Source organism: Pithys albifrons, chromosome Z (assembly GCF_047495875.1).
Source record: "Pithys albifrons albifrons isolate INPA30051 chromosome Z, PitAlb_v1, whole genome shotgun sequence".
In the NCBI taxonomy this organism is placed as follows: domain Eukaryota; kingdom Metazoa; phylum Chordata; class Aves; order Passeriformes; family Thamnophilidae; genus Pithys; species Pithys albifrons.
Genome location: NC_092497.1, coordinates 46,362,687 through 46,432,565, shown reverse-complemented (window position 1 = coordinate 46,432,565; position 69,879 = coordinate 46,362,687). Strand labels below are relative to the sequence as shown.

The window sequence follows — 69,879 nt, the reverse complement described above, 5'->3', positions numbered from 1 at the left end:
AGGGCTCTGCAGAGGCACCTGGATAGGCTGGAGGGATGGACTGATTCTAATGGGATGAGTTTTAACATGGCCAAGCACCGGGTCCTGCACTTTGCCCACAACAACCCCATGGAGCACAGCAGGCTGGGGACAGAGTGACTGGAGAGCAGAGAGGCACCTGGGAGTTCTGATTGATAGGAAGCTGAACCTGAGCCAGCAGTGTGCCCAGGTGGCCAGGAAGGTCGATGGCATCCTGGCCTGTATCAGGAATAGTGTAGCCAGCAGGAAGGGAAGTGATTCTTCCCCTGTACTCTGCACTGGTGAAGCTGCACCTCAAGTCCTGTGTCCAGTTCTGGGCCCCTCAATTCAGGAAGGACATTGAGGTGCTGGAGCAGGTCCAGAGAAGGGCAACAAGGCTGGTGAAGGGACTGGAGAACAAGTCCTGTGAGGAGAGGCTGAGAGAACTGGGTTTGTTCAGCTTGGAGAGGAGGAGGCTCAGGGGAGACCTTATCACTCTCTACAACTACCTGATAGGAAGTTGTAGCCAGGCGGGAGTTATCTCTTCATCAAGGAGACCAGCAGTAGGACAAGAGGGCACAGTCTTAAGCTGTGCCAGGGGAGGTTTAGATTAGATATTAGGAAGAAACTTTTCACAGAGAGAGTAATCAGGAATTGAAGTAGGAATTGCCCAGGGAGTTGGTTGATCATCATCGCTGGAGATTTTTAAGGTGACACTAGATGAGGCAGTTAGTGTCATGGTCTAGTAAGCACAATGATTGGATCAAAGGTTGGACCTGATGATCTTGGAGATCTTTTCCAACCTGGTTAATTCTATGATTCTAAGGAGAAACCTGCTTTCCTTGATAGAGAGGAGTGATTGTACATCTTGGAGATGACCAACACTTGTTTGGAGAAAGCCCAAAGCAGTCTGGTCAGAGCTAGCCATATTTTCAGCAGGAATTGAATTCAAGGTCTCTCGAGATTTCTCCTCACTAAACTTTTTCTAGTTACATGATTTCATGGTGAAACAGCAGAGTCCTGCCAGATGGTGGAGTACTGATGAGCCCAGCTGGATACACAGCTCCAGTCTGTCACAACCCCCATAGTATTAGAGGGATATTTATTAAAATGATGAAGACAGAATGGGAAGGATCACGGCTAACAAGCTCTGAACAGGAAATGATGGCTGAAGAGGGAGTGGGTATTTGCAGTCTCCAGGATTTACTGCTTAGAGTCAATATTAGTAAATCAATCAGCCAGGTTTTCTTATCTCTGCAAGACCAGGCTCTTATGGGATAGAATGGCTTTTCACTGAGCTCTGGTGGCCTCTAGCCCTCAGTTTCTTGCCTACTTCTTTCTGCTGAGACTTAGCTATGACTTCACTTCTGCTAAGGACAGGAAGACCTTTGTGGCTCAAAACATCATCCATAAGCAACAACCTGCTACAAATCACCCCTGACTTTCTGCAGATGTGGGGGACCCTGTGTCACAAGAGCAATTTGAGAAGTGGGAAGCCAGGGTGCACAAAACAGACAACCTCCCTTCTCCCATAGAGCTGCAAGAATGTTTACTGAAAGGATATTGAAAGGTAATTGGCAGTGCACAGAAAAGAGTCTGGTTCTCCTGGACATGGTATCAAGTTCCCTCTCTTTAGCTGTCCTGTCATAGCTATGATTGTCAGCACTCAAGATGTCACACTCTTCAGGATGTGGGGACAGGACCTGTGGCTGTGAGATGAGGTCACAGCAGGATGTTCAGTCCAGCATAGTTGACATTAACCAACATCAGGATGATTCTCACAAGTGAGGAGACAACTAAAACGGTCATGTCCACTACATATCACAACATGTCTTGGTCTGTGTGCCTCAGGAAGCAGGGCAGAGCATCCTGGAAGAGCCTCAGGCAGCCCTGTCACTATATAGCACAGTAAAGATCACTATGTCAGCCACTTACCTGTGCTGACCCCATGACTCAGAAGCCATTTCCCTGCACCCATCACCTACTCTTCATCATCAAGAAGGTTATAGTCAGTTAAAGGTTTCCCTTTCTGAGTCTTCCCTTTCATGTCAAACACAGATCATATTTGTCATCCCAGAGGGCGAAAACTTCCCTTATTGGACAATATTAATGGTTCTGGGTAAAGATACCTCTCTTGTACTCAGGAAGGGGGGGAGGGAGGAGGTGATTTCTTACATCTGCAAAACAGCAGATGCAAGACACATCTAGATACATCTGCCCCTGCCCCTGCCCCTGCCAGGCCACTCATGCAACAGAACCTACCTCATGGATACACGTGTCCAGCTTCATATGTGAACTCCATCCGTATAAGCAAGAGCTCTGTTATCTGTCCTTTCATCACAGAAGGAAGCAGGGCACGGTGAGTGAAAGTGCTGATAAGGATGGCCTTATCTTTCCCTTGTTTAGTTTGCGATAAGATTTGCAGGCACACCTTTCTTACAGTCTGCCAAAGAAGCCAGTTAAATAGAGTAAGAGAGCGGATGTAAGATTGTGCAGTACCTGGGATTACTCCAGGACTTCTGGGCAGCAAAGGCATCTCCACAGAGATAGCAGAGGTGTTTTCTCTGGTTCCTGCACACCTCTGGCCACAGGGAGCTCTGCAGTCCTTGAAGTGCAAGAATTGGCACTGCTGCCCCTATGTGTTTTCCGTAGTGTGTTGCTCTGTGTTCACAGAGACCTCACTCTGACAGGCCTTCACCATATCCTGCAGCTCTACTTCATGTTGGAGAGGGTGGAATGTAGTTGTTTTGTCCCCTCCTTCACTGATGGGAGCTGTAAAATGAGTCCAAAGCCTCCCAAAAGTTTCTTCTCCCCAAAATCTAATGAGCTCTGGAAACCAGGAGAGTTTCCAGATGTGGAGTAGAGAGCATGGCTAATTCTCCCTCCCTGTGAGCACTACAGAGGATTGGAGAGCTGGGATGAGCCACTGCCTCTTGCTGATCTCCACCAGCTGGGGCTCCAGCAGGTGGAAGGGTCTCCTGGTGTGCCTGGCAAAAGCCACAACCCAGCCTCTTTGCAACATGGTGTGGGCATCACTTGCAGGAGGACCCCAGCACAACTTTTGTGATGGTGCTCAACCATAACGTGACCTGCCTCTGGCTCCATTTCAGGCCGGTGCAGCCTCAGCTGCCTTGATGCAGTGCCTTGGTCTAGGATCAGCAGACCTCCCAGCCAGAAGCTCCCTTCATGCTGCAGGGCTTCCGCAAGGCCCTGTGGTTGTACATGAGCTATTTGGTGTTACAGCTGAGGTTTGGATGGCTCATGGCAGATGGTGAGAGATCTTGCTCTGCTCCCACCAGTATCAGTTACTCAAAGGGACAGTGAAACCTTGTGTTAGCTGGTATGTCTATGGAGACCAACAGTGCCAGGATACCTGTGTAGGGAGACTTATTCGTCCACAGAAGCTGCTCACGGGGAATGGGCTGCATTTGCATAGTTATAGCACTGCTGGATGCTTACTGCTTTGACACCCCCCCAGGGGCTTTAGAGCTTCTGGCAGTGTGTCATCCCCGGATTTCAGTGTGGAGAGGCTATGCTAATCCCTGGTAAACACTTGCCCCTCATGTGATGTCCCTGGGACCAGGGCAGGGGTGGGAGTCAAGGGTGTCCCTCTTGCCCCCGGAGAGACTTTTACTGGTGTCTCCAGTGAGTTATCACACATGTTGTGATGCAGAGCCTGGAGGGCTCTGCGTCAGCAACAGCATCTCCAGAGACATAAAAAAATCCCTCAAATCAAGGGTGACCTCAGGGCCTGGTCTGCGCTGTGCTCTGGGAGACAGGCCGTTGGTAAATTAGATAATGGCAATACAACATCCACTCCACCTCAAGAGGAGAAGGACGCTCTGTGTCAGGATATTACAGGAATGTGAGCGGGCCGCTTCCCTTGCCATGCACATGAGTGAAGACCACAAGACCCAAAACATGGGGAGAGAGAGAGAGAGGGCGTCCCATTCCTTCCTGGCTTCAGGAAACATCCTGTGTGCATGACTGGGGAGCCAGGAACACAGTGGCTGTGCGGAGTGGCTCATCTCTTTGCCCCAAATGGCATTTCCCTGACAAAAGTTTATGATTCAGCCAAGTTTCAGCCTGTTGCACTCAGCCGTTCTTAACCATCTTTTCTTTGCCTAACATGGTGGCTCAGCAAGGTCAGAATGAAGCTGCATAGAAACTGAAAACAAAAAAACATTCCAGACTCTAGGAAAACAAGCTGTTTATTATGATGGAAAACTGACTGAGAAAGACCTTCAAACTGAAAATAAAAACACATATGGCTGTAGGGTTTCAGGGGTGCAGGAAAAATTCCAAACTGGGCAGCTCCTGCCAGAAAATCATGGTGAGTTTCAGGTTTGCAATGCCACTCACAATTCTGCAAATCAGAAATGCCCAAGTGAAACAGCCTGTCTGCAGAGAGAGCAGGGGTCTCATAAGCCACAGGCAGCAGGCAACTCTCAAAGGACTGCCTCTGCACAGTCAACCACGTTGTAACCTGAAAGAAGCATAGGAAGCAAGAAGAGCGTGGTTTTATGACCAATCAGAAAGAAGCTGCTGCAATACTTATCAGAGTTTGCAAGGCAGGAGGCAAAATAAGAAAAAAACTCCAAACCATCAGAAAATTAATATAAAACATGTGAGTTGGATTCGTTATCCTGGTGGTCATTTTCCAGAGAAGTATTCAAGTCTTGCAATATTTCTGCTTCTGCAGGTTTCACCACCTCCTCTTCACCTATAAGGCATGTAAGATCATTTTGTATTTAGGGGCTCTCATGCATTATCCTTCTGTCCCATGCTGAAGCCCCCATGGCCAGTCTCCTGTAGTTGCCTGTGATAATTGGTAGCTTTAGATGGACTGGTTGCTTTTCAAGGGCAGTTCCAGTTGTAGACTGTAGACAGGAGTTGGAGAAGGTAAAGCGCCAATGGGTTTAAAGGCAGGAGGCAAATAAATGCAACCCTGATGGTTGCCCATTTCAGGACCTCAGGACTGGAATCTGGACTGGTGTGATATGCCACAGTCAGCCACAGGCCCTAGGATGGAGAGTGGCTGCTTTTTGTGGCACTGAGGGCACTAAATGCCTTGCAGCAAGAGGCTTTTCTTCCCTGCTGGCACAGACATTGCAAGAAATGCAGTAATTGGGAGTCAGAGGATAATCATGTCCTCTGAAGCATATCCTAGGTTTTTCTGGTTTTGAAGCAACCTGCATGCTGGGCCCACTGACTACTGTAAGTAAATACGCTCTACACTTTCCAAGGCAGATCTGGGAGAAACTCCTGCTGTGTTAGCTGTAAATGGATTTCCCAAGTCCAGACACCAGTCTGCCAGTCAGACCAGCTTAGTGCCCTCCAAGCCTCAGTCCTGCCAAGTTTTGAAGGTGTAGTTGCCTGCGGACACCTTGCTCCTTTTTCTAGTGCCCACCATTCCCTTCCCAGCACTCCAGTGCCAGTCCTGAAACCAAGTGGACTGTGGACAGAGCATGCCCAGACTTTGTCTCTTCCTGACCAGCTCTGACCTCAAAAAACAGCTTCTTCTCTCCACAGCATCTCTGCCCTAATGTGATTATTGGCAGAGCCACAGAAGTGTTTTTAGGACAAGTAACTATTTTGGACCAGGGACCACAGACAACATCACAGTGATGTCACTGACAGTAGTGGACTTTTGGAGAAGCACTGTCTGTCCCCACAGCCCCAGCAACTCCCCCACCCTTTCACAGCTCCACAGATAATTGTTTGGCAGGATAGGGACCCATGCTCTAGAGATGCTGTGGGATGATTGTTGATAAGGTGAGCAACCTTGGCTGACAGTCCTCTGGAGGCAGGACTGCAATGCCCTTGAGCCACCATGGGGCCAGCAGCTCTGTGGCTACTCACCTGCAGGATCCAAGCTCCTGACTGCTGGCTCCCCTTCCACTGCTACCTGTTGCATCCCACTGACTGGGTTCTGGATGGTCAGCCTGGGCAGGTGTTCTTGGTATGCTGGTTCAGGCTGTGTAGGCTCAGAGTGCACTGGCTCAGCCTCCTCTTGCAGGTCAGGCTGAGGGTCTATAGTTGGTTCTGGGTCCAGGATGGCCTTCACCTCCAGCTGATGACCCCGTCCTCTTTTGGCTCTTCTGCCTCTCCTTTGCTGTTGGTTCTTGTGCACCCTGCCAGGGCGTTTCACAGGGATGAAGGCTTGGGAGTAGGGCAGAGGACTTGCCCTCCTGCCCCAAGGCTGCTTTACTGGGTCACCTGTTGTAATTGTGACCCAGTTCATCCCAGCAAAAGCTGCACTTCTGCAGCCCTCCTCCTGAGCCCTGCACGACAGCCTCCTGTAGCTGCACTGGTGAGCAGGAGCTTGGGCACCAAATTTTTTCTCAACCCCACACTATCATTGAGTTTTGTTTGTCAGCCAACCATCCACCTACATTACCCACACCCTCATTCACCTCTGCCCCCCAACTACTGGCTACAGGTCACCTTTCCCCATTGAAGACTTATGGCTCTGTCCTTGGGTGAAGATGAAAAGGTTGGGCTTCCATACCTGGGCTCACCTTAAGTGCACCATGAAAACGATTCCACAGCAAAAGCAAGATTTACCTCAGAACCCACTGAGCTGAGTCTTTCTCCAGGGCTTCTGCTTTTCTTTTTCTGAGCAGCTCCCGGTCTCTCAACCGGCGGGTTATGATGACATCTACAAGGATAAATTGAGTGCTAATTTGGCATTCTGGCCAAGAGCAGAATTTGATCCCTCCCTCCCTAGTGCTAGAGCACTGATGCAAGAGGCTGTGCTTTTTTTGGGTCTTGATACAAAAGTGCTTGGGTGCTGTACTTTCAGCTCAGCCTCAGTGGGTAGGATCTGATGACACAGCACCCAAATCTCACAGGCTCCAAGCCTGAAAACTGCTCTACATTTCTTATTGCAATTTTCTTCCTGCTGCTGCAGTCTTGAGGTGACCCTTGTCCAACCTACTCCCCTACTGTAGTAGAGACCTGGGGCCTGTTGGAAGCATGAGGGGGGCTTTCTGTGCAACAAGGGAAGTATGATATCCTGTGGTCAGATATCACTACAAATTGCAGGATAATTCTTCTTGTTTGTTCCATTGTTACCCTTTTTCCCAGCCAGCTGTAACTGGCCAGTGCTGAAAATAAGACACTTATCTAACTAACTGAGGAGACAGCCTTGGACGGCAGAACAACCAGTCCTAGAACACAGGAGCAGCTCTATGAGGGTGAGCACATGAGCCAGAGAGCACAGCCTTTCCTCACCAGAGATGCTCATATGTATTAGGCTGAGACCCTGTAGGGGATGGAGACCCAATCAGAAACAAAGACAGGGCTAGTACATGCTGCTGGGGTTGAGAAAACTGGTCCCAAAGACCATATAAGCAGCCCCAGGCAGGTCTAAAGCTATGAGGAAGACCATGGCAAGGCTAAAGAAAGACTAACTGGTGTAAGAAAGCTCCAGTGCTGTCTTTAGCATTTGGGCAAAATGTGCAGGTTAGCTACAGCTACACATAGAGAGATGCACCCCCCAGATCCCAGACACCCTGTGACATGCTTTCGTAGGCCAAGCTGAGCTGTGCCCATTTCACTGACTACGAAGAGGTCCAAATGGCTTCCTGAGTCAAAGACCAGCCTGGTGAATGGTCTGAACTTCACTCTCCATGTCTTTGTACTAAAAGACAGCATCCCTGATGATGTGGCGATAGGTCCTATTGTTTCTGCTTCAGTCAGCTTGAGTTTTCTAGCTTGGACTCCAAACTGTGATAATAAAAACCTGGCTCAAATCAAGCATCATGAGACAATCCCATGAGACAAAGGAAAACACCACTTCCCTGACACTTGGAGGGAGAGGAAATACTTCTCACCTGTATACTGAAGAGATCACAAAAGAACTGATTTTCATAGTTTCGACAAAACCCACATAACGAAAAAGCAGAACTATGACCTGCTCCTTTTAGAGGTAATCAGATCCATCTCCTTTCACAAAAACCCTCATCTCACACTAAAGTATTAGATGAAAACAGTGAAAATGGTCATTTTGTCATTCCCTTGATCAGCTGAGAGAATTGATAAGGTAAGAATGACTTAGGAGCCTGAGCTGGAAATACAGCTCTTCTATCCAAGGTGTCTGTTAAATGCAAGAAAAAACATAGTCCAGGACAGAATAAATCAAAACTGACCATGGGATCCAGCCTCTACCCAAAGTAGATCTTTACACAAGAACTTCTGATAATTAATTATAATCTTGCAGAAATTTAACTTGGAAAAGATTTATGTTCATCTCTGTTCCAATGTTCTCATCAAAGCAGAGTCAACTTTAAAATTACATCAGACTGTCCAGGACCCTGTCCAGGGAAGTTGAGAATAACTCGAAGAAAAATGGGAGATCATTCCCCAATATAAAGCAGTATCAGAGGCCGTAGTACTCAGCCAGCAGTAGATGGCTCTGCCATCCACATAGCTAAGGGCAGAAAGCTACCTGGGAAGATGAGGTTACAAGTTGCAGTAGCAGGATCTGCACAGGGCTTCAGTTCAGCTACTGAAGTTAGGTAATCCCTTGGACATCCCATTTGCAGCCAAGGTAACTTTCTCTTCCCTTCAAAATGTCTTGTGAGCTATAAAAACCTTTTTATCTGTTTGCAATCAGTCTCCTTACCAGTCCATTCTAAGCTATCACCCCTCCTTAATTTCTAACTGGTCCAAGAAAGCACTCCCACAAGAGCTTCAAAGCTGTCTTTCATCTGCCAGCACTAGGCAGGAAAATCACAGCAAAACATATGCATCCTGATGAAAAAATATGTACAAGACACAAAGACATGGAGATTAAATGAAAAGGAAAAAAGAAATCAAGTTATAAGAACAATGAGACAGTATTGCCAGTCTGCAAACAATCTATTGATGCTACCTGAGGGACTTAAAGTTGAAAAGCCTTTACACGTGTTTCTGCCTTTATGACCTGGAACACAACACATAAAAAATCATATACACTTGCAGTTAAATTGCATCCTCCACCCCCAAGCATAAAATAATAATTACTAGCTGCTATTTTAGAAACCACTACTGACAAAGATCATTCTCTCCTCTCTCCAAAAACTCGAGTTTAGGAATGGTCTTATCGTTACCTGGCACAGTATACTCCTCACAGGCTGCAGAGGGTGGTAGGGAAGAATCTGGAGAAGCATGGTCTTTGCCTAAACTCTCCATTGCTCTTTAAACAGGGAGCAGCTTAGTTTCCTAGAGAAGGCATCTAGAGATACTGGTACAGCATAATGAGAGCTTGAAAAAAATGCAGACTGCCCGCCCCAAACCTCTTATCTGGCCAGGCCACTGGGAGTGTAATAATATTCTCCTTATCACAGTGCAAAGGTGTGCGAGTCTCTGTCCAGGATCTACTGTGTGGATTGCAAAACATGCTACTGTTTTCATACTGCAAATAATTCCACTTCAGAGAGGAAATTTACACTCTCTGCTGCTAAATTGTGACTCAAATGCTCAAATGCCCTCCTTTATAGTGGACAGATGTTGCATGGCAGGGCAGGATACATCATTGCCTAGCTGCTTGTTTCCAAACTGGGATGCAGGGAGGTGTTTTTGGTCCTTGAGGTCTGAAATGGGATGTATGCTGTCTGAAATGTGTTTGTGTAGTGCTGGTGGAAAGGGACATCCTCCAGCTCCTCTCACAGCAGGACTGTCTGCTGCATGAGGTCAGGATGGCTGTGTTGTCATATTCTTTGGAAACTCGTAAGGATGGACAGTGCCAAAGTCATGTTACCTGTCCAAGGGCTGCACCACCTTCTTGGGAAATCCAGACAGAATAATAAATCCATACCAGCTTGTCTGTGCATGTTGAGGACTTCCAATGATTCATTGATCCAGACCCCAACAAATTGAGGCCGTGAGCAAAGCACTTCACTCATGAAGCAGGATGCAATGGACAGCCCCAGTAAAAACAGTGGAAGACCCAGCTAGTCCCTTGCTCCCACAGGATAATTTTCTTCAGTGGTTGTTCCTAGCTCCCTGCTGTCCTTCGTAGCCCCAAATCTGCACAGCATGTGGCCTCATGCAGCCTCTGTAGGACCATTTTCAGGGCCAATATAGCTGCCAAGAGGAAGCTTCTGCTTGGTACAATAGCTTTGATGACAAGAGCCTGTTCCCTAGCTCAGTGCATGTGAGATGATGTGGCAGTCCTGGCCTCCCTTGAAATCTGCCTTCATAGTTTCTTACACCAGAATAGCACAGAAAAGCTCAAGATTATACTGTGTAACAACTCTGATGGACGAAACACACCTCTTCAGGCAGCTTCTAATGCAGTCAAGTGCCAGGTTATTTGGGATTCAGCTTCTACCAACATTTTTCTCCTGAGACACTCAACTATTTATGCACCGGTGAACTCCTTGTGCTTCTAATCCCTTCCCTCCCTGCCCACCATGAATTCAAAGTGGCTCAAAGGCTGATAGAAGAACCTGACAATGTTCTTCTACCTCCAGGTCCTCACAGCAGGGTTGAGCCCACTTCCTTGAGCCAAGACTTGTCCTGAAGCAGAGCAATTCCTCAGGGATGAGCAGACCTGACCTGCCTCCAGTCTTTGCCTGTCTGTTTTGTTTTTATTGTACATCCTTTGCTCAGCAGGATCTCTCTCTAAGTCCTTGGAAGCTCCTGAGCTTGAAAATTCATGCATATGGATTTCTTAAGGTGTAACCTTGGGGGTCCATGTCACCTCTGCTGCCTTTTTGCTTATCCCAAGTTACCACTTTGCTCTAGGGCTTCTGCCCTGTGTCCACTGCAGATTACTTGGTACCTCCAGAGAGGTGGAGTAGGTCTAACAGGCCCAAAAGCAGCAGCAGGGTGGTGGCAGCAGAGCAGATATGGGAACGCTCTGATATGGGAGGGTGGCCCAGGAGCATGGATGGCATAAAGAGATGTGAGGCTTCCAAGTCATTCACAGAGTAGTTTCTTGTAACTCAGTCACAAGTGAAGGCAGAATGTCCCAAACTGGTGAGGGTGTCCATGTTCCAGCACTGTGTGAGTCTGCATGGTCCTGGGGACACCCTTGTCATGCAGACATATGAAAACTCTGTCCTTCAGAATGCTTTACTGTGCAATGGCATTGTTTGTGCAGGAGAGAAACATATCAGACCTCAAACATTGTGTTCATTTTTGGGTCCCTCATTACAACAAAGACTATCATAGAAGTTGTATAGAATTCAAATATATATATATTCAAAAACATTATATAGAATGTGCTTTGTCGGAAGGGATCCATCAGGCTCATCAAGTCCAACTCCTGGCACTGCACAGAACACCCCAAGAATCACACCATGTGCCTGAGAGTGTTGTCCAAAAGGCTTGTCAGTATTGGTACTGTGACCCTTCCCTGGGGAGCCTGTTGCACTGCTCAGCCACCCTCTGGGTGAAAAACCTTTTCCTGATATCCAACCTAAACCTCCGCTGACTCAGCTTCAGACCATTCCCTTGGGTGCTGTCACTGGTCATGAGAGTGAAGAGATTGGTACCTGTCCCTCCACTACCCCTGTGAGGAAGTTGTAACTGCCATGAGGTCTCCCCTCAGTCACCTCTTCAGGCTGAGCAGATCAAGTGCCCTCAGCCACTTCTCAAAGGGCTTCCACTCAAGAACTTTCACCATCTTCATTGTCCTCCTTTGGATGCTCTCTAGTAACTTAATGTTTTTCTTTTATTGTTGTACCCAAAACTGCTCACAATACTCAAGGTGAGACTACTCCAGTGCAGAGCAGAGCGAGACAATCTCCTCCCTCAACCGGCCGGCGATGCTTCGCCTGATGCCCCCAGGACACAGTTGGCCCTCCTGGTTGCCAGGACACTGCTGATTCATATTCAACTTGCCATTAACCAGGACCCCCATGTACCTTTCCATGGCACTGCTCTCCAGCATCTCGTTCCACAGTCTGTATGAACTTCCAGGATTGCCCCATCCCAGGTGCAAAAACTGCTGGAGCATGTCCAAAGAATAGCAATGAAACTGGTGAAGGGTCTAGAAAGCAAGTCCTGTGAGGCTGAGGGAGGTGTACATGTTTAGCTTGAAGAAAAGGAACCTGAGGGGAGATCTTATTGCTCTGTATAGCTACCTGAAAGTAGATAGTAACAAGTCATAGGACAAGAGGAAATGACCCCAATTGCTCGAGGAGAGGTTTAGGCTGGATATCAGGAAGGAGTTCTTCTCTGAAAGGGTTATTAAACACTGGAACAGAGTGCCCAGGGCAGTGGTGGAGTCACCATCCCTGGAAGTATTTAAAAGACGTGTAGACATGGTGCTCAAGGACATGGTTTAGTGCTGGACATGGCAGAACTGGGTTAATGCTTGGATTTCATGATCTTAAGGGTCTTTTCCAACCTAAATGATCTGTTATTCTATATCCTGGGCTACTTGTAGGTGATACGAATCGTGGAAGAAAGGGTGGAAATCCCTGTGTGTTTCAGTGCCCCATGGGAAATTGGCGCGTGCTCACGCTGTCGCTAACTCAGCTTCTCACACCCACCATCTACTCAGTCACTCCAAAGCCTGGTGAGGTCTGATAACTGACTCTTGACTCAGCAAAACATTGCATGTGATACTGCAGAGCTGATAGTGTGGATGTTTCTCTATTCTCCATCTTCTACCTCGAAGGGAGTATTTGTAAAAGACAAACACGTTGTGCCCTCAGAGTTTTTAGAAGTGCTTAACAGAATAGATGGACTTTAAAATCTTACAGAGATTGTTTGCGTCTCTAAGGAATGAAATCCCTGTAGGAGATTTGTCTCTTCTGTGTGACTTACTTTAATCCCAAGGAAGTGATTTTACTATCCCATGGGAAGGCTTTGGTAATGGTTAAAAATGTGGAAATTACAGACCCCACCATCTAGTTTTGAGTTATCTATGCTCTGAAGTAGAGGGAATGAGCGGCAGAGTCTTGCCCACAATGCCACTGGACTCATTTATAGTGCTGCCTTCCTGTGCCTCACTGTGCCCCACCAGCACCAGCAATTCAGTGAAATCTTCTCCAGCAGAGCTCCCTAGCAGATGTGGCCAAAGCTGCTTCCCCTTTGCTATGGATGAATTTGTGCAGCTGGGTTAAATTTTCTGACCAGTCTCAGTTGCATAAACTGTTGCAGCTGGACAACTTACAGTATGCCACGTGCTGCTTGCCTCCCCTTTCTCTTCATATTTCAGTTCATCTAGCCATGGGCCACCTTCACAGATGCACCCAGTTTCCTAGGTGAGGACCTGGAAGAGCTCAACTGGGATGCTCAGCAATCTGAGCATCTCCAATGTCACAGACTCCTGAAGTGTCATTGGAGCTACTTGGTAGGGGAACACTCTCAACCTTGGTTACATCTCACTATTTCCATTCCCTGACATAGCTTTCAAAAGTCCTGGAAAAGTTTTGTGCAAGGGTCAGCTGGAGCTAGGACTGCATCCTGCCACTTGGCCTGTCTCCTGACACTAGTGGGATGGCTGTTACTGTAGACACAACAGCACCAGGCTTTGGATCTCTGTATAAGTCAAAGGACTTTGTGAGTCTCCATTGTACCTCTCTTTCCTCTATCTGGCAATGCTACTGCAAGGCAATACCCAGAGACCCAAATATCACTTCTTGCAGTCATGGATGCAGCCCTGAGTCCAAGATTATCTGGGGGATAATGTGCAGATGGGGGAGCTACACCAGTGCCATACACTGTAGCAGGGTATGAGGGCACTTCTTCCAGTTTTGTCTGACAAAGAAGTAACTTGCAGGCTTATTCTTCACTCGCTGACTTGAGGCATATTTGGAGACAACTTGTCTGGATGCAACACATTTCTCTGGGAGCAGGACTACCACTCGCTTTGTGTCACAAACTATGGTGCCTGTGAAAACAGATACCTTCCGCCCCTGCCTTGACTGAAGCAACAAAAGATGAAAAACAGATGGACAAACCGAATGGCAAAATTGTATCAAAAGTGCAAATCCATGTTCATACCCTCTGACAGAGATCAGGGCATTGCAGGCATCCTGCTGTCCACCAGCTCTCTCCTGAGTCTCACCTGACCTTGCCAGACACAGATCTGCCAAGCTTCAGCGTCAGGCTCCCTGCAACCAGGCTGGTCTTGCACAGGCCTTGAGGTCTGTGGTGGTGTTAAATCACTCCCATCACACCTCCCTCAGCCTGCGACTTGCTTTTGAGTGATGTGAAACAACCAGACAACTTCACCAGTCTCTGGGGAGGACTGGTACTTCTGAATTCACTGCTTGTGGAGTCAATACCAACACTGTCCTGTGTCTGGCCATGCCCTGACCTTGCAGGTCTGGCCTATAAGTATGTGCTTTAGTTCTGCAATTTCTGAATAAACACTCCAGGTTGTGCTGGAAGCATGTGGTTTCCCTCTTCAGAAGAGCCTCTGGATTGTCTCTGTTGTTTTTTCCTCGCCTCTGCACATAAATAGGCATGCCTTTCAGGGCATGAAAAGCGATGGTCTGTAGCCACTCTGCCACTCTGTACGGCTCAAGCCATGGTGTGGGGCTGAGACACTGGTAACCCTTAAACACCCCAGGAGGAGAACGGGTCCCAGTTATGCATCATGCTAAGAAGGGCATAACCCTCCCCTCAGCCCTGGCAGAAGGCTGGGATACAGCTGCCAAAATACATCCTGCCTGTGCTGGGTTGGCAGCAGAAGGAGCAGAAAGCCCCAGGACAGAAGTGAGAAATACATTTTTGTTGTTCACCATGGAAGTGTTTTGGGGGCCACAACCCCACCACAGCCCTTCCCTGTGGTGCACAGGAGACACCAAGATCTGCAGAGGACTGGCAATACAGAAAAGTAGCTTGCAGTCAGCGCACCTCTCCCTTGCTACCTGAGGGCTGGAAGGGGACAGACAGGCTTGCAGAGTTCCAGGGCAAATGAGTGGGTGGTGTAATAGCAGCAGCTGTGGGTGGGTGGCAAGCCGTGTCTCCTCATCGGCAGAAATGGAAAGGGTCCAGGAAAGCAAAACAGGGATGATCAAAGCTTTTGACAACCCTGAGCAACTAGCCAGGGTACAACTTTTCAGCCCGATAAAGAACTTTTTAAGGAGAGAAAAGCTTTTGATGGCAGCAGCTGCCTCTGGGACAGAAAATGGTGGATGTAATCCATCTGACTAAGCATGGCTGGTTTATGCTTCTCAATACTATTTCCTGCTCCAGCATTAAATCTGTCAGCAATAGCTTTGTTGTGTGTTATGGTGCTACGTGTCCCATCTAGGGGCTCCGGCAAGGTGCAGAACTGGGTGAGAGGATGAATTCTAGCTGATCAAGCACAGTAGCCATGACACTGGCACAGCTCCCAGATTTGCAGAATGGTCACTGACTTCAGAGAGCTCACTTGACAATATGATGCACCCTGGACTCTTACTCATATGCCTGCAAATAAGACGTGTATACTACAGAGCAGAGGGAGCCCCAAGCCTTGCTGATGCACATTGACACTGTTACCTTGGTGGGACTGAGCCCTGCCACAGTCTCAAAGATGTCCCTGACACCAGCAGCAACCTAGATCTGAAATTTGTTAGATTTGAAGGTTGCTTTCAAGTGCTGGGGCAGAGATCTGGCATCCCTTGTGTTCAGCTTCTCCACTTCCATGCTTCTCTTTCCATGCTCCCATGTATTATCTGAGCTGACTGCTATGTGAAAGGCCTTTGGATAAAAAGCTGAATCACATCTAATATGAAATGTGCAGATGTTACTATTTTCAATTTAATTTATATCAGCTCTGGAAGCAGTTTACCAGGGAGCCAGGGAGTCATATTCTCCCATCCTGAGGAAACTTTGCTAAATTGCCTCCATCAGAAAAAAACCCTTGCACTTGTTCAGCACCTTCTTCACCAGGATTTGTGTGTTTCTTGCTACTCCCCCCATGGCCTTTATCACAGTGCAGAACATCCTGTTTTGTGGTGTGGATTTGAAATTAATGTTTTGACTACACTTTTAGTAGCCCTTTATGGGAATTGGCTTGTGATGTTTTCCCTCAGCCTTGCATTACAAAAGTGCTGTTTCAATAAGATGGTGCATGTCATTTTTTATTATTTACCATAGCTAACTTAAGTGTGCAATCAGCACAGAGCACACAGGATCAATTAATCATCTGTTTCTAGACTCAGGAATGCCATCAGAAAGTTCAGGTATCTTGACACTCCCCATCTTTCAAAATCCGGATGTCTTGCCTAGTTTTCCTAGAATAATATAGGAAAAAAGAGTGAGAGATCAAAAAAATACTCTGCATCATACTGTGGCTGCATTCCATCAAATGGAATGGAACTGACTATTACAAAATTGGCTTACTCATTTTCCTTCCTAAAAAGCTGAGGTGACTGCAAGTCATCCTGGCTCACAGATGTCCCCTCCCAGGGCCTGTGACACTAGTGGTGGGTCTCCAGCCCATCCTGTTCACAGCAGGGCTGTCCATAGTATAAGATTATGGTGGCTATGGCTCTGTCTGAGCCCTAATCACTGCCTCCCCAAGATTGGAGACCCCTCTCACACCTCCATGGTTTCCCCTGCATCAAATTTTCATCCTCTTGGACCTGCTGCTAGTGGCTCTCGCACCACATTTTATCACTTATTACCATCCCATTTACAATTGTAGGCTGCTGTGAAGTATGCCCAGGCCTCCCTCTCCCCAGACAAGCTGGGTGCAGCTCTTCTGCCCTTCCTGGCAGCTTTGCATGACAAGCTGGTTATCCCTCTCCTCCTGTGGCCCAGCACACGGTTTTTGTTACTTGCCATGCAAGTGCAGTCTGACATGGCTTTTCCCAGGCACAAATGACCACCCAGTTTCAGACTAAATTAGCCCCAGGAGGTCTCTGCAAAGGGCATGAGCTTACATTTGCTCCACACAGAGTTGGCATTCATTGGCATAGGTATTCCCGTCGGTCCCACAGATAGGCATGTACAGGAGGGGACAGGCCTGCAGGTCAATCATGTCTTCACACACTGGCTTGAAAGGAGAAACCATGGCATGCGTTTCAGTGACAGCAGGACTCATCTCTTCCTCCCACAATGCCCAGGCAGGAGCAAGTGCCACTGGCAACCTGGTTCCCTTTGCCCCAGATGGGGCAGGGCACACCCACAGAGGGAGTAGAGGCCACTGCACCACAGCACTCAGTGCAACTCGCAGCCCAGGCTTTAATGTGGGTTTGGTGCTGGAACACCAGTACCCATGAGGCTGTGAATCACTGCTGGCAACAATCTTTCTCCCAGGCACACCAGGCATACCCATCTCAAGCCATGAACAAGATAAAATGGAAACTTCTTACCCTTCTCAGGCCATTTCCTTCCTTCAGCTTTGCCCCTGAAACAGAGCAAAGATCCATGAGCATGGCACACCTGTGACTGATGGCAGAAGCACAAGTCATCAATAGAGAGGATCACATCCAAACCAAAGAGAAAGCAGTGTTGTGTAGAGCTCACTCAGGACCTGAATCGGCTGTGTGGGTTTATGAAGGGGGATCAGTTTGCTGCATGCCTCCCCTACTCTCCCTGCCAGCAGCACAGTACACAGCTCCCATCCACAGCTGAGCTGGCGGGGCCAAAGCTGTGAATGGCTGTTCCTACCCTGTAGACCTTCTTCCAGTGGCCCTCTCTCACAGTCCCTGGACCAAAAGTTCCACAGAGCATCCCACACATCTCAGGAAATGTGAAGCCATGCAGTGCTGCATGGGACATGGGGTATCCTCAGAAGGCTGGTGATGCCACGCAGCTGGACAACTGCAATCCCCAGGGAAAGCAGCATTTGGTGGGTCAGTTTTTTCAGTTAGGCAGAGTAGTACCAACAGTTCACAGCTCATCTATGCAATGCACAAATTAAGGGCATGAAGGCTCTCACACAGATTGCTTCAGGACCACCACTACATGCATCTAGGTAATAATGGCCTTCCAGTGCCTACAAACAGGTGCTTCTCACATGAATATGCTGAACACACAGTGTTCTTGCAAAGACTCACCAGTCTTCATGGAAGCAGGAACTACAGTAGCTGCCCACCCCAGTGTATGTTCTGTCCTCCCAGGATTTGGTTCTGGTTCACATTGTGGACTCTCCCTATCCCATCCCTCTTCCAAATGCAATAGTTGATGAACCACCCTGTAATCCTTGCCCCAGATTGCTAATAAGGAAAGCACTGTGTGTTGGCTCCAGGTCTTCTTCCTTATCATGCTGCCACTGTTTGTCCTCCTCAACTTTTCTCCAAACCCAAATTTCTGGATCTTTTTGCCCTGCAACCCATTTTTGGTCCTGCTGTCATTCCCAACCCACCACCAATGATCCATCCTCAAGCAGCAGAGCAGACTTACCATCAGCAGCAACAAGAGTCACCATTGCTGCCAACACCACCACCAGGTCCCTCACAACCATTGTTGGTTCAGGCAGACACACTCGTGCACCTCACTCTGCTCATGGCTGCCTTTATAGGGGAGGGCACCAGCTTATCTCAGGAGTGCTGGGAAAAGCAGCATTTTGATCTGTGCTGGGAACAGCTGCACTGTACACCCAGAGGGATCACTTGGGCACTCTCATGCAAGTGATAATTTTCCCTTGTGCCACTTGCCAGCTTCAAGTGACAGCACTGGAGGCTGCTTTACAATCCCTTTGCACAGTAGTCAGGGTTGGACAATGCTGCTCTTCCCTGGTTACCCCAGGCAACTTACTTCTGAGTGTATCTCGCCCAGCCCAGCCTTTCAGCTTTGCAGCTGCTATTCTTCTGTTGTGACAGCTATCTCCATTTGAGTTGTGAGACTACACAGAGAAAAGGCAGGAAATTCAGGTTTTGGGTGGTGATGCGGTGGCCTGAGCATTATCCCATGAGACCTAGCCAGGTAGAATCTCAGTGGCCTGACGCACTGGGCAGGACCCCAAGCACAACAGGAGGCCTGCCATCATTCTGTAGCAAGCCCTCAGTCACTGGGTGGGATGGAACAGACTGGGTCTACAGACGGACTGGAGGAAAAAAATTCAGTGGACTGGGAGCAGGGAGCTGCAGGTGCAGTTACTACCTGTGCGTAGAGAAGCCACATAGTTAAAAGTGGTATAATACCTTCCTCTACTCACCACCTTGGTTTCAGCTGAGATTAACAGCACAAAATTATCCTAAGATTCAGTGTGTTGGAAGAGGGCTGTGTACATGAATACCCAGACTAAACACACAGAGGTGGCAAACAGAGCAGGGAGGGAACAGAGAAGTGAGAGGGAATCCTCAGTAGTAAAAGACAGGGTCTTTTCAACAAGCATCAGCACCCCAGAAGATCTCAACTGCTTTGTCAACAGGACTGGATGCTTCACGTCAGTCTTTTTGTGTGAGCATCCTTATCAGCTCTTTCTCAGAAGCTGAATTTTCCACTTTTGTCCTCACCTTCTTCTCATGAAACAAAATCAACTGGTGAAGGGTGAAGGGAAAGAGGATCACTGGACATAAAGTTGGTGTAAGACCAGTGTTGACTAAAAACACCTTTTGGAAAGACTTGCTGATATGAGGTATTGGCCAGTACGGACGAAGAGCCTCCTTCCCCATGGGAGCAGGTAGGATGTGCCGTGTGTACAAAGGGTGAGAATAGGGTAGGTGTCCTACAGAAACCACCAGCAAGCTGGGAGAGCTCCAGGTATGCAGAGCCCCAATATTTGCACTTCATGAGGATCTGATCATGACTGTTCTTAAGATCTTTCTTCCCCACAGGAGGCTACAGGCTCGCCCTATCTAAAACAAACAGGTCTGCTTGGTGAGCATCCCCCATGGCCAGAGAGGTATGGGCTCTGCATGAGACTGCTTACATCCCTGCCACTGGGAGGTCCTTCCATGCAACTCAATAGGGCTATGACCAGGTTTTGGAAAGGGAGAGGGTGACCAGTTCAGGGCTCGTCTTGCAGAACCATTCCTCTGCTCTGCAGAGGCAGCTGTGCACATGTTTCATATTCCCTCTTCAGAGAGTTTACACAGTTCAATAACCTTTGCCTTTCATTATTATTCCACTTTGGAAATCCTTCAACTAAAGTAAATATTTAACTGCATTAGCAGTTGTTCCTGAGGCACATGGGGTCCTGTTGGGCTTGTTTGGTCTAGGACAAGGGAGGCCAAGAGGGACCTGATAGCAGCCTACAACTGCTAGAAGAGAATCCGATGGAGCCAATCTCTTCTTGATGATGCCAGATGCCAGAACAAAAAGCAACTTCAGTCCTGAGATATTCAGGTCAGGAGTCAGGAAAGAAACCTTACCCCAGAAGGTGAACAACCCAAACCAGCAGGGAGGTGGGAGATCTCCATCCTTGGTGAGCCACATACAAAGCCACAACTGCTCTGACCAAACCCTGTTGTGCACAAGGCTTGGTGGGTTAGCCCTAAAGGGCCCTGCCACCAGGACACTGGGCCCATGGCACAAGCTGTCACTCCCCAGCACACCTGAATGTATTTTCTTCAATTTCCATCTTGTAAATCTGATCCTAGACAACACTCAGCCACATGGACAACATGGAGCCACTTTCTGCAATCTGCTCCTACATCAACACACAGCATAGCCCTGGATGTGGGCTATCATGGGCCTTTACAGTCTTCTTCAAAATTTTTACTACCAAAAACCCCACCCAGTTGCTGATCGTAAGGTGTCTTGTGCCGCTGCTTCAGAGCACTATGCTGTGCCTTCAGTCCCAAGCATGGCCTGGTTCATTCGATCATGCCATCAGCACAGGAGCAACAGGTTGGGCATGTGCTGCTGGAACATATTGTATGCTCCAGATCACTCTACTTCGATGGAGGGCAGTGGGAAATGTCTGCATGCTCTCTGTGCTGGAGATCAGCATTGCTCTGGAAAAGCTGTTGCTGGATACAAGACTTGATCTTCTTTCACCTGGTGCCTCAGTGATATTCAAATGCCACTCCTTCACAGAGCAAATTAAAATGACATGCTAAGAGATGACAAAGGGAAAATCACCTCTTGCAAACTGGTGTCTTTTCTGGCTTTTCTCTCTGTTGCAAGCACAAGATTGCAACCCCTAACAAAAGTCCTGTCTACTGTCCCTCTCAAAGAAAAGGTGGGGAAATTCTTCCTTGGGTGAGACTGGAGGTTTTCTGGTTGCTGCTTGCCCTTACATTAGCTGTGCAGCTCCAGCTGGCTCTGCCACTTTCTCCCTGCACTTTCACCAGCAAGATGCATATGAGGGCCAGGTATGAAGGTCCCAGTCTTGCCATCAATAAGGCAGATGAACCCTTCTGGAGACAGTGGCAACAAGGAAGGAGACTTCTACTTCCAAAACTGATCTCATCTTTGATCCCTTGTGGCACTGCCCCTGCCTTTGTGCTTGTTCCCATACACTCACTGGCATCCCCTGGTCCATGTTCATGCACTGACCTGGGATTGCTCGTCCCATCATGAACCCTTATCACACCTTTCCCCTCCCAGGAGACTGCAGCTCTGTTTACAGTCTTTCCATCTGAGTGGGCACAGATGGCAGGAGTCCAGATCAGATTGCATCATGTCACCCATGTCTGCCTGGTGGCCTTATCGGTGGTGTGGCCTTGGTGTCGTCACTCCTCCACCCAGCACCTGCCATTTCCTTGCTGTTATCTGTTGCCTTTCCCGGATTTCATGGCTGTTTTTGGCCTTCCCGCTTGCTGCACCCACACTGATATTTTAACTCAAGTTCTGCTGCTCCTCCCAGGCCTTTGGCATACCAGCAGATTCTGGAATCATACAAATACTGCAGTACCCTGAGTGCTGCCTTGCTAGTGCAGCACCAGCCCAGAGCCCACTCTCTACCCTCCCATTGCACCAAGAGACAAGGCAAAAAGAGGACAAGTACCATGCTCGTTTTCATCCTTAGCTCACTCCCTGCTTCCAGAAATATGTTTTATAGAGAGGATAATAGTTGCTGTTCTGTCCCTCTGATCACTTTGAGGTGTCCCCACAAGTAAGAAGGAGCAATTTGGTCTCCTTTGCATCCAAAACAATCCCAACAATCAAACCAAAACAAACCAGCACCAGAGAGAGAAGTGACCAGATGTTTTCCTTTGGCTGTACAGTGAAGCCAAACCCTCACATCTGAGATCTCCCTCTATAACTGGGGCAGGGACCAGCCATCACTACTGCCCAGCAGTTTTGTCAGACTTTCTAGATTCAGACTACACCTTCGGCCACCTCACTGTTACTGTGAGTAAATACTCTCATGTGTCAGATAGTGAGTAAGGGTCTTTATTTCTCTGATGATAGAAAAATTTCCCTGCGATACTGTCATCTGCAAGAACACAGGACAGGGTGACTACATGGACTCATCCTGCCTGCTGACACTCTCACCGGATAAGGTCAGGGCCAAGGAGGCATCAATCTGGAGAAGATTAGAACTTCCATCCAAGCCAGGCTGTACACTGAACCTTGGAAATGCAACAGTCTAAGGGGAGCATCCCTTGCATACCTTCTTCTTCTGCTTTAACTGACAGATGAAGTTTCTGTAGCTGGGCAGAAATTGATGCAGCTTGCCCTAAAACAAGGGCACCTGCCTCTCTTCTCCCTTATGTTTACCTCTGCGTGTTTGGACCTCTTTATTGCAAGACATGCTCTAAATGCATCTGCAGTCTGTAAACGCCTTGCAGCTCCTTGACAGCTTAAGGATGGTGTTGACCTGCCTTCTCCCACATGCTCACACATGAGGGTTGACTGACCAAATCCTCAGCAGAGTAGATAAAAAAGCAGAAAACCACAGATTTACTTTTTGCAGGAGCTAGGCACATTGTACACCAAGCCACAGTACTGGTGCAAGGGAGGGGATGAGTCTATGTGCCTGGATTTTGTGGGCAGAGCTCCCTTGCTTCTGTGGGACTGTGCCCTCCTGCTCTGAGCTGACACAGATAACATGGATGCTGGCAGCAGACGTAGGTATATTGGCTGTCCCCAGCATACTGATGTTCAGTTTTGTTTATCTGGCAACTCACACCCACTGTAATTTACAGCAAAAATCAGGTTTCCGAATCTCCTTTTCCCTGGAGCTGGTTTCTGAATGAATAAACCTGTACTAGGCCTCAGTCTTTTATGCCTTCTAAGAATAGTATTGCTAATGCCATTTTGTGTGGGACTGAATGCTGTCATCACTCTGCATTTAGCACCATGCTGGAAAAAAACAGGTAGCACATATACCAGTTCTCCCCTTCAAAGTGACAGCTACTCTTGGTGAGTTTTTGTGGAAGAGGTCCCTTGACTTTTGCATGAAAGGCCTGGTCTTCCCAGTCTGCCAGTTACTGAAGGACCTAAAGGTACCCCACAGTGAATTGATGTGGAAGGGGACACAATGTAAGAGAATCAAGGAAGTCTTTCTGTTTTCCCTTGCATTTTGAGGGGGATGTTGTTTGGTGATGCTGCATTTGCAAAGATCTTTGGCAGCCGTCATGCCCAGCCGACTTTCCACATTGCCACTGGCAGACAGTCACACATTTCCAGTTTCTCCTGTATGTCCAGTGGTGCAACATCTGTCTGAAGAAGAATCAGAATAAATAGCTCTCTAGTGTGCTCTTTATGTGATGAATGTGCAGGCACACACCCTGCTCAGCACTTTCCCATAAGCTAAATTGTCAGAGAAGGAGGATGCAGGTCTTACCTGTAGACACTAAGAGCAGACATATATGTCCTTGAGGTTGCCTGCTACTTGTGACTTCAATGCCTGCCTAATATGCAGATATAATTTTTTCGAAATGACCTATTATCTACTTGGGTATGTATGAATTAGTATCAGGAAGGAGCCATAGGAAATACCATTGAAGGGCACTGTCATCCTCAGTGAAATCCATCCTGTTTCTTGAAACATGTTCCCGCAGCTCTTGGTTTCATTTCCCATAAAAGTTGCAGAGTGAATTTTGTAATATCTAGGACACCTCATATATATTGAGAGCAATATCTTCTGTTAACTCACATCTTTCTTTATTTTTTACTCCAACACTATGGTCATCTAGATGTGTACTGGTGGATCAAAGCAGAACTAGAAGTATTGGAAACAGATCTAGAAGAACTAGATGCAGCTTACTTTTGAGTGGCCAGATGCTAATGCAAAGTTTCTCCTTTGGGACTGTCATGTAAAATGAGCTCAACAGTGGCACCAAACTATACCTTTGTGTATAACCTTCATCCTAGATGCTGCTCTGGAAAATACATGTCCAAGGGTTCAGCCAGGTCCTGGCACCTCTGGGCAGGCACTGTTCTTTCTGTTGTCTGTCCCAGGAGGCAAAGCAGTGCATAAAGAAGAAGTGCAATTTGAGCACAAAGCCTGAGCACCCTTTTAATGGATTTATGTGATTTATACACTAAACTTCTGTGACAAATAATTCGGGCTGTATGTTATGCACTATAGCAGGAGTTACCCAAACCAAGAAGACAAGCCGAGCATGGAACTGAGAAAGTGCAGTACTAACCCAGCCTAAGCTGGCTTTGGAGTCAGATTTTGGCAAAGTTCATTTAACCTTATTCTGGTGATTAGAAAAGGATGTGTACGGCAACATAACTTAGTCTGAGCCACAATGCCTAGCTGTTAACAAAACCCCAAACTCATAAAGGAAACATTCCATTTAAAAATAATCAAGGACTGTAACTATGAAATGGTGGAAGTTTCTCTCACTTAGATTAATGTACCTGCATGCTTAGAGCATGTCTTCTTCCCTGACAATGAACTTCTCTGCAGGTGAAGTTATTTTTTCTCTTGTTTTCCTCAATCTACGCACAAGCAAAGCTTTGCAGACACCTCCCTTTTCTCTGACAGGCCTGACTCTATGCCTTTTTCAGAGGATTATCGTCAGTCGCCTGCTGAGGCAAGCACAGAAAAAGGACCTAAGACACAGGACATATCTTAGCACCATTCAGTTAAAAAGATATATGTTACAGGATTAGATACAATTGAAGGGAAAGAAGAAATAAGTCCCCTAGGGCTAGGTAAGGAGGTACAGGCTCATGCTTCTTTCCTGTCACAAGAATGGGATACCCTCAGTCCACAACAGGACCTGCTGGCACCATTCAGGAGGCAAGGAGATTAGCAGGAGCTGGTCTATGTCAGCACTCACAATATCAAGGCTGCTTGGGGACCCTTCCCAAATTGCTGCACTGTGCAAAACCACCCCACAAAACCGCTCACTGCTGGCAGCAGAAATTAAAGAGGAACTGTGAAAAAAGACTTCCAGGTGTGTAAGATGATTCAAGTTTCTTTTATCAAGTCTTCAAGTCTTTATTTCAATTAATGAGCAAAGCTTGTGTCTTGGACTTCATGACACTTCTTTCCACCGAAGACAGTCTTTGACTCTTACAGGCTCTCAGCAGGGGGCAGCTGGTTGTTGCTATTGGATCTCCAGAGCTTTTGGCCTCTCTTCACTTGTTCCTCTGCTGTCTGCCTTGCCTGCTACCTGTCCCTCCAGATGAAGTCAGCCCTTTTCCAATCCTTCTCCTCAACCAGCACTGTGGTAGAAGAGCACCACATGATAGCTGACCTTGCAGAGCCAGGGGGCTGTGCTGGGACACTCAGCGTTGTGGCCCTGCAGCAGGGTGACCTGCAGGCAGCACAGAGCCATGCCCTTGCCTATGAGCCCTGCCCTGCAGACTGCTGCCACGACAGCACTGGAAGGAAACAGGAATGTGCCTGAATGCTGGCACACTATGCAGTCATGATGCGTGCTCACCTATCCATGCAGCATGCCCCATCATGGGGGAGAGAGACAGACACTGGGGATGTCCCTGGGATTCTGCAGGCCTTGAAGTGAGCAGTGGGCTCAAAGATGGTCCCCCACGCCGCTAGAGAGGGAGCATATGTCTGTCCGGCTGACATCCATGGAAGTAGCATTTCTATTGAGGCTGCTACAAAGCACAGCACACGGAGGGAGCCCGGAGAGCAGGAGCATATGCCGGGCTCCCTGCCAGTTCCCAGGAGCACGATGCCAGCAGAGGGCACTTTTCAACTTGTGAACCCCCAGCATGGACCCACTGCCATCCATCGCTCTCTACCAGCCCTCTCCATCTGGCCGGGCCCCCAAGCCAGACCTTATCTTCTGACTTCTCTCACCTGTTTCATGCCCTAGCCATGCTCATCCCAGACACCATTTTGTGCCCTGGGATGTGTGCTGTGTATCTTTTGTTCTAATGAGTGATCCGAGGCCGTGGACTTCACTCCAGCGTAGTCAAAGGCTGTTCATATGTGCAGGGCCTGCTGTTGACCCATGGACGTCCAGGGCTGCCATGACTACATGGAAAAGCAGGGTCACAATCCAAATTCCCAGTCTTCCTGGAGAAGCTGACATGATGCATGCTGAGGCTGGCTGAAGATGATAGGAATACTGCTGGGAGGCTGTGCTTCTCAGTGCCCTCCCTGGCCAGAAAGGGGCTTGTGAATTTTGACACAGAGATACTTAAAAGGGCTAGAACAGTTACTGTACCCTTGCTGTCCCAGCCACTTTCAACTCCACAAGACCATATAAGCAGATGAACCATATTTTGTGCAGGCTGGGGGCAGCACATTTTCATGTAGATACATCCCTGAAGAACTGGTGATGATGACACTGCACTTCAGGTAAGGAGAAGCTGCCCCATGGCAACAGATGATTTAGCAACCCCTCTAGCTAAAACACTGACCTCAGAACAGACCTGGGAAGATAGATCATGCTGAAATAAATCCTTCCATAAGGTGCATGACTGACAAACCCCATCTGGCATATATATATTCACATCTTCTGCTGGATTCTGCCATGCTTCTTGAGAACTTTGCTTTTCTTCTGAGAGTATGGGGTTTATAGCTTCCCCTTTCCTCCTCATATTTTGTTGCCTAGCTACAAATGTCTTAGTACATTACCAGTGAACTTTCTTGCATCTTGATGGCTTGTTTCAGCAGGTATGATTTCATGTTTATGACCTCTTCTAACTGCCAGGTTTGATTAAAATCACACTTACAAGTCATTAGGTATTGTGGATGAACAGATGTATTAATGTGCAGCAAAGCACTACAGTCACCCAGTAGTTTTTTTGTAGGGAGAAAAAGGCTGAAAATTAGCTTTGCCAAAAAAAGAGTATCACCAACACAATGAGGCCAGGGAGCTAGAAGTGGAGTTGAGTATGACTGGAAAAGTGAGATCTCCAAGGACTCCTGAGAGATTGGGCTGGAGTGGAGATTGCAATAGTGAAAAGCTGGAGAGGGTTGACATGTAGTGTGCACTGCCAGACCTTGCACATGCACATTTGCATTTTTCTTGTAAGGCCTTGTACTTCTACTTCGTCATTCATGAGTTCAGTGGGTCATCTCGCCTCTTTACCAGAAGTAGGTGTGCTGCTACATGCTTGGATTGATAAGCCTGTATTTACCTTTACACATATTATATGCACGCTTGAGTGGTGCATAGTGTGAACCACCCTGGCCTGCAACAGAGGCTTCTTTCATCACAAAGCCTTGCTCCACTTCCAGAGTCATGTTAAGTGCAAGCAAGACAGTGGCCATATGGAAAAAATGGCAGTATTTTTATATGACTTACATAGAACATAGCAGGCATTCATGGTAGGGAGCTACAGTGGACTTGCGGGAAAATGTGTTAGACATTTTCTAACCCTCTGAAGTTTGTCATGAGCACTGTACTGTAACTTCTTTTGCTATCGCTAGCCAAACTTGTAAAAAGACACGTAACAGTCATGGGAAATCAGACTGGTTCTGCCTTGAGTCACAGTCAAGGCCTGACTCACAATGCATCACAACTTTCCCTTCAAGTGCCCAGTTCAAAGCTGAAAGAAAGAAAAGACAAATTTTACTAACACAAGTCCAGGTATTTGCCAACAGCTGTGAATGTGGAAACTCTGGACTGATCTACTAGTTCTGAAAAATGGATTTTCTGCTGGCTCACATTGTGGGTTGCCTTTTGCTAATTGATATATAAAAGACGTCTGTAGAGCCTGGAGGCCTTGAAAACTAGGTTTGCTCATTGAAGAAGGTGATTTATAAGCTGCTCCTTGTTTGAATGTTGACTGAGAATATCAGTGCCATCAGTGTTGTCATTAGTATCATGCTCACAACATCAGGTTTAGGCAAAACACAAGGTGATTATTCGACTGACTTGCAGATGGTGTCAGAAGGAACTGAGAAACATGTAAGTGAACAAGAACAAGGAAGTAGATGTCTCTGGTCATGCACTTTGGCTGCAGTATAGCTCTTTCTCCTCAAGCTTTCTCATGGTGAAAGTGATGCCCAACTTCCAAAGGAAGTTTCAGATGATTAGTGGAAGCCACTTGGGAAATGTGCAAAGAAGCACTGAGACCTGAAGTCAACTTCTTGTTGACTTTCTGCCGGAAGAAGGAAACTTCTTTGTCTCAGAGCAAGGTAGATTTGTCCACATTCAAGACTGCTTCTGGAGATCACTGACCATTTCAGTTTTTGAGAACAAGAACATTCTGTTCCTGTTGCTGCTCTCTCAGCACAGCATCACAAACTGAGACCATGCCCCATTGGCTTTCACCACCATGGCTAGTAATAAAAAAGGATGCGCACTTGCGAATGCCTAGCACTGAAGAGCTGTAGTCCATGGGTTCAGATCAACCTGATGAGGTCCAGCTGACCCAAGAGGGTCAGTCTTTAGACTAAGAAATAGTGCTGTTGTTGGAGGTCAAAGTGTGGGACATGGTATACTTCTTCAAAGACCATCAGCAACACATTAATCTGGAGTAACTGTGAGCAGTTGCGGAATGACTGAAGGAGCATCCAGCCTTGTTGGATGAGAGCCCAGCTCCACAAACCAGCACTTTGGCAGCCCACCAGGCAGCAACAGAGGCCACTAAAATCAGCAGACCAACAATGGCTGAGGGCAATAGGAGTGGCGCCTGTGTGTGTTGAGAAGTAGTTTTAACCAATGAGAAGAATGTAGATTCACTTTCTCTTTACTGTGCTTCCATGAGGCCAAATAAATAGCAGCATTAAGGGCTACTGGCAGGAGTTATTTATTGCACTTGAAAACCACTTGAGTGTCACATAGTATCCCTGAAGCAGTCTGAAGCCCACAGGGCTAAACCGGATACATGCAAGTCTGCCAGACCACAAGCAGGATTTTGCCTGGTCAGCTGTCAGTCTCATTTATCCCATGAGTCACAAATATACCACTGATTACTCTCCAGTCAGCCATGAACAACGTGCCTGTAGCGCCCAGGGAACCAGGAAGGTTAGTAGTGTCTTCCTGACTGTCTCTGCTATTACAGAAGAGCAACACTATAAACCCTCCCACATCATGGCTGCTGGCGGAGACAGAGCCACAGGACAGGTTTCTTCCTGTAGAACCAAGAGAGTTTCCTACCAGGCTCATGGACTCCCTAGTTTTACGAAACACATGTAATTTTGAGGGATGTTGGATGGTGGTGTCAAGGCCGGCTTGCATAGGCACTTCTACTGGCTTCCTGATGGACATGAGGAAATTCCTTCCTCAGAAATGTGGGACAGCTCTGGGACAGGGCACTAGAGAGGTGTAAACCCCATGATGGGCAGTTTTCAAAAGTCAGCAGAACCAAACCTCAGCTGATTTCACTTGCTCCTGGGAAGTCCCACTCCAAGCAGGATGTTTGGCTGGAGACCAAGAGGCCCTGACACTGGCACTGCTGGAGTGCTGTGATACATTCAACAAAAAGGCGGTTCTGGTCTTTTTTGCTTTGCAAATAGCAAGTTGAAACAAGCTCCACCGACCTGACAGAAAACTACAGTTTACACCTAGTAGTGCCAAGCAAAGACTACCTGCAGCCTTTCAAGGGACATGAACCCCAACACAGCCGTGTCCACCCTGCAGCAGCTCACGCCCTCTGCTGCAGCCCAGCGCTTACGCGGGCCGCTCCAGTGCCCTGCAGCCGCCGCTACAACACGGTGCCGCCGGTCGCCGTGCTGGACAGCCAGCCAAAGCGGCGAGACTGTCCGTTCAGGGCTCGGGGCACACGGGCGGGAGGCCAGGGCAGGGTTCCGGGAAAGGCATGGCGATGCCGGGGCCGTGTGACGCTCGGTGTCCCGCCGGTGGTGCTAGTGGTGACGGCGGGCGGGCCGCGGGGCCGCCCCCGGCGGGCGGGGCCGCCGCCGCCCCCGCCCCGTTCCCGATCCCTGTCGGCGGCACGGCGTGGGGCGGGTGGCGCTCCCCGCCAGCGCAGCGGTATGAAGGAGCCGTCGCTGCCCGGCACCTCGCTGCAGCGGGCCTGCCGCCTTCTCGTCGCGTTCTGCGCCCTGCACCTCTCGGTCACGCTGCTCTACTACCTGGCGGGCAGCGCTCTGCGGCCGCCGGGCAGCCCCGAGCCGCCGCCGCGCCGCCCGCCGCCCGCCAACCTCTCCCTGCCGCTCTCCCGCCCGCCGCCGCCCTCCCCCCGGGCTCGGCCCCCGCCGGCCCAGCCGCCGCCGGGCCCCTGCCCCGAGCCCTCCCCGCTGCTCGGTGAGTGCCGTCCCGTCGGGGTGTCGGGGCCGGGCACGGCGGTTCCGCCGCCGCCTCCCCTCTCGCCGTCCGGGAGGCTACGGGAGAGGGAGGCGCGGGCGGCCGCCGCGGGGTCGCGGTGTCCCCGCCTGTCCCCACGGGGCCGGTGCGGTGTGACAGCGGTGCGGCCGTCCACGCGTACCGCCGGCGGAGGGGAATTGTGGGAGAATCCCCGGGGAGCCGGTGCGCGGGGCCGCCCGGTGCGGATGCTCCCGCAAGGGCGGCAGCGGCGAGCGGAGCCCCGGCGCTCTCGGGCATCGCTCCCTCCCAGCCCGGCGAGGTTTCTTTCTGGTTGTCGGCAAGGTTGGGTAATTTCCTCTGGGAACTCTACTCAAAATACTGTTCTTGCGCAATCCCACAGAAAGGCTTAGAGGGACTGTTTGCGCTGTGTGGGCTTTTCTCAGCCTTTTGTGTGAGCGGACCTGCTGGATGAGCAGCACGGGTTTAAAATGGGCTCTGAGGAACGGTCATGAATACAATTGTTATGCGTCCCAGTGGCGCTTTTCATGTATTTGGTCCTGTGATGCAGTATCCTCATACGTGGCAGCCTGGCGTATGTTTTATCTGCGCTGGGGCTGTGCTCCCCACAGGCCTTTCCCAGGACCGCTTGGGTGCTGGCATGCCGGCAGCATGTTGGGGGGGTTTGCAGCTTACTAGTTTCTCGTTTTTACTGTGTGATGCCCTGGAGTTGTTTTGATCCGCTGTCTTTGTCACAAGGCAGAGGTGAGGGCGAGGTGAATTTAGATATTTTTCGTCCCTTTAGAAGGCTCTCTTACCCAACCTTGATGCTTGTAGCTGCTACTCGTTGAACAGACACTACTATGGGTATAGCTAGAGTTGGTTACCGTGACTTGCTGGCATCCCACTTGACCTGGCCATAAGCTGTTTGGACCCTGGGGATCATCTCCCTCATCCATCAAGTGTGCCATGTTAGTATCGACGCCCTTATTGCCAGAGATCATAACGGGGGAAGAGGCTTACAAGCAGCTACCTATCGTTTTCAATTCATAAAATGGACACAAAAATCATCATTTCTTTCAGTTCTTGCTGGTCAGCTGTTCATGGATAAATGCATGTGAATTACAAATTACAGTTTTGTTATTTTAGGAGGATGGTTTTGAGGTCACTAAAAGGAACTGTGCTGTGTTTTTTTTATTGTTGATTTTGATTCATATCTTTCACTTTTCCCCCCCAGGATCATTTTAAGCTGAAAGTGGCTATGCAAGCCTGTCCTCACGGAGTGGATGTGGAAACCCTTTATGAATATGGCTTTCGTTTAAATGGTCTCCACTTAGTCTGATCCTGTCAGGAGTGAGTCATGTGCTTTGGAAATGCCTGGAGTTTCCAGAAACACTCTTAGTGATTCTAAGCGTTTTTGGAGTTAGTTGCTGAAGTATCAATTAGAATATTTTATATCGTCTTTGTAACATCTTCAGTGCAATTTGGTGAATCTGCCAAAGGCCAGGTGAGGCTACTGGAAATGGTTAGTCAGCTACAGGGCTGTGTAAAAAGTAGCTCTTTACAAGGCAGTAGGCAAGGGTTTTCTAGCTGTGGTACCTTCAGTACTTGTGGGGTGGCACAGTCATATGCGGCCTGGCACTATCACGAAGTTTGTAGCCAACATGTGGATGAGAAACTGTTCTTTTTTTTCCTGCTCTTTTCAGGTTTTGGTAGCAAAAAGCATTTGTAAAACTATTCTGTCATGCCTCACATTTTCATAGGTGAGTCTGCCCTGATCAACATCTCGTGTATCTCTTAAGGTCACTGTGAGGAATAGAGAGGTGTACACTTTGCGGATATTTCCGACACTTAATTCACCCACCCAGAATTCAAAAAAACAGTTATTTTAGTGCAAAACCTCCTTACCAATATGAATGTAAAAGGCAGTAACCATCAAGAACCTTCCTGTAATCTCTGTCTTCCCAAAGCCATGGAGTAGTGCTTTAATGAGAGCAGGTAGCTCCAACTGCCACATTTCTTCAGCGTAAACCTATATTTAATGAAACATACATCATGCTTTTTTTTTTATTTATTTCCTGGCTGCCCCTCCCCACCCCTTCGTCGTTGTTGCGAAGCTTGTGATGACGCATACAGGATATGTGTGATTGAACTGTTAGTCCTTTTGAATGGTAAAATAGCCAGCTACTTGTTTCAGAGGCCCGTAGCTTTCTTCCTAGCAGTCTTTAGAGAGAGTACTTTACAACCCCTGCTGCCTGGCTCTGCAGCAAATGCATTAGCTGAATGAGGTTTAATTTCTTAAAAGAAGCTGCCAAATTTAAAGTGTGATTTTACAGTTCACTTGCCTTTATTTATAATTTAAAAGAATAAATCAAGGCTCATGCAGTATTATAATTCAACTTTGAATTAAAAGGCCTTAACAGCTATGAAATTCTCTTAATACAAGGTAATATAAGCATTTTGGATTTGTGCTCCAGTTAAGTGCTGCATGCCAAGGAGTATATTAAAAGGGTATCAAGAAGCACAGCCTGCTTGTTGACAGTAAAATTTCAAGAATACCAAGAAATTCTGGCTTAGAAGCCCAAAACCAAGTAAATCCAGGTAATTTCCTGCAGGTGTCCATTCCCCAAATTGTTACATTCTTTAGGAACAGTATTGTGATGGTGGGGGTTTTTTTCAGTAGAAATTTCCTCTATGGAAATAGTATGTGTGTTGGCTGAAGTGCTTTCAAAACAGTCAGATGCTTTTCTTCTGTCACTTCTATGCAGTTTTTGTGTTTGGATGATGGGGTAGTTTAAGGAGGGGGTGCACAAGGGGTCAGAGTCTTTGGTTATTTTCCAAAAGAGTTGACCTTAAGGCAGCCAGAAGTCTGCAAAGCTTAATTGCATGGACAGGCTTATCTGTATTTTAGGGATGTCATTTTCAAGTCATGCCCGGTTGAGTGCATGTGTTTATGGAGGTTATTTTAGCGTACAGCTATTTCCTTAGCCATTTTTGACCCCCATTTAGATACCAGGCATGGTATGGGATGGCAAACCTAAGGGATGTGCTCTTACCCTCTTTGCTATGGGAAAAGATGACCCGAGTGTGCTAAAGATTGTGGTGAGGTATCTGTCTTAATAGCTTTTCATCGCCAGATTTAAGCTTAGAACACTGATAACCCTGAACACTAACAATTAAAGGATATTGCCAAACCAAAAATATAGGTTAATGTATGAACCAGTGAGTTTTTCAAAGCACAAACCACTGGAGATGTACTCATTTTCACTAATGTTGAAAAATGTCTGTTTGCTGAGGTAGCATAGAAACACAGAACGGTTTTGGTTGGAAGGGACCCTGAGATCAGCTCAGTTGGTTAAACCTTGGCTGTAATAATGCCAAGGTCATGGGTTCAATCCCCTGTGTGGGCCTTTGACTTAAGAGTTGGACTCAATGATCCTTGGGGGTCCCTTCCAACTCAGAATAGTCTGGGATTCTGTGACAAAGACATTTAGTTCTAACCCCCGGCCTGGGCAGGCACACCTTCATCTAGACTGGGTTGCTCAGAGACCCATCAAACCAGGCCTTGAGCAAACACTTCCAAGGATGGGGCATCCACAACTTCCCAGGTAACCAGTGCCTCACCACCCTCACAGTTAAGGATTTTTTCATAATATCTACTCTAAATGTGCCCTCCTTCACTTAAAAGCCATTGGCCCTTGTCCTATCACTATATACCCTTGTCAAAAGTCCCTCCATCTTTCTTTAGGCTCCCTTTAGGTACTGGAAGTCTTTCCTGATCTGCCTGGAGCCTTCTCCAGGCTGAGCAACCCCAGCTCTCTCAGTCTGCCCTCACAGGAGAGGTTCTCCAGCCCCCTGATCATCTTGGTGGCCCTTCTCTGGAGTCGCTTCAGCAGGTCCATGTCCTTTGTATGTTGAGGGTCCCAGAGCTGGTTGCTCTGGGGTCTCACCAGAGCAAAGCAGAGGGGCAGAATTACCTCCCTCACCCTGCTGGTCACGATGCTTTTGATGCAGCCTAGGATACAATTAGCTTTTTGGGCTGTGAGTGCACATTGCTGGCTCATGTCCAGCATTCTGGCTAACCAGCATCCCTGAATCTTTCTTGAGGATCTTCAGCATGAAAGTAAAACAGCTGTTTCTTTGAGATGCCAGAGTTCTGAATAGAAACTGATGCTTCCCATTGTTAGCAAGGGATGTTTGAAAAAACATGAATCTAGAGCAAAAAGTTCCTTTGGCCAGCTTGTGAGTGAGCAGCCATCAGTCAGTTATGGAGGGGAGGGCCTATGCCACGGACTTTTTCTTTAATGCAGTGCTTCTGATGCCTGTACAGTCAGTACACGCAGTCATTCAAAACTGTAGATGCTGAAGATAAATGATGAGGGTCTTATGATGCTTTGAGGTTTGTTCTGAGGAGATGTAAGTAGCCTGTCAAATCAGTGGTGCTACAGTGGTGCCTGTGTTACAGAAGTTTTTAGAGATTATGTGCTGCCTTGGGTGTCATTGAATTCACAGATAATCTAGTTTGAGGCCCTTGTATATATGGACATTGTGTGGGCAGAGGTAGAGGGTTTTAGCACTGGCAGAATCCTAGCAGGGCAAAATTTGGGCAAGAAGGTGAAAACCTAGGAGTTGCTTAAACTATGAGTTTTTAAGAAGTGACAGTGCTGGTGGGATTTGGTTGGTTTGGCTTGCCTGGGTTCTGGTCATCCTGTCACACTGCAGTCATGGCCTCTTGTCTCCCTGTTGGGTGTTTCTACCCCAGCCCCTCGGGGCCTCTGAATGTATGGAGTCACTTGCAATACCACGCAGTGAGGAAAACATTTGCTTTACATGCAGCATCTCCCTGTCCTCTAGTCTGAACTTGCTATTATCTGCTTTGCAGTTGTTTTTTTTCTTTTTTTTTAACCTGTTCAATATGGCCAGTCTCTCTGCTCCTTCTTGCCTCCCCCCCAGGCTGGGTGCTACCGGCATTACAACCACAAGCTGGGATTGTGCTGTGTCCCTCCACTGCCTTCTTTTGAAAAAGTAAAACAGAAACTCAGAGAAGAGCATGGAGAAGGCTGGGGGAGGGGGAGCTAACGTGTTTGTTCAAAGTTAGGCTTTCTTGGCTTCAAAAGAGGAGTTGAAAAACCGTGTTAAACTTCTCCAAAGAATATGTTTAAGATGTTTGGCAGGGAGCAGATGCGCGATCCTGGCAACACCATCTCTGAGCCGTGTGGCTGGGAGCACATCGTACCTCTGAAGCACAGTCTTGCTTGGCGGACAGGGAGCCTGTGGTGCAAATATCCCTAGCATCCTCCTGTCTGATCAAAGTGGAGGTCAAGGACTGTTAGTTAGGCTTGCAAAGTAGCTTGGAAAGGTACCATGCCACACTGGAGAGCAGTTGTTCCAGGGACACAGCATAACAGAAGGAGAAAAGGAAGGTTTTCTGTCTCCTGCATCTAGTGTTTTATAACACTCTTGTTTCTCTGCCAGTGTTCATCTGAAGCAATAGCTAGTTTCTTTGGAAATTGGGCCAAGTTTGTGTTTGGAAAGAGACAGGAACTTGCAGCTTCCAAAACTGCACTGGGATGCAGAATTCAGTTAAACTCTCAACTTTCCTTCTCTGGTGTGTAGCTCCTTAGTCTGACTTCACTCAGCAGAAACGGGATGTTGTCACTCTCCTGAAGGCCACCCCCACCCCAAAGGGCAGGGGATTGAGTTGCAAGTCCTCAGCCAGCGGGTACTCTAGGTCTGGTTGCCTTGCAAGCAAGCTGGAGGCACAAGGCTGGTGGACTTCACTGCTCCTCTCCTTTCCTCACCAGTGGACCATACTCTCCAGCCAGAATCCTGCAACCAATGCTCCCCTCCCTCTTGCACATCCTTCTCTGCAGAGCAGAAGGGGGTTTAGTTTCAGGGGTTTTGGGGACAAAGCCAGCCAGTTCACAGCAGTGCTGCAGTGGTGGAGCCAAAAATCTGGGGTTTTCCAGGATGTGGATGAAGCAGTGTCAGTGTCCAACTCTCGCCTGTTTCTCTGGGCTGGAGAAGATCTTGCTGCACAGCCTGTCCCCACTGGTACAGTGTTTTCTTTTGTGCTAACCAGTGCATAGAGTCCCTGCCTGCAAGGGGAGGTGCTTGGTGAGCCAGGTGTGGATTTGCACTGCAGGTGACAATCCACTGAGCCGTGGCCATGGCTGCTCTCTGGGGCATGGCAAACAGCCTTTCCAACTGCCTCCCAGCTGCAGCTGAGCTGAAAGAACTTGGGGTAGTCCCCAAGGCCCTGCAGATGCTTGTCTGAAAGTGGGCTGCTTTTGTCACCTTCCCAGACTCAGGTGTCTCTGGACTTGCTTGGAGGGCATGTCTCTGCAAGCCTGTCTTGCTGAATCTGGAAATGGCTCTGTAAAGGGTATATGGGATGGGAGTCCACATACCTGTGTGCTTAGGGCAGCACAAGGGGCACCAGCCATTTCCCAAGGTATGCAATGCACTGCTCCTGTCCTTGCCTCCTGTGCCTCTCAACGCCACCAGCACCCCATGCCTTTGGGGTGTGCAAGCCGTGGCAGAATTTCAGCCAGACAAACGTGCCTCTGCACCACCTGGCACTCGGTGCTCCCCCACACTATCTGGGGAGTGGGCCCCAGCCTCGGGCAGCGCTGTAATCCAGGTGCAGGTGCCACCGGTAGGATGGGATGGGGCAGAGGAGGAGGGTTTCAGAGGTTGCCTTGTGATTTGGGGCTGTCCCTGGCAAAGCCACGTACCTGGAATGCCACTCGGCCCAAGAGAGCTCCTGTCCACACATCCCGAGTCCCGCGGCACGGCGGAGGGTTTCTGGCGAGTGGCAGCTCAGCCTTTTTCTCATCCATGCCTCTGTGTTTGTAGTTTGCTGTTTGAGAGCCTGGAATTGAATTCTGCGGCGGCAGCGGGAAGGGCTAATCGCATGCAGATTGCTCGGCTCAAAGCAGACGGTTCAAAGCCGCCTCATTGACTGTGCCCTGGATTTGAGCCACTGAGGAACACTTTGCCTCTCTCCCAAAAGTACCTTTCATCGACAATACTTTTTGTTTTGTTTTGAAGACACCATGTGCTACTGTCAGACCTTACGTTAGAATAGGAGTGTTGGGAATTGGATTAAGAAATCTTTTTCACTGGCTGTAGTCTCTGAGTTCATCGCACACACCTGCTCTCGTGCAGACACAGTGTTGCTCGCACGTCATGTATCCTCATTTTTTTCAGCCTGGTTCCCTTTGGGTCCACAGTTGCAGGTGCCAGAGGCTGTGTGAGCCTTCCTGGGACAGGACGTGTGTCCATGTAGCAGGTTCAAGCCATACACTGACATAGTTGACATCTGTGGGGAGATGCAATTTTACATGTGTACATCAGCCAAATAACAAGTATCCCAGGCCGTCGAAGGGCATTTTTCTCCTCTTTCTAGAAAGACCCAAGGAGTTTTTTCCTTGAATGCTCATAGGGGAGTGCAGGCTGCAGTCAGCAAGGGACAGCAGCTGCCAGCTAGTTTGCAACCTGTTGGCCAGTGTCCTCATGCCCATTTGTATGCCAGGACAAGGGGCTGGGAGACCCAGATGGGTGAGGGACTTGGGGCCTGTCCTTTTCACTGGTCTCACCCACCATAGGGCTGAGCTGTAGTTCTGAATAGGTGCTGGTAGAGCTCTGAAGTTTAGCTGATGGGAAATTATATTAATGATTTTAAGAGGAAATTACTGCTTTGCCGAGCTGTGGGAAACAGCTACCTGGGGCTGCCATGTTGATCTGGGGACTGGAGGTTTCTCCAGCCCTGTTTCACAGCCTGGAGTGGGAGAACTTGCCCTTGGATCTTCTGCAGTGGAGCTGATACTGTTTTTTCCCAGCCAGGGCTAGCTTGGCGTGGCCAATGGGTCCTTCCTTCCCTTTTCTGTTGAACTCCTGCAAAGAGATGGTTGGTTCGTTTTTTTTCCCATCTTACGAGTTCTGCTTTTTTTTTCCAGGTTTCCTTTCATAGGAGGATTGTCTGAGTGGGGACGTGTGTGTGCACACGTGGCTCAGTGGATGGGGAACAGCGCCCGGCTCTCAGCCAAGGGCAATGGAAACGTTCTTTTCTGCTCTGTTTAGGGAGAGGCTTTTTCCGACTGATGCTACATGATTTTTGCTTTCATTCTCACTAAACTAAGTACATGAGATTGACACTTGGCCTAAAGTATGCAGGTGAATTTTGCTGGTTTTCCCAGGCAAGTTCTCAGAAGGATGATTCAATCTGCTGGATCACCTCTCCAAGCCTGTCATTGAGCACCGCTGCCCTTGTTTGTGTTTCCTTCTGCTGCAGCTGCACTGCCGTCTTGGGGGTTTCCCCAGCCCTGTCCTACCTGAGTCCTCCTGGGGCTGCACTTTGTGGCAGCAGCCCCATGTCATATCACCTTCTCTGACCATTTTGGATGGTGTGTGGTACCATCCTGTTTACAGCCCTCATAGGGATGCAAGTACAGTTCTGGCCCTGCAGGCCATGGCTGCCTGAGTTTTCCTAACACTTCTAGTATTGAGAAAATACTCCCTATAGCCTCTCTAGACCACTCCCTGTGGTTTAGGACAGCTGAAGCAATCTCTATATTTACTATAGCATTAGGCTAAACAGATTCTGGTCTTCTTGTGTGAGGATTCTCTCATTTGAGTAAGCAGGATGAGCACTGGGGAGGCTGTGTGCTGGCAGCCTCAGATGGCAAGAGGTTTAGGTGTTATGGCAGGCATGGCTGTCAAGAATTGGGGACAAGAAAATTATCAGCGCTTAGGGCCAGGCTTCTGAGGCTTGAGGGCTGTACTGCCTCTGGCTTTTTGCAAGCCTCACTTTTTGCTTTGTGTGAGAAGCTGCTTCCTGTTTGTGAGCAGCATGACGGCCCGTGGCATTTGTGCCTGTGCAGTGCTTTTCCTGTGCACCTTCCCTGTGAGTAGAAAACTCTTCTGAGTGTCAGAGGTGAGGGGCAGAAGTGGGATGGCTCTTTTTTAGTACGCGTGTCTCTCTCTTACCCTGCTACTGCCAGCTAAAGCCTCCTTTTACAATCTCTGAAATGTTTGGATGTGATATGGTGCTTTTGTGTCTTTTGTAAGCTTTCAGCAGTTCTTATTTATGTTTTCATAGTTTTCTTTTGCTAAAAGTACACAGTGGAGGCTCTTGAAGCTGCTCTGTTGGAGCTTTGTGATGCTGAACATGGAAGGTGTATGTGTACGGATGGCAGGCTGTATTAATGACCAGAGCTCCAAGTCCTCACAGCTCTGTTGTGCCTGTTTTTAGAAAGGACTTGATATTCAGTGACTCGTATGTCAGGCAGTCACCTTGGAAAAAAAATTGGAAAAGATTCTGATGGAGTGAATCAGGCTGGAAAGTTTACCTGGTAAACATAGACAGAAGTACAGTTCTAACTGGAGGGACAGCCCTCACAGTAGACTTTGCATGGTTTCTTGGCATCATCACAGATCATGTCCTGAGTCAGCATCCTTGAAAGACAACAGCCCTACAGCTGCTTGCTATCTAGGTAGTCAAATTTCAATGAAAACGATTTAAAATTAGCAGCTGAAACTGTGACACTGTTCACAGTTGGAAACCTTTATTTGTGGATTTGGCTTTAGCTTTGTCCTGCTTGGGGAGTGAATGGAAAGTGTCAATTTGCAGTGGGTGGTATGTTGCTGCTGCTTTCTGTCAGCCACATGGCTTTATGAAGTCTAGTTTGTTTTAGTCATTCTGTGTTTCAAAATGGCCTATTTAGCTTCTTTTCTGTTTTTGTATTTAGTGACTGTATTAACCAAGTGATTTGCATCCAGCCTCCCTCAGAGGCGGCTGCCTTGCTGCACGTGGTTGGCACTGATGCCTGGGGACTTCTCACTGACCTGCATGTTGGCTACATCCCTTAGGGCAGTATTTGCAAGAAGGTGTGCTGCTTTTAAAACTGATTTATTAAGCAGGAGGTCAGAGCAGTACACACAGTGCCCTTCAAGACTATGAAACTGTTAAATCTCTGTCTTCTGTGGCTGTTTTTTATGATGAATATGTTTTCTTCTCCCATCTTCTCCTTGCCAATGTCTCAGTCTCATGAAGGCAAAGAGCAAGTGCTGGCAGGGTGAGTGGTCTGCATTTAGCCTTGGGGGCTGCTGGATGCCAGCCTGCAAAATGGGGTATTTGCAGTGTCCAAACACTAGTGGCTGTCCTTGATCAGCTGGAGCTTACAAGTCACCAGCAGGAGTTTTCCTCTAGAAGTTCACCTAAATGGCAATCTTTCATTTCCTTCCCCCTTACACTGAGTGAGTGAGTTAGTGCAAGACATTAAAAGAACCTTTGTTCATTAAGCCAGAAAGCATCCTTCACGCTGGTGGGGCTCACAGCTGTTTCTCAGGAGCAGCAACTAGGAACAGAGTGCAGTACTGGGAGAGCAGAGAGTGCAGCCTGTCCTGGCAGGAAGGGTCTTGCTTGGTGGGACAGCAGCCACCCACCGCCCAGGAGTGTGCCAGGCTGGCAGGGTTCCATGAGGGCATGCATCACTTCTACCCAACTGCTTCCTGCAGCATCCCACCAGGTTGGCCCCACTGCTGGCAGCTGGGCGCGAGCAAGGCAGAAAAGCAGTATTTTGGACACAGATGCCAACGTAATCCCCTTTGCTGGGCGTGACTGGTTAGGTGAACCATGCCCAGTTCAATATCCTTTGCTGTTTTAAATGCACAAAAATGTAGCATCCTAACTCTGAGTGCCAGTCTCCTAATGGAGGTGATGCTGCTGGACAGAAGGATGGGAGTGGGTTGAGGCAAGAGGCAGTTCTGGAGAAATGCTTGCCTCAATAGTGCAGAAACAGTACCCAGATTCTGAGGAAACAATGCACTGAATGTCCCTCCTGTCCTCACTGGCCTCGTTGATATGTTGTCTGCCCCTGCCTGCCCCACAGGCACTAGGATGGCTGTGCCTGGCCTCTGATCCTGTCACCACTGAGCCCCAGTCCTGGTCATGCAATTGCATGTTCCTTCCTGTCCCAGTTCCTCCAATTCTTGCCTCTTCCTCCTGCTACAGAGTGCCCTCTGAGCTCTCCCTGCAAGCCACGTTTAGACTGGAGAGGCTTCAGCCCTCGCCCTGCATCTGCAGGGCAGGAATCCACAGGACCGAGCTTCTGCTGTGGGGCATAGCATGTGCAGAACTGGGCAGGCGAGTCAGGGGTGCAGCTGGGAACCACCAGAGTGCTGAGAGCGTGGGCAGACTGATTCCAGTGCCTGGAGTCTGAGAAATCACTTCCTTCTCCTCATGTGAGAGGGAAGCACATCCATTTAACCAGTGCAAAATGCAGAGGTCAGGAGATCCTTTTGCATCCTGTCCATGATGCCACTTCCTGCTGCTGTGTGGGCAGTGAATCAGGCAGCAAAGTTTTCCTGCTGCTTCCAGGGGTATACTGAGTACCTCTGCCTGCTTGGCCAGTCTCCTCCTTGCCTTCTCCAGCCTGAGTGAGCACAGATTTGTGGAGCAGCACAACGGAATTAAAAGCAGCTTCTTCTCAACAACCAGGGAATAAGCCATGAATGTGTAGCCTTATTTCTGCTTCTTTTAGTAGTCATGTGTTACAGGATGCACAAGGTTGGTTGTGACAGCCCTTGCCTTCCTGAGCTCTGAAAATCACTCGTGCCCCTTCTCAAGGGGCTCCCCAAGTGCACTGTACCCTCTGCTGGTGTGTGCATGTGTGTCCTGCCCTTGGGTGGGCTGGGGGTCTCTGTAGCAAGTGCAAACAGGAGGCAGTAGCTCTGACACATGTGCCTATGTGTCTGTGCACACCCAAATGGAGGTATGGTGGAGGGTACAGCAGCTGAATCCTTAAGGAGTGATCCACTGCCTAGTATTTATGGTGGAGACTTTCTGCCTTATGCACAGGGGCCTCAGCATCCCCAGCTGCTGCAGAGGTTTTAGCCAGAGACAAGTGTGTGTGCAAAGCCCATGTATTAGCTGGCTGCTCCTGGGAGCAGGATGTGGCACCAAGAGAGGCTCTTCCTTCTGTGGGAGCTGCCACACTTGTTAGGCTTTTGCTTCATCAGGGCTGAAGCAGCTGGAAACAAATACAGAAGGACTAGCCTGGATGTTTAGAGAGGATATCTTTCTGAGAGAGTTCTCTCTGTGGTGTCACAGGGGCTTCTCAGTTCTACCCACTGCTTTTGGCACAGATTGTCTTGGCAATTTCAAAACCTGCCACCGTTGCAACCATCTGCAGGAATTGCCAACCTGCATGCAAATCTGGAAATGCTTTTTTTCCCAGCATTTCTAATACAGGACTGTTAATAAATAAGGGGCATGTCTATAGAACACTGAAAATATCTCTAAGAAAGAAAACTAGAAAAGGGGATTTTATTCACTTTGTATGTGGCTAGCTGTAAGTAATTATGTCAGTAGGAGAGCAGGACTCTTTTTGAAGTTCTTAGCTCTTGGGCTGTGTGACATGTGTGAGAGTGCAGAGGGCAACACTTCAGACTGGTTTTGTGGTGCATGTGCCAGTAGGAGGACAGCTGCTGGTTTGCCATGCAGATTGTATGATTTTCAAGATTCAGCTGAATGCCAGTGACTGGTTAGGTTCTGATACCAAGAGGTCACAGTGTTTGTTCTGAATGATGGTGAGTTTACTTTGGGTATGGATGGTTGAAGTTTCAACACCTCCATGCACTGCTGGGATTGTGTTGGGATCAAAAGATGTTTCTTAAAAACCAAACCAAAACCCAAATGTGTGTAAAGAACGTACACTCAGAGAAGTAGATTGTGTATGTTAACTTGCATTGTGCTATGCCTTTCTTCCAGTTGGTGCACTACGTGTGGAGTTTTCACAACCTGTAAACCTCGAAGAAGTGGCAAGAATAAACCCAGAGATCAAAGCAGGAGGTCGTTTTGCTCCAAAGGACTGCATAGCACTTCAGAAAGTAGCAATAATTATACCATTCAGGAATCGAGAGGAGCACCTGAAGTACTGGCTCTATTACTTGCACCCAATTCTCCAAAGGCAGCAACTAGATTATGGAGTATATGTTATCAACCAGGTAAGAAAGATGCTAAAGAGACAAGCCATTATATAGCTGTTCTAACACTGCCTGTGCCCCTTAAAACAGAGGAATGATTGCTTTACTTTGAACAGCAGTAGGCTGGCCAGCAGTAGGCTGGCCAGCAGGGATAAGGTTGCTTTTAAAATGAAAAATTTTGCTTCAATAATTTTAATGAAAAAGTTGAGATCCCCTCTTAATGCTCAGGCACAATTCAGTCTAAAAAGCTTCTGCTAAAGAAACCACTTGGTGAGTAGGAAGAAAATTTGTAATAGCACAATCCAATTTAATACTTCTTTCCAAATGTTCCTTTTTCCCTGCTGCTGTGGGAATTGCATGCAGAGATCTTTAAGGTGACACAGTAGCATTAAGGTCTAACCTGGTATTGGATGTGCCATAAAGTTACAGGATTTCACTTACTTTCTCAAGCACCTTCTGTTCATGTTAGTGTACAGAGTGTCAGTGTGGAGAAAGCAGTGGGGCAGGTAAGTGATTGTCTTGAGGTAAATAGAACAGAAAAGAAAAAAGCAGTCATGGGGAGGTTGTTGGGTTTTATGGTTTGAGATTTTTCTTGCTATTTGGTGGCCTTAGACCTGTCTTTAAAAAAAAAAGGCAAAAAAAAGTATGTTTCACTCAAGACAAGCTGTCTTAGTTTATACCATGTTTAAATAAGTGGGTGTTGTTTGCACTTTGAAACATTTAAAATGTGCAGGCATTTGTATGGCCTTCAGTGTGAAAGGGCAGGTGCAGTTCTGAGACACTCTCTTGGATATTTATTTATATCCTGTTTTCTCATTTCAGTAAAAACTGAGATGAAATAACATGCTTCTTTAAATGTTAACTTCTTAAACCTGTGCTCGGACCAGCTGATGTGTTTGGGCATATCAAACACCATGAATATTTAAAATGGTCACCCAAGCAATTAATTTCCTCACAGACTTGAAACAAGGGGAGATCTATTCCTAGAGAGAAAAGCAATACTCCGCAACTACCATTTCTCTTATTTTGCTTATTTCCAGAATGCCGGAAATCTGGTCAAGGGTGATTTGTGAGGAATTAGCAGTAGTTCTCAGGCATAGCAGCCAAGATGCTCTGGTGTCTGTGTCTGACTGTGCTTGTGGGCTGGCAGCCACATTGCTGAGGACACAAAGCATTTCCACAGCATGTGGATTGGCACACAGTGCCCTATAATTAAGCCCTGTAAGGAAACCCTTCCTCTGTAATGCAAAGAGCAGCTGGTGCTACTGCAGTCCAGCAATGCGGGTCCAGCCCCAGCCTGTCATCCTTCAGGCTGCATTTCCGTGCGCGTGCAGCATTTGCCTGTGGAAGTTACTGGTGCCACAAAGTTGGTTGAGCCATGGACCCTGTTGGTCCCTGGGGTATAGGTGGGTGAAGGTGACAGGGTGGCATGCCTGCCTTTTTCCTGAGCGTGGCTTAGAAGTGCGGGAGTGATGTGGCCTCTGGCAGTGGTCCTGCAGCGGGGTCTGCTGCTTTCCCAGCTCCCTGGCCAGCTCTGTGGAGGGGCAGGGAAGGCTGCCCACCCATGGTGTAGGCACATAATTTGTGGACAAGCAGGTGTCTCCATTGCAAAGAGCTGGCAGTGCAGCTGGGGCTGGTATTTCACCATTGGTGGTGTTCAAGGGTAAGAGAAGTGGTGCTGGTGCCTGTAAAGCCAGTGGGCAGTGTCTGAAGCTCGGCTGGAGTTCCTGCTGCTGCTGCGATGGTGCATGCTGGCTTGCATTGCCCTGTGTTGGTGGCTACTCCTCTTCTCTGGTCCTGTTCTCCAGCACTAGGGCTGTGTGTTTCAAAGCTAACCCTCAGTAAAGTTTTTGAAACATGTTTTTTTCAGATGCCTCCCTTATGCACAGTTTGAGCAGGAGTGAAATGCAGTGTACAGGGTATATAAACCCTGGACACATCCAGCAGATGTGTCCAGCAAGTAAGACTACTTGATTTGTAAAATAAACCTCCTCCTTCTGCATGCCTCTAATAAGCTGTGTCTGGAAGAGGTGGAGTGGTCAGTGGTAGTAAACTCGTTGGATGCATCTGTCAAGGGTGAGTGGGAATACTGAATTGAGAGAGTTGCAGAAAATGCATTAATTCTGCCAGAAGTACAGTAGGAAAATGGTCTTATTTCTCTGTCTTGACAATTGCTTTTCTCTTTTTCTTGTCTGTCCTTCCCTTTGCATTTGCCTTCCTTTTTTTTTATTTTATTTTTCCTTCTAGTGGGGAAATATTACCTTTACTTGTTAATCCTGTCTATATCAAAGCAATCACTGAAGCAAGGAGAATTACTGTGTGATCTGGTTCTTACACGCTGCCTACATGCTCTTCTGTGCTCTGCATCTCATAGAAAGAAAGAGGAGCGCTGAGCCCTGCTACTGCTGCACTGGTAATGTCAAACTTCTTCCTTTCAGTGCAATGTGTTTCTGTCACGAGTCCATTGTGTCTCCACCATTCTGTTCTTGCGTGCCTGATTGCCTCAGAGTAGGACTTGGCTGAAGTCAGGGGGATGAGATTTGTAAAATGTCTGGCAGGTAACAGGAACCAGTGGAAAAATGTTATGCTTTACCGTGCACACTCCATCCCCAGGAAAACCCAAACCCAGTGAGTGGAGTAGCAGTTGTAGGGGTTTTCAGATAAATCTGAGTTGAGGATACGTGGCTGGACACGCTTTGTGTAGCGCCTGTCCGATGCTGTGCAAGCTTGACCTGAGCAAATGAGAAATGAATGGTGAATTTGTAATGTGTCCTTCAGCCCCGTGCATTCCAGCCATTGCCTGTGTGCTCTCCAGCACCTTCAGCTGTTGCCACATGGACACTCAGGTCTAGAAATGTTTTCTCACTGAATTTCAGCTTATGCAAATGGCCATGTATCCAGATTAAAGTTTGGAAGAAGGGAGATTGAGAAAATTCCCTGAAAACTGGGCAGGTGCTCAACCATTTTCCACTGGCCCCTATCACTACCTGCAATGTCTCAGTAGCAGTTTTCCAGAGAGATGTGTGTGTGAGTTTGGAGTGGCTGGGGCATTGCTCTTACTCATGTTCTTTTGCAGGGGGTATCAGAAACCCCCAGGTATGTGGGCAAAGGAGGGAATTGTGCTCAGCTCCTTTGTACCCCTGCATTCGTGAGGGAGGCAAGTTTCCACTGTGGCTGCTCTCTCCTGCTGCCCAGAGTAATGGTGCTGAGGCCTCAAAATACCCTTTGACAGAGAAACACCAGAATGTCTCGTAATGGCCCTGGAAATCAGTTTCTACCTGCTCAAGTTACTGGAGTGAGGACTTTCACATGGATATTGTGTGTGTGATTCAGGCTGTCTTCATATATCCCTGACTTAGCTAGCAAGCTGCCAATAGAGGTGATGGCTCTCTTAGCTGGCCCGAAATATGTATCCTCACCTTTACCTCCCTAGGACCTGATGAGTGTGTAAGATCCAGGTGAAAGATGCAGCCACAGATCCTCTGTGCTATCTGCAGAAGGAATCACAGATCTGCCTCCTGCGTGGAAGTGGGAGGCAGGACAAAGTCAGGACAGATGGCTTCTTGCTGGTTTGCAACACCTTTAGCTTGAGTAATGGTTCCAAAAATGTCAATTTTTTTTTCTGTCAGGCACTAAAAAAATAGTACCATCATTTGGTAGGTCTAAGGAAACCAGATTCAGCAAAGGTAAGGAATGGGAAATAAGAAAACCTGTATGTTCTTTTGCTCAGGCTGATCACTCATCTCCAGGTGCAAGAAGGAGTCAGCATCAGACCTTACAGGACTGAGGTAGCCATTTGTTCCGCTTCAGCCAGTCTCTCGTGTATCAGGGAATGGGGATGGACTTGGATGTACTGGGAGTAAGATACAGAATAAATTCAGAAGACAGAAACAGGTGCTGGGCACCACCAGCACTGAACTCAGACATGGGTTAAGTTTCAGGACAAGAGAATATTGGGGTAAAAATTGTCAGGGAAAAGAAAATGGCAAAAATGTGCTTGGGTTACATTTTTTCTAACTGAAAACCTAGGAAGGCATGGAGGCTACATATAGAACTTGACTGCACTGTCAAAGCAGCAGTCCCCTGTGCGCTGACTCACTCTTCAGGATAATGCTCCTCTGTCCAAGCAAGTCCAAAGTAATCCATTTCTTTGTGGCAAAAAATGGCTTCCATGGGATGAGGCGCTGCCAAGTAGAGGTGAGGGCTGGAAGTTTCTTCAGTTCTACTACATCTGCTTTCTCGAGGGTCACTTTTTCAGGGTGCCATGTGCTGACCTGGAAGGGACAGCAGCACAGAAAGTTTTCCCAACTCCAGTTTGTTGTGGGTTTTTTTCCCAAAATACTGGGGATCAAAAATGGAAAGTCAAAGAAACCTGCACCATGCTTCTGAGTTTTGAGAGCTTTGACTTCAGGTACTGCACAGCATGCCAGTGCTTCCACATTGCCTTAGGTAATAAAACAGCTTTCTACAAAAAGCCAAACCTTTTTTCTTCTGATACATGCTGCAAAAGCCCACGTACCTCCTTGGACAAAAAACCTGCCTCCTGCCCTCAAAGCATTGGACATAAGAGTCTTGCAGAGTTTGCGCATGAGCTATCTGCTTGATACAAAGTTACGGAAAATGTCTTCGAGAAGTGTTTTGGTTTGGTTTGGTTGGGGTTTTTTTTGTTTTTGTTTTTTTTTTTTTTTTATGTCAGTTGTTACTCTGTTCCCCCAAATCTTTTGGATCCCAGATTGCAAGCGTTGTGGCCATTTGCGGGGAGAGTGGCAATGCCCACACAAAATGTTTGCCCTGCGTCTGGTCTCCTCTGTGTGCAGGGCCCCAGTGTGGGCACTGCTGGGGTCCTGTAGGTGAGGTGGCAGGAGGGATCCTGCATGCTCTTGGTGTGGTCACTGCGCTATGCTTTGAGGTTTGTGGGGGAGAAGTTTGAAAACGCAGGTCCTTGTAGCATGTTAATCCCCATGTGTCACCCAGAGAAGTTAGAGGCTACCTGAAGGCATGAGTTAATTACAGCTGAGCCACCGCTGGTAACAAAATCAGTGTGAACTGCCCTTTGCTTTGAATTTCATTAGAAAAAGAGCAGCTAAAGGGTGTGAAATGAGGACACTCCTAGACTGGATCCAGCAGCTGCTTTGAGGTTTGAGCACATTGCACTTTGCACCAGCACCGGGAAGAGTGCCCCCTGGGACTAATGGAGCCAGGTTTGGGTTTGGCACTGTAGGAGCTGATGACCACTGGGCAGCTGGGGCCGGACAGTCTCTTTGCTGGGGAAGGAAAACCCTACGATCTCACAGCCTCACCTGCTTCCTCTCCCCAGTCTCTGTTCCACTTGCCTTCATTTTCTGTAGTTGAGTTTTCATAGCTGTTGCTTTATGCATGATGGTAATCATCCTCCCACCACCTTATTTACTATGTGAGCCCTTTTTGTTTCTGGTAAGGATGCTGAGAATTTGCTCAGATCCTCCTCCATGAAAGCACCCTCCTCCCTGTGAAGTCATTTATGCCTGAGGCAGGTGATGAATGCTTTTGAAAACTTTGGTTTGACACTTGCATGTTAAAACCTTAATTTGAAAGATACTTGGGGCTGTTTCAGGAACTTGGCTCTCCAGCTGCACATCTATTAACCAGTTTGGATTAAACAGTTCCCAAACTTAGTGTTTATTAACCAGGGAAAACTGTTTGGGAGGATGTGATGTCTTAAACTGCTGCTTCTTGGTCACAGTATTTTATCCATCCTTGATTTGCATCCCATGTCGAGTGTGGGTAGTGCAGGGAACAGCTTGAACAGTGTGGGGGAGTCCTTTGGCTCAACACTGCTCATAAAGTGTGAAGGAGCAAAGGTAGAAAGGACTTGACAATCTTGTTTTGCAGGCTGGCAAAAAAATTCAGCCTCCTTCACTGATGTCCTGTGAGTTTCCTTCTGCCTTCTCTGTTCCCCAGTACAGGGTTTGGGTTTGAAACCGCTGCTGCAAACTGGGGTCTTGGACTCAAAATCCTTACTCTCAAACCACCAGTATTCTTGGGTATGATCTTGTTGTATTTCAAAAGTACTGAAGCAACTAGTGAGCCCATGTCTGTGCTCAAAGCCTTGTGTGCTTTTGAAATGTTTCTGCTTAAATAAGGCCAGATGTGGTTCTCCTAGAATGTCACATTGCTTGAGGAGGAAAGCACAGACTTTCCTGCCCTGTTCTCTGCAGGTCCCTTCTTTAGCTACCCCTGCCATGGGGTAGATGCGTCCTGCTGCAGTGTTAGTTCTTTTCAGGTCTTTGCCATCATGGTGGCAGCCTTCCTGATTCTGTTTTCCTGTCAAGGCCCCCAGGACAAATGGATAGTAACGGAGGAGCACCAAAGAAGGGGATGTGCCACTGCAGCAGTGGCATCATCCAGCACATGAGCCATAGCCCTTGCAGGAAGCAACTTGCACTGACCTGCCACCCGGGCACTTAGGCTGTGTCACAGCCATATGCTGAAACAGCTTTTGAGGGCCCAGGGACCATCTACTCCTGTGTGTGCATATCTGCCCAGGGCTTGCCAGCAGATCAGGAGCAAGCAGCAGAACATCAGACCTGAACTCCTGCTGCCATCTTGCACTTTGCAAGTCAGACCTGGCATTTGCTCACACATGTTGCTTGGCAGAGGCCGTGCCGTGGTCCCACAGCCGTGTTGTGGCAGAGCTTAGGAAGAGGATGCTGAAATCCTGGCCACAGAAAGGTTTTGGTCCATTGTCCTTTGTTCCGGCTGTAAGATAAAGCACCACCAAGGTTTCTCTCTGTGGCAAGAGGTCCTTCTTCCAGAGGAGCTCATGTCTCTTTGCTTCTCTTCTGCTCCAGGAAGCCCCAGCTACTTGCTCTTAATTACAAAACTCAATCCTGAAATGCCTGTGTGTGTGGAGTGGGACATGGGGACCACTCAGTATCAAACCTGCCCTTGTAGAGGTGCCCACCAAAAGGTGGAAGCTGAACCAGATCCAGCCCTTCCTCAGACATTGTGTCTGCCCCTGTGGTTTACAGCTGTCCCAAATGTCACCATCCTGCAGGAAGCAGTGTTGGCTGGGGGGAGGTCAGGCCGTAAACATCCCATGGGTGCTGCAAGACCAGTGCTCAGGCTCAAGCTCCAAGCTCCATCCATCACAGGCCTGTCAACCCAGTGCAGCAACTCCAGCATCTGGTTACAGGTAAGAAACTGATGATGTCAACTGTCAAATTTAAGTCACTTAAATGTTTTTCTTTGTTTTTAAATTAGGATGGAGAAGAAGAATTTAATCGTGCAAAACTGCTGAATATAGGATTCGCAGAGGCTTTGAAAGAGTATGACTATGATTGCTTTGTGTTTAGTGATGTAGACCTCATTCCAATGGATGACAGGAACACCTACAAATGTTATAGCCAGCCACGGCACCTCTCTGTATCCATGGATAAATTTGGATTTCGGTGAGACATCTTTTGGAGTGGTATCTTTTTCCTAGTACCGCTGTTAGTCTAGCAGCCAGGAGCAGTCTTACCCATTCCCACCTATCCGTAGAAGCATGGGAATACACCTCTCACACAAGCCTGTCTGGGCATGCATGTCCCTGCAGGGAGTGGGTGGCTGGAGGGGAGGATGGTGGAGAAATGCAGCTGACCATTTTATTAAAATTGGCAGCTTCTTGAAAAGGAAATGTACAATGAGGGAAAACTAAGCACCCTTCATTTTGCAGATGCCCACATATCCCTTCTTGTGTTTCAGGCTGGAAGCTGGAAGACAGCTAGTGTTTCAACTCAGTCTGAAACGTGAGACACTTATACATACTGAGAATTATGTGCAGACTTAAGAAGACTGCATCAGACATTATTTTAAGAGCAAAATGAAATTTTTTTAGCTGTTTATTTTTGTACCACTGAGAGACCTACCTTGGTATCTGAGAGCAGCACAAAATATCTTTCAACATATAGTTGTGTTCAGCAAGGCATTTTGAACTGAAATGTGTCTTGCTTTTCTGTTTTTTTTCCCTATCTCAAATCCCAAGGGGGAGTTTTAAACCTCATCTTTAAAGTGGAAACTGGTTGTGGTGTGGCCGGTAGTGCTAAAGCTGTGGCAGTGGTCATGCTGGTAGAATCCCTGCACATCTCCACTCCAGAACCAAGCCCTGCTTAAAGCAGGACTGCCACCAGCACTGCAACAACTGCTGTTTTGCCTTGCAGCTATTTGAAGTTTAAAGCAGAAATGTGTCCTCCAGGGGATTCTTCTGCTTGTTGAAGCAGAGACAAGTCTGCACTAGGTTCTGGTGATCACTGTGTGGACCCACTCCTTGTGATGTGGAGTCTGAATTTCATCTGTCCTTAATCTCCTGGTGAATTGTCCCTTGTTTTGAGTGGGAGTTGGTTTGCTCTGTGTACGTAAGGTCACACTGCCAGCTCAGTTTTGGGCTGCAAGCTTCCTTTTGTGGCATTGAGGAGTGTGGTGGCAAATGGTATGGCTGCAGGAAGAGAAAGCTCTGTGGCACATCCAGTGTCTGCTTGAGCTCTTGCCATTTCTGCAGCATGCGTGTCACCTTTGGTGAGGTGATGTGCATCTCACCAGCCTTTGAAGGGCAGTGTACTGCTTAGTGAAAGGCTGCAGCCACTGCTAGTTGCAAGATACTTCCCAGATGTATTTGGGACTGAGCCCACCAGTTCCCTCTACATCAGCCTACCACATGCTACTTCCTGTTGCAGGAAGGTGCCTTGCAGTGGGTGGTGGCTCTATATGGGCTGGGGTGAAGGGCAGCAGCAAACACTTTTCAAATAAGCAGGCTGCCCCTTGAGTAGCACCTCTCCTCCTCTGATCTACTCTTCTCTCTGCTTCCAGGTTGCCTTACAATCAGTATTTTGGAGGTGTGTCTGCCTTGAGCAAAGAGCAGTTCACAAAGATCAATGGATTCCCAAACAATTACTGGGGCTGGGGTGGCGAAGATGATGACATTTATAACAGGTAAATAAATTTTCCTCCTTGGCACTCTGGGGGGTGTCCAGAATGGGGATGAGCACAGACCTGCTGCTCTTGCCCAGGTATGGGGGCCATGGGGTGTCTCCAGTCAGGAGATGAAGGTGGTGTGTGGGCAACCTGCTGGATCAGCAAAAATGTGTTCCTCCTGAGTGCTAGCATTCATCATGTAGCCTCACAAACATCCACAGCAGTGCATGGGTTGAAGCAATGTGCTTCTGGGTCTCCCAGCACTACATCAAGTAAGGGGATTTAGGACATGCAACAGGAGGGTGTGTGAGGCCTTTAACCAGTGCAGCCCTAGACTTGCCTGGGTCTGCAGCCTTGTAGCAGATCCCTTTGTTCCCAGGAGAGCTTCATTTGTCAGGCTGTAAGCAGCTCTAAATAATGCTGTGAACATTGCTTCCTGCCTCAAAGGAAGCTGAGCAAGGCTGAGAACTGCGGGAGAGGAGGAAGTGTGTTTGCACAGGGCAAGTGGGACCACCCCTGCTTGAGGACCAGGGCAAAGGACAGGTGTGGGATTGTGCTACCTTACAGCTTCACATTCCCAGGGCAATCGAGAGAAATGATCACTGGGAGCTTGTATTTGGAAGCTCTTTTCATGTTTCTCAGTGACAAAACCACTCTGTGTGGTCTTTTTTCTGGGTTTTCTGAGCTCTTCTGGACTTCAGGAAGGGTCTTCCTGAAAAAGCTTGTACCTTCCTGAGGTTCAGCATTTCTCTTTGATGAACCAAGAAAGGGACAACCTTCTAGAACATTCAGAGCAAGGAGTTAGTCCTCTCTTTTTAGGGCACTCGGGTTTTGAGTAGCAGAAGATGGCTGCCCCTCACTCGGTAGGTCCCAGCTGGGACTATTGTGTCTGTTTGTGTCCTTTATGCTGCTTCACCACTATTCACTTCGGTTTCTCCCAGCACTGCAGCTTTCACATCCTGATAAAGGAATGCTTTTCTGGCTCCTATCCAGATGGGTTAGAAACTAGATGTCTGCCACTCAGATTCAAGTCTACAGCCTGGAGCAAGGTTAATGTGGGTGCTGGGTGTTGGTTGCAGGAGATGGAGGTGTAGGTGAAGGTTGGTGAACTAGTTTGGTGTTGGCAGGGGGACATCTCTTCTCCCCTCACTAATGTGCTTGTGTGGAAAAGGACTGGCTTTCCCCCCTTTCAATGTTGGCAAGCCTGGAAGTGCGCTAGCAACATCCTCAAAAAGAAAAAAAAAGTAGGCAAAACCAATGGCATTTGTGGAGGATGTGGCAGAACATCTTACATCTACAGAGTGTTTAATGTACTTTCTTTTTACAGGCTGGTGTTTAAAGGCATGGGGATATCCCGTCCAGATGCCTTCATTGGGAAGTGCAGAATGATTCGGCATTCCCGGGACAGGAAGAATGAACCCAACCCCGAGAGGTGTGTCTCACCCACAGCAAGGCTGAGGGGTGTCTCCTGCCCTTGCTGCTCTGACTGCTTGGCTTTTTCTTTGCCGTGCAAAAAGCTCGACTGCAGAAAGGCTGCAGCCATCTCCTCCCTGACTGAGCTCTCAGTGCTCTACGCTGCCCCCTTCTCCTTACCAGGTCCAGGTTATTACCTGTCTTATAAGAGCTTTTTCCCCAACGTTGCACTGACATAAAGGCCTCTCCCTTCTTTTTTTTTATCATTTCTTAAACGCAGCAAGTTAGGCTCTGAGCAATTGTTTCCAGCTTGTCTTTAGGGTATAAACCTGTACTCCAGTGCAAAGCTGGAAAAGGACCTGTGTGATTTAAAAGCTTAGCTGCTTTTTCCTAGCTGAAATTTGACCCCATAGGGATGCCTTGGCCCACTGCTCAGGCTGGTCAAATCTGGGAGTTTATGGGGCTGATACTCAGGTTGTTCTTGAAACACCGGAGATGCCGGAAATGCCGCCTGAGAGACATGCAAAGTTCAGATTGTTTAAACATTTTTTCCTTTCTTTGTTGTTTCCGCCTTCCCCTTGGCTTTTTTTTTTGCCCCCTCCTGCAGGTTTGACCGAATTGCTCACACAAGGGAGACAATGAACTCTGATGGCTTGAACACACTATCCTACAAGGTATTAAGAACTGACAAGTACCCTCTGTATACAAAGATCACAGTGGATATTGGCTCGCCAAATAGCTAACATCTGACACACAACAGAGACTTGCCTATATTGCCTAGGACATCTGGCTTCGCTGATGCATCATATCTGCTGGTTTTATAACAATTGCAATGAACCAAAAAAAAGGCTTCTTTTGGCATGCCAAAGTGTTTCCAAATTCGTTGAACAAGTGCTTTTTAAAATTTTTTTTTAATTCCAAACTTGACTTTACTCAACTTTCTAGCTGTCCATTGTTTTGTAAGTCCAGAAGTTGTATATAACAGTTGTAAATATTTACTTTGCCATAAAATTTTGAATCTGATCTATTTGCTGCAGTACTCCCCATGTTGTGTTAGTTGCTGGACCCGAATTTTAATGATTATGACTGATGTATCAACAATTGCTGCCCATATTCTGTATTTTACAGGAGGTGCATGCAAGCATTCTTTTAAATTCATTCTTGGTTTTACTTTATGAAGGACTGTAAAGTGCTGCTAAAATTGTACAAGTTTACACTTTGCATTAGATTTTTGTTTTTAACGGAGACACTATCACGCATTTTTTTCTCATAGTGACCAAAACAAACATCTTCTCTATGGGCAGAGCAGGTGTTGAACAATCAAGTCTGGATTCAATGAATGTTATTATTTCTTTTAGTTTCAAAGAAGGCTTTGGGTGAGTTGAGTCAGTTTGCCAGAATTTGTCAGTGAGCTCTCTGCATAGGTTGGGAGCCACACAAGTGGCATCTGCAAAAACCACTGGCTTCAGATAATGTTACTTCTGGATATGATAGAAACTACTTGTTTCAGCACAACACCACTTGGTGTTTTTTGGGAGGGGGTAGGAAAGGGGTAGAAAGGGGGGGATGCATTTGTGGTGTTGGTTTTTTCCCTGAAATAAAGATTAATTTAATTGCATGATTAAATTATGGCCGTAAAATTCTCTCACACTTGTTAATAGTGGTAGGAAGTTACCACGCTATTTAAACATCGTCTGAAGCTTCCTAAAACCAAAATTTTCTCTTCCAAGGTTGTGCATAAAACTTGAAATCTTATACTATTTTGTTGTTGTAACAGTTTAGTAACTTTTAAAAGTAATTTGTGTGTCATAAGCAGTATATTTAATACCAGATTAAACTAGGGTGCAGCATAATAGGATATGATTCAAGGCTTCCTCTATCTTTAGACTAGTAGGCTTTTTATGTGCGTCATTACATATAATCCATGTATCGTATTTGCTCTGCATATTTGTCCATGAAATCTCCTGCAGTGCTGAAATATTCACAGCAGGGGTGACATCCAGTTGATTTTTCTTTGCCTTAAGCCTGTTTGCAATGCGTGTCCTGTATCTGAAACTCCCTTCTGATTGTCTCAGGCTTTGAGGTGCATGCATCTTTTGCAGTACTGTTTTCTGTCAGGGCACCAGCTGTACAGACCCTGCTTTTCCTTCCTATGACCATATGAAAGCCCAAAGTGCTGACACACATGGAGCTGGTTTAAGTGATTTAAAGCTCTTTGCCATAACTGAGAACTGAATTCCTTCAGGTGAGTACTTTGCCACCAGCTCTGACCACAGCAATTTGCACTTCCTTGGCCTGTGCTGAAGGCTGTTAAAATCAGGGACACTTGTATTGGGGATCATCTTCGGCACTGCCTTTCATTTTTCCATGGGTTTTTATTTGGTTTGGTTTTGGGGTTTTTTTGTTTGTTTTGTTGGTTTGATTTTGGTTTGATTTGTTTGGTTTTTTGTTGCATTTTTTGAGACCTGAAGGTTTTACTGAACCCTTGCACTGCAGGGGTGGGATCCTGCAGGGGCTGGGGGAGAGTGCATTTATTCTTAGGCCAGCAGTGGCTCAAAGGATGCATAGAGACTTTAATTACTAGCTGCCTTTTCAGTCTCACTTGGAGGAAGTCTTCACCCCCTTTGCTTCAAAGCTTTTTCTGGCTAGACTTGCTGTTCCAGTCACGCTGGGAGCTGAGCGAAGATGGGCTTGCATGGAGCAGGAGCAAAGTGCAAGGAAGGAGGCTTGTGGTTAAGAGCTTCTCTGTTGTGTTTATCATTGCATTAAAATAAAATACTCCTTTTTGGCAGGTCAGGCTCCAGCTCTTGCAGATACAAGGGAGTACAAGAAAATGTGTTTTCCAGAAGACAGGTCAAATGTCTACCCATAAAATAGTGTAGTCTACACCAGTAATGGAGACACAGGAGAGCACTATTTTTTATTTTTTCAAAGGTGCCTTAGAAGCAGGGCCCCAGTTCTACAGGTTGTAGATCAGCACCAAAACTTGTCAAGACACAAAAATGCCAAGCCTTGGCTGAGAGCACCTCAATTTTGTGCTGAGCCTTTTGTAAGTTGAAGAGTTGGGACCTTCAGCTGTGGTGGTGTCTGTCTGCTACCAGCCTATGCAAAGGGGCTACATGTTGTAATGGAGTGGAGAAGGAGCTGCCTATCGTAATGGAGGGCTTGGTTTTGGCCTGAGGCCCTGGCAGCGTTCCTTGCAGTGGGATTCTTTGAAGATCAGACAAAAGTTAGTGTAACAACTTGTGATTTGGCTCTATGCCAGAATCTTTCACTATCATGGAGGTGGTCTGAGCACTTTTTTCTGGATGTTGCGATCAAAGGTTTTGACAACATGTCCCTTGAAAGAGACAAGAAATGGAAACTGGAAAACCAGGAAATCAAAAAACCATTCTCAGCAGAGAGATACTTAGCAGTGCAAGAAAATGCTGTGTAGTTTCTCTTCTACTGCTAAAGCCACAAGCCATATAAGAACCAAAGCCACCTTCTGTTGCTCATTTTGCCGTTTGGTGCTGACCCATGATTTCCAGATCTCATTGTGTAAACTGTATCAGTCAAACCATTAAATGCTCTTGACTCTACTGGCCATGAAATTTCTCTCCCTGGGATTTTCCTGGGCCTTGTCTTAAAAATACTTAGGTTGTACACAAGTCAGTTCTGGCCATGTCCTATGGTAGGTGGTGTTTTTTCCTTTCCTGTACTGGTAAAAGCACTCATAGCCATACTGAGTATAACTAATGGTTGAAACCCAAAAAAAAACAGCTGTAAAGGAGATCCTAATGCTTGGTTTCTTTGGGATGACTGTCAGCTTGTTGGCATGAGGTAGGGTCCTGATATGCAGCTTTCCCCAAGATGTTACTATGTACTGGACTGACTATGGGTTTCCTGTAGATGGTTTTGCTTTTACATTTTTATCATTTATGTAAAAGGGCTATGTAATGCATGTTCATACTTTACTTTTGATGTCAAATAAAGTATTTTCAGTTATGATATCTGGCAGCATTGCTCTGGATTACCCCTCTGACTGGGTGGGTTTCTGGCTGACGGGGTGGACTGGGCCATGCCTCAGCCCCCTTGCATTAATTTTCTCCAGCTTTTCTTCCCTCTGGCTGCCTCCCTGAGAGAATTTCTCTGTGCTGCAAGGTTTTTCCCTGTGTTCGAGAAACAGATCCAAGAGTCCCCAGATGAGACCAGAAAACTAGGGTAGTTCCTTTACCTGTGGGTAGTGGGACAGCATGCAAATCCCTCCTGAAACCAGGCAGGGGATCCAAGCCCTCAGTCAGGCTGTTGACTGCTTGGGGAAAGCAGGCCACTGCTTGCTCCCTGGGTGCCTGTGGGTTTGGCTCAAGTGTGGAAATGGAGAATTCATTCCTGGGAAACTGATGTAAACATTTGCCTGTGTTCTTTGGCAATTTCTAATGAAAACAGTTTGTGGAAGAGATTTTTCTGGCTGCAAGACTGTGGCTAAGGCTAGGCAGCTGGCATAAGCTCCCCAGTGCTCTCCAGGGAAAGATGTGTAATGTTGCACAGAAATCATGGGCGCCACCTTCTTATTGTTCAAAGTTTGGTATCTATGGACAGAAACTGGTCTGAAAGGGACCTTCCACTTTTTCCTACTTCTGCCCTCTGAGTATTGAGCTGTTCTGCCCCTCTTCTACGTGGTTAGGTGAGGAACGCTCAGGACTCACACAGCTCAGTGGCTGGAAGAAGCCCTGTGTGGAAAAAACCCACAAAAAACCAAACCTGTAACAAGAAAAAAAGGAGTAGTTAGAAGGAAGAAAAAGTACTAAGCTGGAGTTTGCTAAACATTTTAACTGTCTTGGAAGGAGTCTGAAGTGGGTGTGCTTGCCCTTTGTTCTTGCTGTGTGTCAGCATAGCAGTGCTGATGCTGGATCTGTTCTTATTTGACTATGTCCCATATGCAGGATGTCTGTGCACTCTGGGACGATGCACACATATGCAACCTCTGTCTTCCATTTACCCAAGGCAGCAACCCCACTCCTGGGGCCTGTTTAACTTTTCCATCCACTGCTCTCAGTATGTATAACTACCAGCAGTGCAGATCAGTGCACAAAGATCTCTCTCTGGAGTCAGAGGTGACTGGTTTCCCAAGTCTGCACTAGATCTCATAGTGAAGAGCTAAGTACAGAAAATAAAGAGCTTGCATTAGGTCCAAAGGCTGGACCAGTGGACTTTTCCTGATTAACTTTCTGCCCTTCACATGCTTGAAAATTACTTCCAAGAATTCTTGCTCCATATTTTTTCCAAGGATTGTGGTATTGCTTACAGTATTTCATAATTATAATACAAGGATGAGGATGTTTTCCAGATCCTTCTCCTTGCCCTTCTTAAAGGTGGACATAATCTTAGCTTTTTTGTTCAGCCTTTTCCCAGGTGCCATGATATTCCACTGTGGCTTACAGCAGATTCATTGACATGAAGCAGCACTGGTGGCTTGTATGGCTGTATCATCTATTTCAGTGGATATAAGTATGCCTAGTTTCTCTAAGCAGTTTCTAAACCCCAGATTTGGCGTTCCTACCTCCTTCCAAAACTCAGCTGGTGAATGCAAAGATCTTGGAGCAGGCTTTGCCTGTGAAGATGTCACAAAAATCCATTGATCATTGTGGTTTACATGTTGTCCAGTACCACATTTTTTCCTCCCATTTGTCAGTGGACATGCATTTAGAGTCTCTTAGAGGATCATCAAAGGTCCTACTGCAAAGCACAAAGCTGAGGGGAGAGTCTGGGTGTCTCTGGAGCAAAAGGAAGATGAAAACTACAGCTTTCACGTCAACTGGAGAAACCCCTGAGTGATGATGTAGTATGAATTTAGATTTACACCAGCTTTGAGCAAAGGGATTGAGCAAGAGTCCTCAAGAGATCCTTCACTGCCAAAATCATTGTAAACCATCATCATTCCCTTAGAAAACACAGTTGCAGAGGCAGCAATTGACGGTATTTTGGTTACCTCTGACTTGCATGAACGTTGTGGTACTTACCACTGACAATCCTGTAGTAACAAGGCCTCAGCACACCTTGTTGACATAACAAGGATTGCCCAGATAACATGGAGAACAGCAGTAGGAACCGAGATTTCTCAGGGAGCCCTGCCTAGCAGCCCTTGAAGTTGTCATTGCACTGCAATGAGAATTTCTGATGGGCAAGAAGCCATCTGATTGTAGAGTTGGTGTGAAATCAGTGAGGGCCTTTAACATGTAAAGGGCTGCTGAACATCAGAGTGAGTGTTGATAACTGCTATAACTGCCCGAGAGCCTGTCCTCTGCAAAATTATCTACTATGAAAATCAACATGTCTAAACCACTGGCACTGGCCCACCATTGAAACATTTTGCTAAGGGATGCTCTGTCCCACTTGTGCTAATTATAATACTGCCCCAAATAATTATTAGGCACACTGAGTTGATTCATATTAAAGCTTCATTGAGAACTGGAGTAATTAGGAGAACTGTGCACAAAAAGCCATGCTCACACACACTTGTGGCACCATCCACCTGCCGGTGAGACACTGGCAGATCAGAAGAGTTTTGTCAGGGTTTGTAACCAGGCAGATGATGAGAATCTCTGTTCTTGGAGGTGTTCAAATGCCATCTGGACATGGTCCTAGGTGATTGGCTCTGTCTGGCCTTGCTTGAGCAGGGGGATTGGACCAGATAACCTTCAAAGGGCCCTTCCAACCTGTCCTAGTTTAAGGGAAACCAGAGTGTTTACCAAGACCAGAGGAGAGGATTTGTCTTCAATAAACATGTCACTCTTTATTAAATTTAAAAAAACCCTTTAATTAGAAAATATATATAAGAAGTATAACTTCTTTATTAGATAGATAGGTAGATAGATAGATAGATAGATAGATAGATAGATAGATAGATAGATAGATATACAACAAATTATAGACAGACCAGAGCAAACTAGTCCCCCAGCAACAAAAAAAAACAACCTCCCAAAACTGTAGGTTCCTTCTGGTGCAATTATAATGGGCAGTGGCAGTGTCACACCTTGGCTGGCTGCGAGGTGAATTCTCAGTCTTTTCCCAGCAAGGCAGAGACAAGGAGAGTATATGACTCATGTGGGGCAGGAGCCTTTTCCATGGGAAGAGCAGACTCTCTCTCTCTCCTTGTTTTTTGTTCAACGAAGGTGTCTCGGTTTGAGGGGAAAAACCAAAATGTTTTACCCACAAGCAGGGGAGGGGCCTCCTCCACAATAATCACACCACTCTTTATCAAATTTAAGAAAAGGAATTTTAATACAAGAAGGATAACTGCTATATATATATATATATATGTAAACAGACTAGTGCAACCCACTTCCCCAACACCATAAGAGAGAAAAAAAAAAACAACAACAAAACCCAGCAGGTTTTCCTCCGGGAGAAAAGGTTATACTTAAGTGTCCTTGTCACAACCCGGCTGGCTGCAGAGTGAGTTTCAGTCCCTCTCCAGCGAAACAGACGAGCAGTGGGCTTTCAGATGGACTCAGTCTCTTCCCCCTGTGTTCCCCGTCCAAGAAGCAGAAAGGTACGAGCAACCAGCAGCAAATCCAAGGCAGGCAGCAGCACGGCAGGAAAACAGCCGTCCGAAGTAGGCAGCGGCAAGACAGCCAGGGAAAACCCCAGCAGTAACCAGCAGGGCAGCCTGCCTCCTTGGAGCCCCCACTCCCCCGTTCCGCCGAGCCAAGACTGAGGAGAATATCCAAAAAAAAAACCAAAAGAGACAAACCTGCCCCCACCCCAGCGATCACAGTTAGCTGCTTCTTTTGTTAACCGCTGGCCTGGGCAGTTAAGTGGCAGGGGAGAGAATTTACATAATAATCCCAAACTACAACAGAAGGAAACTCTGGGAGTTGTGGAGTGGTGGTAATTCCCAGAAATCTCCTTGCAGTCGAAGTCGGTTCCCAGAAAAAAGGTCTGCAAGCATATCCTGAAGCACCTGTGACCCTCCTCTCTGATGCTCAAGGTGCCCAGAGATGGAGAGGGGAAGGCGAGGAGCAGAGCCAGAAGGAGCTCTCGCCAGCACAGCAAACTGGCTCTTTCCCAGCAGCTGCCCCAAAAGAAATGAAGCCAGAACCCAGGAAAAGCTCTCCCCCTCCCAGATACTGGGGGTCTGTTCCTCACCTCTGCCCCACCATTAAGTTGGAATCTGGAGTTGTTAACCACTCCTTTGTTCTCAGTCCTGGTACTTCAATTCCCAAAACCTTTGTGTTGGTAAGGTGAGAAAAATTCCCTGAAGAACCCCTACCACCACCACCTTCATTTGTTTGAACCTTTGACAACCTCAGCTGCATGTGGTCCCCAGGAGAGCAGAGCTGCATTGAGTGCCCCACAGTTGTCCTGCTTGTTGTGATTCTGGGCACAGAAACCCCCAGAAACACACCACTTTCAGCATCTTGGCACTGCTTCAAGGTGTCTGAATTTCTAGATGGCTCTTAGCCCTTGTCCTCCACTCCCTTTCCTGCACAGCACTGGCAGGTGTTGCTTTCCCACACTACAGCAGGTGCCTGACCCTGTTGCCCAGATGTGTTTCTCATTGCTCAGCTGCTGCTGCTTTTCTTTGGAACACTTAACACAGTCTTTGCCCAGCTTTTGAGGCTGCACACCTAATTGACCACCAGTGAGTTATTTATAGTCCTGGAGACTCTGCTTGTGGCTTGTTCCAAAACTCTCAAGGCCCCTACAGCTATTGCGCTTACACTGCACATTAATAACAAGAGACACCTGGTACCATAGGCCAGTTCACACACCAGGCACTCATGAGGAGCTGGCAACAAGTATTAACAGGCCACAGCAGAGTCCTGAGGTCCTGAGTTTCCAGTTTTAATGTAAAAACTGGGACTGTTACCAGAAGTGGCAGTGTCATTCCTGATGGAGCCCAAGGCAACAGCAGCAGACGGCAAGAAAAGCAGATCAGAAATATCAGAGCTCAAAACAAACTCTGAGAAAAACTCATCTTGCAATAATGCAGCAAAGCTCACTGTGGGACCCTATGGGAAGAGGGAATACTGATTTTGAAACTAAGCCAGTTTCCTCACTGCCATCCCTCACATCCTCTTACTCACAAGGATGTCCAAAATGGAATCATCCAAATGGTCTGTACAGGATGCAAGCACCAAAATGCCGGTAGTCTGTCCAGGGACACTTTATGGCAATGCAGAGTAAAAGGGACACTCACTACTGAGATCTTATCATGGCTCCTCAGGAACCTTGTGATGCTTCTGAGTCTTGACTTTTTGTACCTGTTAGGAACTGATGGTGACCATGGTCTCCAGTCATTCCATCCCAACTCCTCTTCTGGGAACCATTAAAATGTACTTGCTGCTTTTCTCCTTATCGGGATGATTTATGTCTCTTGTCTTCCAAACACTATTTTTAATGGCTTCAGTATATCATGCTTTAGACTGCCATGTATTTGGGACCATCCCTAGCTTTGGGGTGGTCTGCAAAGCAGTAGGATCCCTGTAATCAGCTAACACAAATGCCATCCATGGCTGCTCACCCTGTGGCTGCTTTGGCACTTTTTCATGTGGGTGCTCCTGTATCCACATGCTCTTCATCCACACTAGGCAATTATTTTCATTGCAATCTACTGCAGAAGAAAGAGAACCAGTGCAGTATTTCCATGAAGATGAAAGAAATAAGGGCAAGGAGCAGTTGGCTCCTGATCCAACTGTCAGTTTGGCACTCAGAATCAACAAAGAGGCTGAAAACTGCTATCAAAGTCAGCCACGAGGCACAGGTCTGTCAAACAAACTTACTTTCTTCTATTTTTCATCCTTTATAAAACCCCAACAAAAAACCAGCACCAGATTATTGCTTCAATCCAGTAAAGGGAACGTTTCTGTTACATAATTGGATTTCCTCAAAGCATTTTTTTACTTAATATCATGTGATGCTTGTTAAGGCCCATGCCTTAACAAAAGAAACAGAGCTTAAAATATGGTTCAGTGACCTTTCAAAAGTAGCTGTTATAAAACCTTTAAGAAGTTTGCAGATGGCAGAAATATGGTAGCATAGAAGTAATGTCTAATCCAGGAGGCTCTGGATCTAAGTGAATCATTACAGTCCAGTGGAATAAACTTTAATAACTAAATTAAAGAAACATAACTGCAGGTAAATAATTTCAGATGTAAGATCTGTCTTGGAAAGCAGTGTTGCAGATAGATTGAAGTGTATCTATGGATAACACCATGATCTTTTTGTGCTGCAGTTAATAGAGAGAATGCAACCTTCAGCTGTAAGCAAGTGCGTAACAGCATTGGAAACAGGGAGCTCTTGCTTCTATGCACAGCCTTGATAGAAAAAGGACTCAGTTGCTGTCTGTATTTCCAGAGGAATGAGGAATCATGCATATTCAAAGAGGGTGCAGAAATGAGCAAGGAGTGCTTCTGCCACACACCTGAGAGGTACGGCAGAGGTACAGCATTGCAAAAGGAAAGGCTCTGATAGTTCCCTCTAACCTTCACTCTTTTCATCAATAAAATATCTGCTTTGTTCCTTTTTTTTCCTGACACTGGGTGTGTCTCTAGGGAGAAGGCATTGACAACTCTGCAGGAAAATTCCGTGGCTCTGTGTTGCAACAGGACTATAAACCAGGGCTCGGGCTACAGAGCTGGATACCTGCAAGGGTTAGGAAGAATAATCGCTTTCTTTGCATTTTATGTTTTATATCCTCACAAGTGTTTTGTCAGAGATGAAAGTGCTGAGCAAGTTTGGAATGGCAGTAAGTTAAAATGAACAATGTGTGCAGTATGCTTGAATGGCACAGGGTAGACAAAGCAAAGCTGAGCATACCTGTGAGCTGGGATAGAACTGCATATCTACAGCCATTCCTTTGGGTGAATGATTTCAGCTTGAAGGGCTGAAATTATTAGTTCCGAGTGTTATCTCAGTACTCGGGGCATTTCCTTAGTTTCTCTGTGCACAGTGTGAGCCCCATCACTGGAGTGTGTTGGGGACAGCGAGGTGAGGGCCTTGCATTCACCTGCTCAAGTGCTGTGTGTCCATCTTTCCTTCTGCAGATTGTCTAGCCAAGGGACCTATATTCTTTTACCATTTTTTTGCCAAGCTACAAATGTGTGGTCCTGGGAGAGCGACCTCGGCTCTGACAAATCCCTTACTGCCTCTGTGCAAATGTCAGGTGCAAAAGCCCCAGTGTGGGCTCAGAAAAAGTGGATGCAGACATCTGTTTTTGGAAAACAAATTCTTCCTGAACTCCAAGTGATGAGCAATGCAACTTTTTCTCTGTCCTTGGGAGGAGGGAACTAGACCCCAGACCTCAGATGTTTTCCAGCAGAACACTTACACAAGGCCTGCAGAGGACTGCCAGAAGAGTTCCACATGGCCAGATGGATGTTAAACAGAGCTGGTCCTGGAGGGGATCAGCAGTGAGGACAGGGAAATCTTGGCAGCTGAGAGCAACACAGCCCAGGACTGGGAGAAAAGCAGATAAGCCCCCAAAATCCCTGTGATGGTGCGGCACAACTGCCTGGCTTTCTAAGGAAACGCTTGCACTTGCATGTGCTCTTAGTGAAAGAGCCTTGTGACCACAAAGCCAGAGGGAAGCCCGGGGGATAGCTGCTGAGGAGAGGAGCTGGGGTGGCTTGTTCACAGGGGGAAGTGGGAACAGATGCCATTCTACTGCCCTGACTCCTGTAGTGTTTTTCATCTTTCCTTACATCTGCCCCAGAGCTGCCTCCCCAGCCCCACCAGCAGGGATGATATTAAAGCAGCACTAACCGCCTGGAGCAGAAGGAGATGGGCTGAAGTCTGATCCTAAACAAGCCAGAGGAACTTGCACAGTTGTCAAATCGACCAACTTCTTATCTCTACTGTGATTATTTCCTCCTCCCTGCTGCATACCTCGAATAGCAACATTTGTTTTGGAAATTCCTCTCCCCAGCAGTTTCAGGCTGGAAATCTGTGAAGATGTAGGAGTAGTCTGGGGGTAGAAGTTGCACTTTCCCTGGGTCTGTGTGCCAGGCTATGTTTATTCATGTGACAGAAAGGATATTGAGGTGCTGGAGCGAGTCCAGAGAAGAGCAACAAGGCTGGTGAAGGGACTGGAGCACAATCCCTATGGGGAGAGGCTGAGGGAGCTGGGGTTGTTTAGCCTGGAGAAGAGGAGGCTCAGAGGTGACCTCATCACTGTCTACAACTACCTGAAGGGAAGTTCTAGCCAGGTGGGGGCTGGTCTCTTCTCCCAGGCACTCAGCAATAGGACAAGGGGGCACGGGCTTAAGCTCTGCCAGGGGAAATTTAAGTTGGATATCAGAAAAAAATTCTTTCCAGAGAGAGTAATCAGGCATTGGAATGGGCTGCCCAGAGAGGTGGTGGATTCACCATCCCTAAAGATTCTTAAACGCAGATTGGACGTGGCGCTGAGTGCCATGATCTAGTAAATGGACTAGAGTTGGACCAAGGGTTGGACTCGATGATCTTGGAGGTCTTTTCCAACCCAATCCATTCTATGATTCTATGGAGTGGGATCAGAGGCTGAAAACCCTTGGCAGGCCAACACTCTCACCTGCCCAAATATTACATTGTGTTGCTGGTCCATGCTACATACGGAACAACATTGTGTGTATCATACCCTGGATCTGCTGCACCTGGAAAAACATCATCCTGAGGATCATGTATGTCTCTGATCACATTTGCAGTTCTTCAAAGTCCTTATACATAAAAAGGCAGAAGAGACATCTTTCCTGGGCCACAGGACAGAGAATAAGGTTGCTGGGCTAGGGAGCTGCTATGGCGCCAGGCAAATCTGAGTAATTGTGGAAGGAGTGTCAGTCCTGTGCATCAACATGTAGAAAAGAAACAACACCCAGCACACCGAAATCCTATGGCAAAGAAAACATGAGCTGGAACAATTTTTGGCCACCTCTAGGAAATAAATTATCCTCAATTCATTGCAAACACAGGGATTTAAACAGTGAAACAGCTGATGAGTCTGGGAGCTGTGGCTGTACCAAAGAATGGAGCTTGGGTTCTTCTGGACCCAAGGGAAGGTTCTGTTACAGCTTGGGACAGACATTCTCTCTGGCAGATGGGACAAGGAGACTGCTACCAGGTTACAGGAGTTCAAAGCACTTTAGCCACAGCTTTGTACATGAGGAAGTGTGAAACCAGCAGGCTGAGGGCAATGGTCCCTTACAAGGAGGTGACAACTTCAGAGCCGAGAGAAACAAGGAACACACAGCCAAGAAGGGCAGTAGGGGGTGGGGGTAGCCATGCCTTGAGGGTTGGACATGGGACAGGTTTTTCCACCTCGTGCTTCATTTGGGCTGGCTCCTGCTAGCAATCCTGTGATGCACCCAGAGTAAGCAAATGACCTTTCTCAGACGAGTTTCAGGTTTCAAGCACAGATTGCTCCCAGCACACCAATATTTACACAACACTTACTGGTCTCAAAATAGAGCACTTAAAACAACACCGTGGGGCTTTCCCACATCCTCACAGTGCTATTTGTCACTGGACCTGTTGCATAGGGGGCCACAAGGAGCTGGTAATTTGAATTCAGAGTCATCAGAAGAACACCCCATCAGAAGAAAACATATTTTTGCTGCACATGTAAGACCGAAGCTTATCTTGAACGTCAGAAAGGTTGACAGTTCTCAAATGACTAGTGGTGTTAGGTCTTTTCCTGGCTCAGGGAGGGGGCATTGCCTATCCATTTCTAGTTGTCTTGGCTTTGGCTCCTTGCACATCATGAGCAGAGGCACCAAATCTCTTCTGGCACCCAAACTTTGCACAGTGACTGTTCAGTATGCACAGCCTGGGCAGGAAGGCCAGCATGGGTGGTGCATACTGGATAAAGTCTTGCCATTCCAGATAAACTTTCTTCTGACCTTTTTGTTACCTCATTAAAAAGAGATGATCACAGGCCAGCGCTACATAGTGAACTGCCCGGGAGTTTCATGCCCTCTGACTCCCACAGATACAGAAGGTGGAGTTTGCATTGTTGTTCCTTGTAGCATTCGACTTACAATATCTGGAATGGAAAAACTCCTGTCAGAAGTGGACTTGTGAAGAAAATGAAGAAGCCAACTTTAATGCCTTAAAAACTGAAGTTTTTAATATTGTTTAAATATACAAAATGGTTTCTAATGTCTTTTTTTGCAAAGTCACTGCTTCTCTTTCCCAAAATCCCTTGAGAAAACTGTTACTCACCCCTGAGGAATGTATCTGGGGGTCTAGAAAGAAGTTACAAAAAGTGTTCTGATTGGATGTTATCCACCCCTTTCTATTGGTTGTAAACCCCTTATTCCTATTGGCACAGAGCCAAGCCCCCTTTTCTTACAATTGGTAGATTTTGGATCCCTCCAAGGCCCATATAAACCCTCACTCTTGAGCAATAAACTCTCTCGTCCCTCTCCTGGAGTCTCCGTGTGGCGGTCCTTGCGTGCTCCCTGGGGGCCATCTGGTCGTGGGCAGCAGGGAGAACACACCGCTCTAGATAACTGGCTAAGCCCCGGGACCTGGAGAACCCCACTCAACTGTTGCAGCTGCTAATGATAATTTGCAGCTCCCTGTGCATGGCTTCAGCTGCCATGGGACACGTACAGAGCACAGAGTGGTGCTTGCTAGTCCTTAACACTGGTGGCTTGATGGCTCCTGCACTCAAGTTGCAACTGCAAAGACAAACACAATTATCTTTGTGCCCAGGGGATAACCAGGCTTCAGATCTCTTGCCAGTCAAGAAGTCTGAGCCAGTGTGCATTCAGACACAGCACTTTGCACACTTGCATAGCCCCAGCCAGCCCATGGCAAGAGCACAAGAAGATAAGCTTGGAGGAACCTAAGAAGAGCTTCACACTAAGCAGAGCACTCTTCCTTCAGGTGGGTGTGGACAATCTCCATTCTTCAAAAGAGATCCCCACATTTAGCTAGCAGAAAAACTGATTTGATTCTCTCTTCGATGTCTTTTCCTGCTCTTAGGGTAGCTCAGACCTTATACACACTACCCACCCTCTGCTGCCACAGCATTGCTTTTTTGTGTGCTATGCCCAGAGCAAACCTGGGGACAGGCAAATCTGTGCGCTCCAACTCACTGCAACAGAGAGATGCTGACTCAACCCTGCAGGTTTCCATGGAAACTGCAGTCATCAAGCCTGAAATGCCATCATACTCCCTTCTGCAAACTAACTTCTGAGAGCCCGGGTAAAAGCCATCTGTCGACAATCCCCTGTCTGGGAGGCACAGCTCCAACCCACTGGCAGCAGCTGCAATTGCAGGGAGAGACTGACCCTGGCACCGCCGCCTGTTGGAGACAGTGAGAAACCCCATCCCTTCGATCATGCCTGCTACTGGGCCCACGTGGCCAGGCGCAGCAGGAAAGCAAATCAACTGGTCTCAGCCTCAGAAGCACTTTTTTCCGCTTCAGCTCCAGCCCCACCACAGTCTAGTACTGGGTTTTCCTGATGCTTTGCCATGCAAACAGAACACAGATGCCTCCTCGCCACAAAGACCCCTTCCCAATGGGAGCACAGTGCTTTGTGGCCTTGTGTCTCACTGCTGTTCCTGTGTGTCCAAGGAGGAGGACACACTTGTTAAGGATGCATACACAGGTTTCCTTTACGATCATTTGCATAGACTTGGCACAGGGGAAGTGCTGTTTGGATGCAGTGAAAACCTGGTTCCCTGCAGAAGTGATGCAGCCAAGTACCAGAGAGCTGGTGGGTCTCAAATCGTGGACATACCAGAAATCATATCTTGGAGATAACCCAAATTGATAAGGCTCGGAACAACCAGCCCTGACACAGGGGGGAGCCTGCTTTGAGCTGGGCATGTGTTGAGAGCACTCCAGAACTGAATTCTGATTTGTTCTTTTGACTGCCTGCTAGTAGGACTCAGCTGGTGTAAATTCTGAAGGACCTGTTCTATGGAAGATCCCTGTTCTCTAAGCTGAGGACTGTAACTTGCACAACACCCAGCTCCCTCCCTCCTGCTGCCATGACTGAAGGCAAGGAGAAAAACTTCAGGGTATTGGTTGACAAGAAGCTCAACATGCTCCAGCACAATTCATTCACAGTGGAAGCCAACCACGTTCTGGGCTGCAACAAAAGCAACGTGACCAGCAGGTCAAGAGACGTGACTCTGCCCCTCTGCTCCACTCTGATGACATTCCACATAGAACACTGTATCCAGCTCTGGGGCCCCCAACATACAAAGG

At 47.4% G+C, this 69,879-nt stretch overlaps 3 protein-coding genes across 4 annotated transcripts; 1 reads left to right on the top strand and 2 right to left on the bottom strand.

Moving 5' to 3' along the window:
• Positions 1-4,190: 4,190 nt before the first annotated feature.
• HEMGN (hemogen) lies at positions 4,191-9,265 on the bottom strand. Of its 2 annotated transcripts, none has more exons than XM_071580908.1 (4): positions 9,093-9,265; positions 6,565-6,658; positions 5,860-6,131; positions 4,191-4,720 (listed from the first exon to the last, which is right to left on the bottom strand). In XM_071580908.1, exons 1-4 carry the CDS (start codon positions 9,172-9,174, stop codon positions 4,611-4,613), a joined length of 558 nt encoding a protein of 185 aa, XP_071437009.1. In that variant the 5' UTR covers positions 9,175-9,265; the 3' UTR covers positions 4,191-4,610. The 2 variants fall into 2 exon arrangements, with proteins under 2 accessions (XP_071437009.1, XP_071437010.1); XM_071580909.1 differs by lacking the exon at positions 4,191-4,720 and adding an exon at positions 4,734-4,877.
• A 6,849-nt stretch (positions 9,266-16,114) lies between these two features.
• On the bottom strand, positions 16,115-18,346 carry SPINK4 (serine peptidase inhibitor Kazal type 4). Its single transcript, XM_071581189.1, has 4 exons — positions 18,286-18,346; positions 17,253-17,287; positions 16,821-16,933; positions 16,115-16,169 (listed from the first exon to the last, which is right to left on the bottom strand). The coding sequence occupies exons 1-4, from the start codon at positions 18,344-18,346 to the stop codon at positions 16,115-16,117; spliced, it is 264 nt and encodes an 87-aa protein (XP_071437290.1).
• Positions 18,347-30,026: 11,680 nt separating this feature from the next.
• Positions 30,027-57,688, top strand: B4GALT1 (beta-1,4-galactosyltransferase 1). Its single transcript, XM_071580387.1, has 6 exons — positions 30,027-30,365; positions 43,138-43,373; positions 50,595-50,782; positions 52,179-52,301; positions 53,611-53,715; positions 54,304-57,688. The coding sequence occupies exons 1-6, from the start codon at positions 30,095-30,097 to the stop codon at positions 54,437-54,439; spliced, it is 1,059 nt and encodes a 352-aa protein (XP_071436488.1). The 5' UTR covers positions 30,027-30,094; the 3' UTR covers positions 54,440-57,688.
• The last annotated feature ends 12,191 nt before the right edge of the window (positions 57,689-69,879 follow it).

Bases quoted from the DNA above. Each gene is read 5' to 3' on its own strand.
- HEMGN (XM_071580908.1), bottom strand. From the start codon at position 9,174: ATGGAGAGTTTAGGCAAAGACCATGCTTCTCCAGATTCTTCCCTACCA. The intron at 6,132-6,564 runs GTAAATCTTGCT...ACGCCCTGGCAG, and splicing joins TCAGCTCAGTGGGTTCTGAG to GGTGCACAAGAACCAACAGC. The intron at 4,721-5,859 runs GTGAGTAGCCAC...CATGCCTTATAG, and splicing joins CAGGAGCTTGGATCCTGCAG to GTGAAGAGGAGGTGGTGAAA.
- SPINK4 (XM_071581189.1), bottom strand. From the start codon at position 18,346: ATGGTTGTGAGGGACCTGGTGGTGGTGTTGGCAGCAATGGTGACTCTT. The intron at 17,288-18,285 runs GTAAGTCTGCTC...GCTCTGTTTCAG, and splicing joins GACTCTTGTTGCTGCTGATG to GGGCAAAGCTGAAGGAAGGA. The intron at 16,170-16,820 runs GTAAGCTCATGC...ATATTATTCTAG, and splicing joins CAACTCTGTGTGGAGCAAAT to GAAAACTAGGCAAGACATCC.
- B4GALT1 (XM_071580387.1), top strand. From the start codon at position 30,095: ATGAAGGAGCCGTCGCTGCCCGGCACCTCGCTGCAGCGGGCCTGCCGC. The intron at 30,366-43,137 runs GTGAGTGCCGTC...CCTTTCTTCCAG, and splicing joins CGAGCCCTCCCCGCTGCTCG to TTGGTGCACTACGTGTGGAG. The intron at 50,783-52,178 runs GTGAGACATCTT...CTCTGCTTCCAG, and splicing joins ATGGATAAATTTGGATTTCG to GTTGCCTTACAATCAGTATT.